The sequence below is a fragment of the Anolis sagrei genome, chromosome 10, assembly GCF_037176765.1.
Source record: "Anolis sagrei isolate rAnoSag1 chromosome 10, rAnoSag1.mat, whole genome shotgun sequence".
NCBI lineage: Eukaryota > Metazoa > Chordata > Lepidosauria > Squamata > Dactyloidae > Anolis > Anolis sagrei.
In genome coordinates this window covers 18,521,455-18,593,543 of record NC_090030.1, presented here as the reverse complement: position 1 = coordinate 18,593,543, position 72,089 = coordinate 18,521,455, and the positions used below count along the sequence as shown (strand labels likewise).

Here is a 72,089-nt window from a genome sequence, read left to right as displayed (position 1 = left end):
TTGGAAGCCCATCCTGCAGCAAGGGAGGCAGGGACCCCCTCGTGGCTGGCCTGGGGAGCGAAGGCTGGGTGGGCTGGCACCCTCTTTGGGGAGGGGGTGGCGCCTCCTTCAGCCAGGCGGAAGTGAAACCCTTCCCCTTCCTCTAGTCAAAAAGGGGGGGGATTGGGAAGGGGGGGCACTCCCTGCACTGGCCCCCAAAGCAAAGCAGCCAAGCACAAAGGGAAGTCTGCTTCTCTGTATCTCTCTCTGTCTCAATCGATCTCTGCATTTCCTGAGTGTGGATACATTGTTGTTCCTCTCCTGCACCCATCTACACTGCCATAGGATGTGGTTCCCAATTGCATTATGTGGTCACTGCAGGTTCAAACAATGTAACTCAAGGCAAATTGCAAAATATGTTTCTGCCCTGACCATGCATTTTAACCTGCTGTCCTGTGTTTTAATCTCTGACCTGTGCATTTGATATTATAGAAATACGCTTTAATATGTATCTTTTATAGAGCTAGATTGTAATAGGTATGTTTGCAATAATAATAATAATTTTATTGATTAGCCCTTAAGCTGTATCACAATACCAAACCAAACAAGGCTTGATAATATATTTTATATATATATATATATATATATATATATTATAATACATGTAATCAATATAAATAAAAATGTAATGTTCGTTTGTGGGATTGACATAACTCAAAAACCACTGCACGAATTGACACGAAATTTGGACACAATGCACCTAACAGTCCAACGAGTGTCCATCACCCATAAACACACACACACACACAAAACCCCAGCGGAACAGGCTTAAAACCCCCCAAAAATACACCATATATACATATGCACATGCACACATTCATAGACACACACGTATATATATATATATATATGTGTGTGTGTGTGTGTGTGTGTGTATATATATATATATGCACAAACACATAAATACACACATATACACACATACGTGTGTACATATATGCATGCACACACATATACATATCCACATACATACATATATACACACTAATATGCATATAAATAAGCACACACATACACAATATGCATGTACACATATAAACACACAAATACACAAATATATATACACACACATATATACACAAATATATACACACATATGCACAATATGCATGTACACATAAACACACAAATATACAAATATATACACACACATACACACAAATATATACACAATATGCATGTACACATATAAACACACAAATACACAAATATATACACACACACATATATACACAAATATATACACATATATACACAATATGCATGTACACTAGGGCTGGGCGGTTTCGTTCGTTAATTTCGTAATTCGTTATTAATTCGTATTTAAATTAGCTTACAATCCGATATCGAGCCATGCTGGAACAACTAAAAATCAAAACGAATTTTTCAATTTATTTCGTAATTGTTTCATAATTGGTTCGAAATCGTTTCGAAATTGTTTCGAAATCGTTTTGTTATTGTTTCCGTATGTCTGGTGCAAGTTTTAGGGTTGTTGTTTGTTTTATCAGTGATAAAAAATATAATTATCACACCAACAGTCAACAACAGAGGGAGAGGGAAGCTTCAGAAGTTCCCCCTGTCCCATTTGGAGGGTTTTTTTTAGCGTATTGCGCAATCGCGTCCGCCATTAACGAATTGATTCGTAATTGTTTCGTAATTGTTTCATAATTGTTTCGTAATTTACAAAATTTCGTATATTTCGAACTTTTTAAAGAAAGATTTTGGAATTCTTTTAAAAAACGAAACGCAAAAACCCCCTAAAAACGAATCGAGTTTAGAAACAAATTTTTCCGTGGTTGCCCAGCCCTAATGTACACATATAAACACACAAATACACAAATATATACACACACACATATATACACACATAGACACAATATGCATGTACACATATAAACACTCAAATACACAAATATATACACACACATTTATACACACAAATATACACAAATACATATATATAAGCAAACACACATATATACACAAATATATACACACATATACACAATATGCATGTACACATATAAACACACAAATATATACACACACATATATACACAAATATATAGACACATATACACAATATGCATGTACACATATAAACACACAAATACACAAATATATACACACACACATATATACACAAATATATACACACATATACACAATATGCATGTACACATATAAACACTCAAATACACAAATATATACACACACACATATATACACAAATATATACACACTTATACACAATATGCATGTACACATATAAACACTCAAATACACAAATATATACACACACATTTATACACACAAATATACACAAATACATATATATAAGCAAACACACATATATACACAAATATATACACACATATACACAATATGCATGTACACATATAAACACTCAAATACACAAATATATACACACACACATATATACACAAATATATACACACTTATACACAATATGCATGTACACATATAAACACTCAAATACACAAATATATACACACACATTTACACACACAAATATACACAAATACATATATATAAGCAAACACACATATATACACAAATATATAGACACATATACACAATATGCATGTACACATATAAACACTCAAATACACAAATATATACACACACACATATATACACAAATATATACACACTTATACACAATATGCATGTACACATATAAACACTCAAATACACAAATATATACACACACATTTATACACACAAATATACACACATACATATATATAAGCAAACACACATATATACACAAATATATACACACATATACACAATTTTCATGTACACTTATAAACACACAAATACACAAATATACACACACATATATACACATATACATATATACACCCACATATATTTATGCAAACACATATATACAAAGATATATACGCACACATACACACATAACACATATACACAGACTGGGCCACAGCAACATGTGGCAGGGGACGGCTATATATAAATAAAAATGTAATGTTTGTTTGTGGGATTAACAGAACTCAAAAACCACTGGATGATGCGCACAGATCCAAATCAGGTGGCCTTTTGCAGTTGACAGATCGTGATTTTGTCGATGTTTATTGTTTCCAAATGTCGGCTGAGGTCTTTTTGGCACGGCACCCAGTGCGCCAATGACCACTGAGACCAACTGTACTGGTTTATGCCAGAGCCTTTGCAGTTCGATTTTGAGGTCTTGATAGCGGTTGAGTTTTTCCTGTTGTTTTTCCTCAATGCGACTGTCACCTGGTATGGCGACATCAATAATCCAAATTTTTTCTTTTCCGCAATCGTGATGTCTGGTGTATTGTGTTCCAAAACTTTGTCAGTTTGGATTTGAACATCCCACAGTATTTTTGCATGTTCATTTTCCACGACCTTTGGGGGTTTATGATCCCACCAATTCTTTGCTGCTGGCAGGTGGTACTTGTGACATAAGTTCCAGTGAATTACTTGGGACACAGAGTTGTGCCTCTGTTTGTAGTCCGTCTGTGCAATTTTCTTGCAACAGCTGAGGATATGATCCATGGTTTCATCAGCTTCCTTGCACAGTCTGCATTTTGGGTCATCCGCTGATTTTTCAATCCTGGCCTTAATGGCATTGGTTCTGATGGCTTGCTCCTGGGCTGCAAGAATCAGGCCTTCTTCTGTCTCTTTCTTCAGGGTTCCATTCATGAGCCATAACCAGGTCTTCTCCTTGTCAATTTTTCCTTCAATCTTCTCAAGGAACTGCCCATGTAAGGCTTTGTTGTGCCAGCTGCCAGCTCTGGTTTGAAGTGCAGTTTTCTTGTACTGACTCTTTGTCTGCTGTGCTTTGAGAAGTTTCTGATTATTGATTTCAATTAAAGCAGGTTCTTGGCTTTCCTTGACATATTCTGCCAGGATGTGTTTTTCTTCTTCTTTGTTTTACTTGTAAAAGTCCTCTGCCACCAGACTTTCTAGGCAGATAGAGCCGGTCAACATCACTGCGAGGATGTAATGAACTATGAATGGTCATGAGTTTTCGAGTTTTTCTGTCCAAATGGTCCAGTTCTGCCTGCATCCAGTTTATGATGCCAGCAGTATATCTTATGACAGGCATGGCCCAGGTGTTTATGGCCTTGATGGTATTACCTCCATTGAGCTTGCTTTTGATAATATTTCTGACCCTTTGAATGTATTCTTTGCTGACCATAGTTTTGACATGTTCATGTTTTGATGTTGTCCAGCTGTAGTATGCCCAGATATTTATGGCTGGTGACACTTTATTGCTTGGCCATTGGGCATATTTATGCTCTCACTTTCAATTATTTTTCCCTTCTTCAGTGCCAATGTTGAACATTTGTTGACAAGTCCATAGTTTTCATTATTATTATTATTATTATTATTATTATTATTATTATTATTATGTGTAGTATTACTGCTCAAGCAGGGGGCTCAAGAAGGGAGCTTTGAGATGGTAGAACAGAAGCTCTCCAAAGCTCTAGGTGCTCTTACTGCCTACTACAGGGAAAACCAGCTGATCCCTAACCCATCTAAAACACAGACATGTGCCTTTCATCTCAAGAACAGAGAAGCATCCCGAGCTCTGAAGATCACCTGGGAAGGAATCCCACTGGACCATTGCAGCGCACCCAAATACCTGGGAGTCACTCTGGACCGTGCTCTTACCTACAAGAAGCACTGCCTGAACATCAAGCAAAAAGTGGGTGCTAGAAACAATATCAAACGAAAGCTGACTGGCACAACCTGGGGATCACAACCAGATACAGTGAAGACATCTGCCCTTGCGCTGTGCTACTCTGCTGCTGAGTATGCACGCCCAGTGTGGAACACATCTCACCATACTAAAACAGTGGATGTGGCTCTTAATGAGACATGCCGCATTATCACGGGGTGTCTGCGCCCTACACCACTGGAGAAATTACACTGCTTAGCCGGTATTGCACCACCTGACATCCGCCGGGAAGTAGCAGCCAATAGTGAAAGGACCAAGGCAGAGACATCTCCAGCTCATCCCCTGTTTGGGTATCAGCCAGCACGCCAACGACTTAAATCTAGACATAGTTTTCTAAGATCTACAGAGACACTCGCTGGAACACCTCAGCAAGCGAGAGTCCAAAAGTGGCAGACTCAAACCCAGCACCTCAACCAATGGCTGATACCAAATGAGAAACTCCCTCCTGGGCACGCAGAAGACTGGGCAACTTGGAAGGCGCTGAACGGACTGCGCTCTGACACCATGAGATGCAGAGCCAACCTTCAGAAATGGGGCTACAAAGTGGAATCCTCGACATGCGAGTGTGGAGAAGAGCAAACCACTGACCACCTGCTGCAATGCAACCTGAGCCCTGGAGGACCTTCTTGCAGCAACACCGGAAGCACTCCAAGTGGCCAGATACTGGTCAAAGGACATTTAACCAACTACCAAACTCACAAGCTGTGTATTTTTCTGTTTGTTTGCTTTGTTCTGTTAGAAATGTAATATAATGGACTGGTTGCTCTGACAGGACAAATAAATGAGTAGTATGTATACACATAGTTGTAATACAAAGATAGTTCCACTAGGTGTCGGTGTTTCCTCATTTGGGTGCCAGAATGCAATTTGCACTAATGAATTGTGCAATTTTTGAGTCCCTGGGTGCCTTTGCACACATAAATGCTTTGTTTATTTAAACAGCGACTACTCCATAAGACAATGGACTTCAGCCCTGCTTATTCTGAATCTGCCGTCACAGCGAGATGCCACTAAAAGTCAATTAAATGAGGCATTGCGCTCCAAGAGAATGCTTCCCCTTTTAAATTTTTCATTAAAAGCTGCCCTGCCGACAATGAGGCCTTGGCGGGGAACTCATTTATATGCTCCACTTTGAAACAAATGGAAAGGCAGAAGAAACCTCCAATATCATGCCAGCATTTTATAAAACATAATTTCCAAAAATATGTTATTGTAGCTGTGAAATAGTATTAAAAATAGTTATTATGTTGGATGCCTGCTTGGAAAATGCCAAATAATGCCATCCTTGAGGCACCTTGCATGATTTGCTGTGATCTTTGCAACAATCTGGGTATATAGGTGAGCATTATGATTTCTGTATACAAATAGGAAGGCCAAGGGACCAAGCATTTGATTGTTCTATCTAACTCATATGCTGAATATATTCAATTTAAATATGGAGAAAGGAGGTGTGAAAACTGGAGGAAGGAAAATCCACAATTGAATGTATACAGACAACAACATGCTACTAGCAAAAGATAGCAAAGATGTGGCGCAATCACTGAAAAAAAGACAAAGGAAGCAGCATTCTCGCCAAAGCATCCAGATGCCTTTCTTAGAGATACAGGTTTTGAACCCAGAGCTTTGCTGGTCTGCAAAGTATTCCTGTATTCCAGAAGTCCCCTGGCACCTATCCATTGGGGTGGGAAATCCGGGGAATCCACTCCTGGTTTTGCAGGAGCTATCCAATGTACTGAACCAAGTTGGAGCCAGATTTCAGCACCTTGGATAGCTCTTTGGGGAAAATGGTCAGGGAAAGTAGCATGTGTTTTAATGTCAACGAGAGCATTTTGATATATCAAGACTGGCCTTAAGATTTAGCCCATATACTCATGTAAAATTTGGAGACAATTTGGAGAGTCAAATTATGGCTCAGAGAGGGGAAAGCAAATATGACACACATTAATCCAAATTTTTGGATTGATTTCCCCCCTAAATGTCTAACCTTGTCCATGAGTACATAGGCATATATGGACATACATAGGGTATATATAGCTATTATTTATTTATTTATTTATTTCTGCTACTTATACCCCGCCCTTCTCACCCCCGAGGGGGGACTCAGGGCGGCTTACACAGACGGCACAATTCGATGCCCTTATACAAATACATACAAATATAAAAAATATAAAACAGTAATTAATAATTAACAGATTAAAAACATTAATATATAGCACCATAGCACAACAATAAGCAATCTCATGGTCAGTGTTTCGCGTTCCATAGGTCCAATAGGTTAAAATAGGTTCCTACAGTATTTGCCTTTCATTATGGTCCTTCTTTTTAGCTGCCAGAGTTTCCGAAAGCCTGGTCCCACATCCAAGTTTTCAGCTGTTTCCTGAATGAGAGAAGGGAGGGCGCTGTTCTAATCTCCCCGGGGAGTGAGTTCCACAGGTGAGGGGCCACCACTGAGAAGGCCCTGCTCCTCGTCCCCGCCAGTCTCACCTGCGATAAAGGCGGGGTCGAGAGCAGGGCCCCCCCAGAGGATCTTAAACTCCGAGGTGGTGTGTAGAGGGAGATCCGTTCGGACAAGTACACTGGGCCGGAGCCGTATAGGATTTTATAGGTCAAAACCAGCACCTTGAATTGTGCTCGGAATTGGATCGGCAGCCAGTGGAGCTGGCATAACAGGGGGGTGGTGTGCTCCCTGTATGCCGCTCCGGTGAGCAATCTGGCTGCCTCCCGTTGGACTAGTTGAAGTTTCCGAGCAGTCTTCAAGGGCAACCCCACGTAGAGTGCGTTGCAGTAATCCAGCCGGGATGTGACAAGAGCGTGGACCACCGTGGCCAGATCCGACTTCCCAAGGTACGGGCGCAGCTGGCGCACAAGTTTTAATTGTGCGAAAGCTCTCCCGGCCACCGCTGAGACCTGGGGTTCCAGGCTCAGCGGTGAATCCAGGATCACTCCCAAGCTGCGAACCTGCGTCTTCAGGGGGAGTGTAACCCTGTCTAACACAGGCTGTAACCCTATACCCTGTTCGGCCTTACGACTGACCAGTAGGACCTCTGTCTTGTCTGGATTCAGTTTCAATTTGTTAGCTCTCATCCAGTCCGACACAGCAGCCAAGCACCGATTCAAAGTCTGGACAGCCTCCTTAGTGACAGGTGGAAAGGAGTGACAGATTTGGACATCATCTGCATAGAGATAACATCTCATTCCGAAACTCCGAATGATCTCCCCCAGCGGCTTCATGTAGATGTTGAATAACATCGGGGACAGAATTGAACCCTGTGGGACTCCACACAACAACGGTTGTGGGGCCGAACAGGTGTCACCCAACGACACCTTCTGAGACCGACCCTCAAGGAAGGATCGGAGCCACCGCAGAGCAGTGCCCCCGAGCCCCATATCCATGAGGCGTCCCAGAAGGATACCGTGATCGACGGTATCGAAGGCCGTTGAGAGGTCCAGCAGAACTAACAGGGACACACTCCCCCTGTCTAGTTCCCTGCGCAGATCATCTACCAAGGCGACCAAGGCTGTCTCAGTACCATGTCCCGGCCTAAAGCCAGACTGTGCCGGATCTAGATAATCAGTGTCTACCAGAAACTAGCTAGGGATTGTGGCGCAGCTGGCTGAGTGTCAGCTGCATTAAGATCACTCTGACCAAAAGGTCATGAGTTTGAAGCCAGCCCGGGCTGGAGTGGGTGTCCAGCCATTGTGTAGCCTGTTGTCAACCTTTGCAACCCGAAAGACAGTTGCATCTGTCAAGTAGGAAAATAAGGTACCACCTTGTGTGGGAGGCTAAATTAACTAATTTATGAGGCCATAAAGAAAAAAGACTCCAGGGAATGTGGAATGCGGAAGAACTTCATCGGTGTCGCTGATGGACGATAAAAAAAGCAGCAGCTCCCCTGACGGCCAGAAAAAAAAGTTAAATAGCCTCGGTGTATTGTCTGTTATACGTTGTTTGTCAAACTGGCATTGAATGTTTGCCATATATGTGTATACTGTAATCCGCCCTGAGTCCCCTGCGGGGTGAGAAGGGCGGAATATAAAAACTGTAAATAAATAAATAAATAAATAAATCCTCCACCAGCATTGTATTCTCCACTAGTTATTCATTATGTATATAATTTCAGATTGATTGTGATCAGAACTGGGCTTGTTCAGGACTCAGACTCCACTAGTCTCTCCACTAGTTATTTGCTTTGTATATAGTTCAGATTGCTTGCTGTATTGTATATGTGTCTGTTGGTTTGCAGTTTTCTTTAACTCTTTGATGTGGAAGGGGCTGCAGACCATGTGATCAGAACTGGGCTTGTTCAGGACTCAGACTCCACTAGTCTGTCCACTAGTTATTTGTTCAGTATATAATTCAGATTGCTTGCTGTATTGTATATGTGTCTAATGGTTTGCAGTTTTCTTTAACTCTTTGATGTGGAAGGGGCTGCAGACCATGTGATCAGAACTGGGCTTATTCAGGACTCAGACTCCACTAGTCTCTCCACTAGTTATTTGTTTAGTATATAGTTCAGATTGCTTGCTGTATTGTATATTTGTCTATTGGTTTGCAGTTTTCTTTAACTCTTTGATGTGGAAGGGGCTGCAGACCATGTGATCAGAACTGGGCTTATTCAGGACTCAGACTCCACTAGTCTCTCCACTAGTTATTTGTTTAGTATATAATTCAGATTGCTTACTGTATTGCTTACTGTATTGTATATGTGTCTATTGGTTTGCAGTTTTCTTTAACTCTTTGATGTGGAAGGGGCTGCAGACCATGTGATCAGAACTGGGCTTGTTCAGGACTCAGACTCCATTTTAGAACAGTATGCTTTTGACTTCAATGTAGGAACGGTATGCTTAGAGACTCAATTGGATCTTCAAACTAGACAGAGATCCTATAGACTCTCAGAACAGAGATTTTTTTGGATTATGGACTATTGATGCCCTTTGTTATCTACACACAGAAACTACTTCAAATCAATTTGTAACTGGATTGATAAGCAAAGTAACTGTATGCTGAATACATGAAATTTGTGAGTAAACCAATTTTGTTGCTTTTAAAGAAGTCTACTTATTTTTGTCTCTTGAGATCATGATGTAAAGGAAAATATATTTTAAGAGAATGTAGTTGGTGGTGCAGTGTGTTAAACCACTGAGCGGCTGAACTTGCTGACTTTTTTTTTTGCGTGTCAAGAGCAACCTGAGAAACTGCAAGTCGCTTCTGGTGTGAGAGAATTGGCCATCTGCAAGGACATTGCCCAGGGGATGCCTTGTGGGAGGCTTCTCTCATGTCCCTACATGAGGAGCAGGAGCTGATAGAGGGAGCTCATCTGCCTCTCCCCAGATTCAAACCTGCAACCTGTCGGTCTTCAGTCCTGCCGGCACAGGGTTTAACCCACTGCGCCACCGGGGGCTCCAACTTGCTGACTGAAAGGTCACCAGTTCGAATCCGGAGAGCAGGGTGAGCTCCTGCTGTTAGCCCCAGTTTCTGCCAACCTAGCAGTTTGAAAACATTCAAATGTGAGTAGATAAATAGGTACCGCTTCTGCAAGAAGGTAATGGTGCTCCATGCAGTCATGCCAGCCACATGACCTTGGAGGTGTCTATGGATAACGCCAGTTCTTCATCCTAAAAATGGAGATGATCACCACCACCACCCCCCCCCCCCCAGACTTAATGTCAGGGGAAACCTTTACCTTTACTAGATGTTTTTGGGCAACTAAAAAGAAACACTTCTGAAACTCTGCTTTATGTTTGTGCATGGTATATCTTTGTCCCTAACCATTCAAAGACATACCTAGGCACATCAGTGTAACATCTGAGAAACCTAGTTGCTTTGCATGAATGCTGGTGAATGCCATTTTCCCAAAATGTTATGACTCTAGCAGATCATTCTTTTTACTAAGAGCTTAAGTGGTTGAGTGGGGAAAGAAAAGGACCTGGGGCTGTTAGGAATTGTGGGAGTTGAAGTCCAAAACACCTGGAGGACCGAAATTTGCCCATGCCTGGTACAGATGCATCCCACATTATTTTCAGTACATGAATGGCCTTTGTAAACGCTTCGTCCCCATTTTCCGCTCCATCAAATGGGTTCTGATGACCAACCCTATCCAAATATTTCTGTGGTTCCCCCTCCTGTATCTCAACTCTCCACTTCATAAAATGATTGACGATTTCATTAAGATCTAGAGTATCGGTGTCTCAAAGGGATGGCAGCCGACACCGGCAAGATACCATCAGATTGTGAAAAGCTACCTTTATCCCATGACCAAACCGTGTGTGGAGGGTCAGACATCCAGCGTCCAGGCTGAGGCTCAATAAAACTTCATGGAAACTCGATCACCTCCAATAATTATAACAGGGGATAACATTACATGAGGGTTTAAACTAGCATGACATTTTCAGGGAGGGGGGCAGAAATAAAGCTGTAGTGTTTCATGTTCTTTAATTTTCCTTGCCAAAGAGAGCTGGTCCCACTCCAAACTACAAATCCCAGGAGTCCATAGCACTGAGCCACAGCAGTTGAAGTGTTGTCAAACTGCATTAATTCTACAGTGTATTGGCATCCTATGTCTCTCAGATGAGGATCCTACTGCAACATGAAAATAAGCTATGTTGTTGAAGGCTTTGATGGCCGGAATCACTGAGTTGCTGTGAGTTTTCCGGGCTGTATGGCTACGATCCAGGAACATTCTCTCCTGACGTTTCACCCACATCTATGACAAGCATTCTCAGAAGTTATGAGGTCTGTTGGAAACTTGACAAGTGGGGTTTATATATCGGTGGAATAATGTCCAGGGTGGGAGAAAGAACTATTGTCTTGATGCCTCCAGGCAGGAAGCAGCCAGGCTTAGAAGCTGCAAGGCCATTCAATGTTAATCATAGAATCATAGAATCAAAGAGTTGGAACACGCCATGCAAGTGGAACAGAAACAGTCTGGCTCTCTGTTTTGCTTTGAGGCACATGCACACCATGATCATAGAATCATAGAATCATAGAGTTGGAAGAGACCTCATGGGCCATCCAGTCCAACCCCCTGCCAAGAAGCAGGAATATTGCATTCAAATCACCCCTGACAGATGGCCATCCAGCCTCTGTTTAAAAGCTTCCAAAGAAGGAGCCTCCACCACACTCCAGGGCAGAGAGTTCCACTGCTGAACGGCTCTCACAGTCAGGAAGTTCTTCCTCATGTTCAGATGGAATCTCCTCTCTTGTAGTTTGAAGCCATTGCTCCACGTCCTAGTCTGCAAGGAAGCAGAAAACAAGCTTGCTCCCTCCTCCCTCTGGCTTCCTCTCACCACCTTCATTAGCATGTGGACAATTTCAACAAAAAGGAAGAGACCATGAAAATGTACAAAATCTGGCTACCAGTATTAAAAAAACTCTAAAATTACAACAACAAAACAGCAGAGAGGAAACAACCAGGCACATCTTAAAACCTCTCAACAAAAGATTTTCTCAGGCTCAGCCAGGCCTTCAAATGCTAATGAAGGTGGTCAGTTGAAACATTCACACCTAGCTCCAGCAGAGAAGAGCTCTTTGCCCCACCCCAGCCATTCCACAGATATATAAACCCATTGTCCTAATTCTAACAGACCTCACTACCTCTGAGGATGCTTGCCATAGATGCAGGCGAAACGTCAGGAGGAATGCCTCTAGAACATGGCCCTATAGCCTGAAAAAACCTAAAGAAATTACTCTTTTTCACCAAGAGAATGAAAATAATAGGACATTGTCCTCTGGTGACCCCTAGTGGACAATTCAGATACTGAAAATAACTGGGAAATAATATTATCTGGCACCCCCTAGTGGACAATTCAGATACTGAAAATAATGGGAAAATAATACTGTCTGGCATTCCCTAGTGGACAATTCAGATACTGAAAATAATAGGATAATAATACTCTCTAGCACCCTCTAATGGACAATTCAGATACTGAAAATAATAGGATAATAATACTCTCTGGCACCTCCTAGTCAACAATTCAAATACTGAAATTAATACTCTTTGTTGCCCCCTAGTGGCCAAGTCAGATATAGAAAATAATAGGAAAATAATACCCACTAGTGCTTCCTAATGGCCAATTGAGATTAACATATGCAAATTAGGACACTGGTGATACATTTTTTGTAGAAATTTATTGGAGGACCTATAGAGGTTTTCTCCCTAGAAAGTTGACCATAGGATTGCCCTGGATTACCTAGAGATTTCTATGCAGAACATATTGAGCGAAATCACCAAATACTACAATTTCCAAAAGTCAAGATGGTGAAAATCAGGGGATGTCTGTAATGCATTATTTTGGAGTGAGTTGTTTTCATAACGGAAAGACTCCTTCAAAGTAAGATTGTGGGAATAATTCTCCCTGGGTTTTGTCCTTGTTTATTGTGGGCAAGGAGAATCCAGATTTCAACCAAAGGTTGTGTCTGGCGGTTTTTCACCTTTGGAGGTGGCTGAGTCACTTATATTTGGGGAAATATTGCAATTTATTCCACCGTGGTGGGTCTGGGCACACCTGCTGGGCATTTCATAGTTCAAGCTCAGCAAACCCTGGCGTTGTGATGGGCTGCCAGACCCCAGGATTCAATTCGATGACCTTTCGTGAATCCCGCTTTGCACGGCCAATACCTTCAGAGGGAGGGAAGGGGGACAAGCATCACCGCCTCCGAATCCTCAACGGGCTCATTGGGCAAATTGCAGGAGACAGCTTTCCCTATCTGGTTGGCTATCCCAAAACATTGTCCCCATAAATTGAGTTCAGAAGGCTGGCCTCATCAGCCTGGGACCCTGGGATTGTGTCTCTTCCCCAATTTGTGCTGAAATAATGTCATTTTTTTCTCATTCGAGCATCATTTGAGCATCTTGATTTGATTTATATTTCACTTGTCTCCTGTATGGGGCCCAAACACTTGGCACTGTGTCCCTTTATATTGTCACCAACTCATTGTGACCCTAAAGCGAAACTCTCAAGAAGATTTCTGAGGCTGAGAGAGTGCCACCCAATCGAACCCTTGTTTCCAGAGTCTTGGGGCCCATCTACAATGCATTATACGGTCAGTTGATTCCTATAATGTATTTCATATAATGTACTATAATTAAAAGTCAATGGTCACGTTGGGAGTCAAGGCTCTTCTGGACTCTTGGACCAGTTCTTAAACACGCTTCTGCAATGAGCTTCGTGTATTCCAAGTAGACTGGAACGTACCTAGTCCCAATCTTTTTTTATACTGGTTTTAAACCACTTCATTGGATGTTTTGCAATAGCAGATTAGTTTAGTGTTTACACCTTATATTATTTTTCTGGTTATTTAATCTATATATATATAAATGCTCTGTGCATAATTAGTACCTTAAAAACGAAAGAACCAATGAACGAAATGCCGCCAAATTTGGCAACACAACGTCTCACAACACAAGGAGTGACCATCACTCAAAAAATTATGATTTAGTCATTTGGGAGTTGTAGTTGCTGGGATTTATAGTTCAGCTACAATCAAAGAACATTCTGAACTCCATAAATGATGGAATTGAATCAGACTTGGCACACAGAACTCCCATGACCAACAAAAAATACTGGAAGCGTTGGGTGGGCATTGACCTTGAATTTGGGAGTTGTAGTTCACCTACATCCAGAGAGCACTGTGGACTCAAACAATTATGGATCTGGACCAAACTTGGCACAAGCACTCAATACGCCCAAATATGAACACTGGTGGAGTTTGGGGTAAACAGACCTTGACCTTTGGGAGTTGTAGTCACTGGGATTCACAAGGAGGGAAGGAGAGGAAAGAAAGAGAGAAGGAAAAAAATTGAAAGGAGGAAGGAAAGTGAGAGGGAAGGAAGGAGAGAAGGAATGAAAGAGAGAGGGAGGGAAGGAAGGAAGGAAGGAAGGAAGGAAGGGAAGAGAGAAGGAAGGATGGAACCAAAGAGCAAAGGAAGCGAGGGAAGAAACAAGTAGAGAAGAAAGAAGAATGGAAGGAAAAAGAGGGAAGGAAGGAAAGAGGGAGGGAGGCAAGGAAGGAGAGAAAGAGGGAGGGAAGGTTGGCCAAGCAATGCGTGGCGGGTACAGCTAGTATTTAATGTTTATTTTACTTAAGTGATATTTGTCTTTATTGTTCTAATGTAGCACAAATCCTATGTAAAATTATACTACAACATTAATATTGAAATCTGAAATATATACAAAAAGTATAAATGGGTTTGTACTGGCTTTGCCATTAATGGTGGTGCTCATTTCCATTTCTAAGCCGAAGAACCGGCATTCTCCATAGACACCTCCTAGATCATGTGGCCAGCATGACTGTATGGAACGCTGCTACCTTCCTGCCAATGCGCTACCTATTGATCTACTCATTGCTAGAAACTGCTAGGTTTGCAGAAGCTGGGGCTAACAGCGGGAGCTCACCCCGCACCCTGGATTCAAACCGCCAACCTTTCAGTCCACAAGTTCAGCAGCTCAGTTGTTTAACCCACTGCACCACCAGGGTATAACTATATTTAATGTGTATATGAAGCCATAGTCCCACTCTCAAATCCCTATATCACACTGTCTCTCCAAACTTGATCATGTCTTATGCAATTTAATTTACATTTATTTTAAAGGCATTTCTTGCAAAGCTATTCAGCCCAACAGGTAGGTGGCAAAGGAATCCCAGAAGTTGTAGTTTCATAAGGTCATCAGCCTTCTGTGCCCAGTAGTGCTAGTGAATTTCCAAACTAAAGCTCCCATTATTCCATAGCATTGAGCCATGGGTGTGAAAGTAGTGTCAAACTGCATTAATTCTGTGGTGTAGATGCACTCCTTATGGAATCTAGCCAAATTTTTTCACTGACATCCCTTCCCCTAGAGACAGAAAGAATGTGTAATACTGCAATATACAAACTGGATTCATCACTTGACTCCAGAAATCCACTATTCGGAGCAAGTACAATTGCATCGTATGAAGGACCATCATCACAAAGGATGAAGTTCATTTTTTTCTCACCCTCCCCTTCTCCCTTTCCCTTCTTCGCCCCCTTCATTCCACTAAAATATCACTGTTCTCCCGCTGGGTCGTGCCACAGTTAATCAAGCTTTCTAGGTTTGGGTTAATTGTCGGACCCCAATAAATGGGTTTGTACTGGCTTCGCTCCAGCCTTGACGATTTCACAGCTTTGTGTGTTTCATGCTGGCCATTGTGAGGAGGGAGGCCAGAGAGAGAGGATGAATCAAAGGGACCGTTGTTATATGGCAGGCCTCGCCAAAGCAACAGGGAAAAGGCCACTGGGTTTGTGACACCATAAACCCTTGCTTCTATGTTTTCCTACATCTAACTCATTGATTTAACACTTGGTAGAGTGGCACACATTTTGCTTCTGTTTCTGAGGTTATCTTAAAATACATTTTATGTCTGCTGGAGCTAGGTGTGAATGTTTTAACTAACCACCTTGATTAGCATTCGATGGCCTGGCAGTAGTTTGGTGTGGCTTGTTGGTGCCTGGGGCAATCTTTTGTTGAGAGGTGATTAGATGTCCCTGATTGTTTCCAGTCTGTTGTTTTGCTGTTGTAATTTTAGAGTTTTTTTAAATACTGGTAGCCAGATTTTGTTCATTTTCATGGTTTCCTCCTTTCTGTTGAAATTGTCCACATGCTTGTGGATTTCAATGGCTTCTCTTCAATCAGAGAAGTCAGCCATAGCAGAGCACCTGATGAACCAATGTTATTTGAACCTGATGTTATTTGAGAACACAGAAATTCTGGACCACTCTAACAACCACCATGTCAGGTTACACAGAGAAGGCCATCAAATGCTAATCAAGGTGGTCAGTTGAAACATTCACACCTAGCTCCAACAGACAAGAGTTCTTTGTCCCACCCTGGTCATTCCACAGATATATAAACCCATTTCCTAGTTCCAACAGACCTCACTACCTCTGAGGATGCTTGCCATAGATGCAGGCAAAACGTCAGAAGAGAACATGGCCATATATCCCGAAAAAACCTACAATAACCCAATTCAAACACACTGTCAACCCCACACCCCTCGGGGACATTCTCCTGGGAAACTACGGGGAACTCCTGGTCATATTCTGCATCAATATCATTGACCAAACCATTGCCATCTTGAAATTCATCTTGAACCTCATTGACACCCTGATCCTGAAACACAATCATAAGCTGAGCTCCAACACTACCAGTATTTAAGAAAACTCTAAAATCAGGACAGTAAATAAAGAGCAACACTCAAAAATTCCAGACAGGAAGCAATCAGGGCCGGCTAACACTTCCCAACAAAGGATTCCCCCAGGCAGGAAGCAACCAGGCTTTGAAGCTGTAAGGCCATTCAATACTAATCAAGATCGCCAACTGCAACATTCACAGTTGCCTTAAGCAGATAAGAGTTATTTCTCATATTCTGGACATATACTGTATATACTCGAGTATAAGACTAGTTTTTCAGTCCTTTTTTTAGGCTGAAAAAGTCTCCCCTGGCTTATACTCGAGTCAGTGTTATTTATTATTTTACTTTGTTGTTGTTGTTGTTGTTGTTACATTTATTATTTTATTATTGTTGTTATTATTACATTTATTATTTTACTCTATTATTATTGTTATATTTATTATTTTACTCTATTTATTATTATTGGAGGACATGTAAGCATATTTACATTGAAGAAGGTTAGAATAATGGTTTAATCAGAGTTGGACAGTCTTATCTTGAATTACAGTTTTATGTAAATATTCAAAAACATTTAACCTATTAATGCCTAAATTAATATAATTTTATTGGTCTCTATTTTTATTTTGAAATTTACCAGTAGCTGCTGTATTTCCCACCCTCGGCTTATACTCGAGTCAATACATTTTCCCAGTTTTTGTGATAAAATTAGGTGCCTCGGCTTATATTCAGGTCGGCTTATATTCAAGTATATACGGTAAACCTCACTTGCTTAGTTTCTAACAGACCTCACAACCTCTGAGGATGCCTGCCATAGATGTGGGCAAAATGTCAGGAGGAAATGCTTCTGGAACATAACTATACATCTGAGAAAATTTACAGCAACCCAAGATGATATTTTGTGGTTGTATTTGACCATCTCTAGAGCTCCAGTTTTGGTCCAGAAACTATGGCCTAAAGCTGGCGACTCTTAGCAGCAGATTGGGGCCGGGATGTTCAAACATTTTCCAGCACATGTTTAAGCCCGAAGTATTGCAGCGGGGACCTGGCCCACTCCCATGACGTCACCCACTCCTGCTCCGGGTTTTAATTGCCCCTTACAGTATCTTCCTTGTGCTTTGTTCAATTAACGGTTTCACTTCCTGCGCTCCAAGCCGGGCGCACAGAGTTGGTTTTTATTGGCCTCTGCTGGGGTCAAAAGCGGAGGGGGCTTGTCGTGACCCCCCAAGCCACATTAAGCTCTCCCATGCCCCGCTGCCCAACTCCGGGCTGGAGGAAGCTGACAGTTGTTTTCCTCCAGACAATGCTGGCTTTTTAATATCTTCGCGCCCTTTTTTCTCAGATCATTGCCCTGGCATTCTTGGCCCATCGCTTCCGATTAGTCGCCTCGGCCACCGCAAGCCCCCAAATAAGGAAGGCTGGCCAAGCATATAATGCATCTTGAGGCCCGGCCATTGCTGAAGGTCAAGGTGACCTGGAAGAAACCTGCAAGGAACATTTTGAGTGGCTTTCGAAAGATGTATGAGTTCTCAGAAGCCATCGGACTTCTCAAATGAGGTCCTTCCAAGAGTAGTGATGTGCCCTTATAGAGGAATCATTATTTTTCTGTCTTTCCCAAGCAGCACGAAGTTACTTTCTAGTGACAAAGAGTGTATCTTCACCAGACATGTGCAAACTTTGGCCTGCCAGGTGTTTTGGACTCCAATTCCCACAATTCCTAACAGCCTCAGGCCCTTTCCATTATTATTATTATTATTATTATTATTATTATCATCATCATGGCTACATTGCACAGAGGTACATATTACGCATGGGGCTCCCAATTGTGCACTTACTTGTGTCACCTGAAGTTTGCCATGAAAACCTTTGAGCAACTGATACTCCATCTCCTTGAGCCTAGCCCCTATCTACAAACACATACTAAAGGGGCTGCGGTAGCACAGCAGGTTAAACCGCTAACTGCAAAAAAATCTTGCTGACCAGAAGGTTGGCAGTTCAAGCCACAGGTTGGGGTGAGCTCCTGCCGTTAGCCCTAGCTTCTGCCCACCTAGTCGTTCAAAAACAGTAATAATAATAATAATAATAATAATAATAATAATGTGAGTAGATCAGTGGGTACTGCTTTGGAGGGGAGGTAAAAGGCGCCCATGCAGACATGCCAGTAATTCAATCAGGAAGGCGTCCACGGACAACAGCACTTCCCCATGGCTGGAGTGAGCACAGCCTCCAGATGCCAGTGATGAAAAGAGGGAAGCCTTTGCCTCTGTCTATGTACTGTCTGTCTGTATTATTATTGGATAACAACATTGAATGTTTGCCATGCACAGTATGTATTCTGTAATCCACTCTGAATCCCCTTGGGGAAATAGAACGGAATATACAATAATTATACAATAATTAAAATGAAGAACATTTTTAACAAATATAAACTTATTAGTATTTCAATGGGAAGTGTGGGCCAGCTTTTGCCTGATAAGATTGTTATTGTTGTTGTTGTTGTTGTTGTTGTTGTTGTGTGCTTTCAAGTCGTTTCAGACTTAGGTTGACCCTGAGTGAGGGCCAGGTAAATGACCTAGCAGGGCCGTATCCGGCCCTCGGGCCTTAGTTTGAGGAACCCTGCGCTAATTAGATACTCTGAGAGAAGACTTTGAAGCACAGGTGCGTTCGGCATGATCTCATGGCTACTTGGTTGGACTTAAATTAAGGAGGGCTGTTTTTCAGAGGAGACAACTTTGCCATAGGGATGACTCTCCTATCTCAGCTCTCAAGTTCATGTTTCAAACATTCTTAAGTTCTCTGGTTCATGCCTTTGCTTCCTGGAACGGTTTACCTTGGAAAAGTTCTTGCTTTCTGGTTTATAGATTCACAGAATGGGGGACAATGCCTGGCTCGAGAGCAGTACATGTGAAAAAGATCTTGGAGTCCTCGTGGACAAGAAGTTAAACATGAGCCAACAATGTGATGTGGCGGCAAAAAAAAGCCAATGGGATTTTGGCCTGCATCAATAGGAGCATAGTGTCTAGGTCCAGGGAAGTCATGCTCCCCATGCTCTATTCTGCTTTGGTTAGACCACACCTGGAATATTGTGTCCAATTCTGGGCACCACAATTCAAGAGAGATATTGACAAGCTGGAATGTGTCCAGAGGACGGCGACTAAAATGATCGAGGGTCTGGAGAACAAGCCCTATGAGGAGCGGCTTAAGGAGCTGGGCATGTTTAGCCTGAAGAAGAGAAGGCTGAGAGGAGATATGATAGCCATGTATAAATATGTGAGAGGAAGCCACAGGGAGGAGGGAGAAAGCTTGTTTTCTGCCACCCTGGAGACTAGGACAAGGAACAATGGCTTCAAACTACAAGAAAGGAGATTCCATCTGAACATGAGAAAAAACTTCCTGACTGTGAGAGTCATTCAGCAGTGGAACTCTCTGCCCTGGAGTGTGGTGGAGGCTCCTTCTTTGGAAGCTTTTAAGCAGAGGCTGGATGGCCATCTGTCAGGGATGATTTGAATGCAATATTCCTGCTTCTTGGCAGAATGGGGTTGGACTGGATGGCCCATGAGGTCTCTTCCAACTCTTTGATTCTGATTCTATAATTCGATGTTTGAATTACTTCTGTGGATTTTGGTTTCTAGATAGAAATACTAGACTCCAATGTAGTGCTGGGTGAAAAAGTGTTATCAGTGCTAAAGTGAAACCATATCTCTGTTTTCTTGTTATCCCCTCCACCCATGTCAGCCATCATTGAAACAACCCTATTTATGATATAGGAAGAGGGGAGGAAGGTATAACCAGTGAAAATGGGAGAAATTATTTTCCTCCTTCAACTCCCCCCTTCCCCCCAGGAAAATTGTTTATCCTTCTCTCTCTAGCTCCCCCTTGTGGCCTCCGCCTGAATAATGGAACAATACCCAAATTACTTTCACAGCTTCCCAGTCATGGAAAAACCTGGGAATGTGTCATATTTTCCCACATCTCATGGATGAAATCTGGGAGACATGAAAGGTCGGAAATCTGTGGCCATGCCAAAAGAAAGGCGACAGGATGAAGAAGCAGAGCAAAAAAAAACATGTTGCAAAAATCATGTTCGGGGGTTGAGAAGGGCGGAGGACAAATGTTAGAAATAAATAAATAAGGAAGTGTGGCAGCATTTCTCAATCTGGGGGTCTGGACCCCTTGGGGGGTTGCCAGTGGTGTCAGAGGGGTTGCCGAAGACCAACAGAAAAGTTTGTCCCAATTCTTTTGTTGGTGGGGTTCACAATGCTCTTTGATTGTAGGTGAACTATAAATCCTAGCAGCTACAACTCCCAAATGTCAAGGTCTATTTTCCCCGAACTCCACCAGAGTTCACATTTGGGGATATTGAGTATTCGTGCCAGGTTTGGTCCAGATCCATCATTGTTTGAGTCCACACTGCTCTCTGGATGTAGGTGAACTACAACTCCAAAACTCAAGGTCAATGCCCACCAAACCCTTCCAGTATTTTCTGTTGGTCGTGGGAGTTCTGTGTGCCAAGTTTAGTTCAATTTCATCATTGGTGGAGTTCAGAATGCTCTTGGTTTGTAGGGGAACTATAAATCCCAGCAACTAGAAGTCTCAAATGTCAAGTCCATTTCCTCCAAATTCCACCAGTGTTCACATTTGGGCATATTGAGTATTTGTGCCACGTTTGGACCACATCCATCATTGCTTGAGTCCACAGTGCTCTCTGGATATAGGTGAACTACAACTCCAAAACTCAAGGTCAATGTCCACCAAACCCTTCCAGTATTTTCTGTTGGACATGGGAGCTCTGTGTACCAAGTTTGGTTCAGTTCCAACATTGATGGAGTTCAGAATGATGTTTGATTGTAGGTGAACTATAAATCTCCCAAATGACAGAATCAGCCACTCCCCATTGACACCAGTATTCAAATTTGGGCGTATCAAGGATTTTTGCCAAATTTGGTCCAGGAATGAAAATATCAGAATTTTACATTACGATTCATAACAGTAGCATATAACAGTTATGAAGTAGCAACAAAAATAATGTTATGGTTGGGGGTCACTCACCACAACATGAGGAACTGGATTAAGGGGTCGTGACATTAGGAAGGTTGAGAAACACTGTGTTATGGAGTCTTGGTCTTTCTAGTTTGGTGAGACAAAGCGGGTTAAAACGGTGAGCTGCTGAACTTGCTGATTGAAAGGTCGCAGGGTGAGCTCCCGCTGTCAGCCCCAGCTTCTGCCAACCTAGCAGTTCGAAAATATGCGAAACCTAGCAGTTCGAAAACATGTATGTCAGGAGCGACTATCTGTGCATAATGGGTACCCATGATGAGAGAACTGCGAGATGCTGGTTGCAGAAACAGAGTGTCGACTTCTTCCGTGACGGCTTCAGAATTGGCAGAAATGTATCCAATTTATTTGTTTGTTTGTTTATTTGCTTCACTTGTATACCGCTCTTCTCAGCCCTCAGGCGACTCAGAGCGGTTAACAACCAATTCAACAGTACACAACAGATCATTAGTCAATTAAAACAGCAATATCAATGAATTAACATCAAAACATCAATACAACAATACAACAAAATAACAATCCACCACGTCTCATCAATAGAATCAGCATCCACTCTCATTGTCCATTAATCCATATCCCAATAGTCAATCAATTGCACTGCTTAGTTGAAAGCCTGTTCGAAGAGCCAGGTCTTCACTCTCTTCCGGAATGCCAGATAGGAGGGGGCCGATCTGATATCTGCAGGAAGGGTGTTCCACAGCCGAGGGGCCACTACTGAGAAGGCCCTGTCTCTCGTCCCCGCCAGGCGTGCTTGTGAGGCTAGCGGGACCGAGAGCAGGGCCTCCCCAGACGATCTTAACGTCCTAACTGGTTCATAGGAGGAGATGCGTTCAGACAGGTAGGTCGGGCCAGAACCGTTTAGGGCCTTTCTAATGCTGCGACCCCTTAATACAGTTCCTCATGTTGTGGTGACCCCCAACCATAACCCTAACATTATGAATTGCCATATAAATAATGATCTGTAGGATGTACTTTCATTCACTAGAGCAAATTTGGCACAAATACCCGGTATGCCTAAATTTGAATACTGGGGGGGTTGGTGGGGGGATTGATTTTGTCATTTGGGAGTTGTAGTTGCTGGGATTTACAGTTAACCTGCAAACAAAGAGCATTCTGAACCCCACCAACAATGGAATTGAACCAAAGTTGGCACACAGAACTCCCATGGCCAACAGAAAATACTGGAAGGGTTTGCTGGGCATTGACCTTGAGTTTGGGAGTTGTAGTTCCCCTAAATCCAGAGAGCACTGTGGGCTCAAACAATTATGGATCTGGACCAAACTTGGCACAGATACTCAATATCCCCAAATGTGAAACCTGATGGGGTTTGGGGAAAATAGACTTTGACATTTGGGAGTTGTACTTGCTGGGATTTATAGTTCACCTACAACCAAGGAGCATTCTGAACCCCTCCAATGATAGAATTGGGCCAAAGTTCCCACACAAAATCCCCATGACCAATAGAAAATACTGTGTTTGGCGACCCCTCTGACACACCTTTGCGACCCCCTCAGGGGTCCCAACCCCCAGGTTGAGAAACACTGGTTTAGGGCTTTAAAGGCTAAAGCCAGCACTTTTATAGTTTTATAGTGTCTTGATGTATTGTTTATTGCTTGTTGTTTATACTGCTTAACTGTTTTTAATTTGCTTTAGGTGTTGTATTGTTGTGTTGTGTTTTGAGGCCTTGGCCTATGTAAGCCGAATCGAGTCCTTCGGGAGATGCTAGCGGGGTACAAATAAAGTAATAATAATAATAATAATAATAATAATAATAATAACTTTGAATTGTGCCCGGTAGCAAGTTGGCAGCCAGTGGAGCTGGCTCAAAAGAGAAGTTGTATGCTCCCTGAGTGCCGCTCCTGTTAGCAACCTGGCTGCCGATCGTTGGACCATTTGAAGCTTCCGAGCAATCTTCAGAGGCAACCTCATGTAGAGAGCGTTGCAGTAGTCTACACGGGATGTAACTGGAGCATGGACTACCGTGGCCAAGTCAGACTTCCCAAGGTATGGGTGCAGCTGGTTCACAAGTTTTAGCTGTGCGAATGCTCCCCTGGTCACCGCAATTGTCTGGTGATTATGTGGGAAAGTGAATAGAGCTCATTCTAAGGATTATTTCTGCGTTGGATTTATTAAAATATTCCCATCCAACCCCAAATAACGAAGGTGGAGGCATTACTTTTCATTCAAATAGTGGAGAGGCACCCTTGGCTGTGGCACACACATATGTACACTCACGCCACAAAGCCTAGCTTTCCTCCTTCTCCTCTTTCTTTCTTTCTTTCTTTCTTTCTTTCTTTCTTTCTTTCTCTGTCATCCATGGAAGGAACTCCCCCCATCCATCCCGGGTGGTACCTTGGCGAGGAGCTGAGCCATTGGCGTGACAACAAGGGAGGAGGAGGCGCAACTCTCTTTCTCTCGCCCACCAACTGCCCCCTCCTCTCCTCCTCCTCCTCCTCTCTCGCCCATATATTCCCCGCAGCAGGCGAGGCCAGCCTTGCCACTCATCCCTGGAGCTGCAGCCTTGAGCTTGGAGGAAGACAAGAAGGAGGAAAAGGAGGACAAGAAGGAGCTGCAATTGCGCACAGAAGCAGGTGAGTCGCATCCTTGCTTCCTTTCTCCTCTCCACCACTGCTAAGCCCCAACAAGCATCTTCAGGAAAGTTGGGATTTTCTCTCTCTAAGGACTGCAGTCTCCACAATCCCCAATCAATGTCATTTTGGATAGCAGGATAATTTCCCCCTGCAATCACCAGAATCCTGAGTATTCCCTAAGGCGTGTGTGGGGAGGGACAGTTGGGGATGATGGGCGCTGCAGTCCAGAAAAAATGAGAAATACTTTGGGAAGGTTTTTCTGGACTGTTGTTGTTCATTCGTTCAGTCGTCTCCGACTCTTTGTGACCTCATGGACCAGCCCACGCCAGAGCTCCCTGTCGGCCGTCACCACCCCCAGCTCCTTCAAGGTCAGTCCAGTCACTTCAAGGATGCCATCCATCCATCTTGCCCTTGGTCGGCCCCTCTTCCCTTTACCTTCCACTTTCCCCAGCATAATTGTCTTCTCTAGGCTTTGCTGTCTCCTCATGATGTGGCCAAAGTACTTCAACTTTGTCTCTAGTATCCTTCCCTCCCTTTTCTGGACTGCAGCACCCATAATCCCCAACTGTTCCTCCCCGACACTTGCCTTTGTCAAAAAACAAGGAATGTTTCTTTAAGTTACTGTGAGTTTTCCAGGCTGTAAGGCCAAGTTCCAGAAGCATTCTCTCCTGATGTTTCGCCCACATCTATGGCAGGCATTTTCAGAGGTTATGAGGTCTGTTGAAAACTAAACAAGTGGTGTTTAGATATCTGAGGAATAATGTCCAGGTTGGGAGAGAGAAGTCTTGTTTGAGTTGTTGTTCGAGAAGCATTCTCTCCTGACATTTCTCTCCTGACATGTTCCAGAAGCATTCTCTCCTGACATTTCTCCCACACCCATGGCAGGCATCCTCAAAGGCTGTGAGGTCTGCTGAAAACTAGGCAAGTGAGGTTTAGATATCCGTGGAATAATGTCCAGCATGGGAGAGAGAACTCTTATTTGGGTTGTTGTTCTAGAAGCATTCTCTCCTGACATTTCTCCCACATCTAAGGCAGGCATCCTCTGAGGTTGTGAGGTCTGTTGGAAACTAGGCAAGTGGGTTTTATATATCTGTGGAGAAAGAACTCTTGTCCAGCAGCATTCCCTCCTGACATTTTATCCCCATTTTTGGCAGGTATCCTCGGAGGTTGTGAGGTCTGTTAGAAACTAGGCAAGTAGAGTTTAGATATCTGTGGAATAATGTACAGAGTGGGGAAAGGAATTCTTGTTTGGGTTGTTGTGAGTTTTCTGGGTTGCATGGCCATGTTTCAGAAGCATTCTCTCCTGACGTTTCGCCCACACCTATGGCGGGTATCCTCAGAAGTTGTGAGGTCTGTTGAAAACTAAACAAGTGGTGTTTAGATATCTGTGGAATAATGTCCAGGGTGGGAGAAAGAACTCTTGGCCAACAGCATTCTCTCCTGACGTTTCACCCCCATCTATGGCAGGTATCCTCGGAGGTTGTGAGGTCTGTTGGAAACTAGGCAAGTGGGGTTTAGATATCTGTGGAATAATGTCCAGGGTGGGAGAAAGAACTCTTGTCTGCTTGAGGCAAGTGTGAATGTTGCAATTGGCCACCTTGATTAACACTGAATTGCCTTGCAAGTTCAAAGCCTGGCTGCTTCCTGCCTGGGGGAATCCTTTGTTGAGAGGTGTATATTACTATTCCTATTTAATCCAACCAGGTTGCCTCAAAAGCAACAAAAACTGTGGTTCTGTCCTAGTCTCCTCTGAAGTTAGCCACAAATGCTTGCAGACTTGCTTCTAAAATAATAATAATAATAATAATAATAATAATAATAATAATAATAACTTTGTGCTCCTGTTGAGTGTAGATTATTTAGGATGTATGGTGAAACCAAAGGTGAACTTATCACTTTCCTTGAGATGTTTAGTTAAAGATGGGTTGCTTTTGCCATCCTCAAAGGCTGAGAGAGTGTGACTTCCCCACTGAGTTTCCATGAGCCAGAGAGCGCATGTACACTTTAGAATGAATGCAGTTTGGCCCCACTTGAACCGCCATGGCTCAATCCTGGGAGATGTAGTTTCGCTCTGGCAGAGAAGGCTAAAAGTCTTGCCTTCTCTTGCCTTGTTGACACTGTATGGTGCTTTGTGAGGCCGCCCTCAATCCCCTCTTGGGGGGTGAGAAGGGCATGATATAAATATAGGAAATAAATAAATAAATACTACAACTCCCATGATTCTGGTGCATTTTTTTATCGTGTCAGAAGCGACTTGAGAATATAAGTTGCTTCTGGTGTGAGACACATTGCCTAGGGGATGCCCGGATGTGTTGCCATGCTGTGGGAGGCTACTCTCATGTGCCCACCTGGGAAGCTGGGGCTGACAGACAGGAGCTCACCCCATCTCATGAATTCGAGCCTCCGACCTTCAGGTCTTCAGGTTCAGCCTACACCTATTGCGCCAGAGTGGCTTCACCATGCATGAAGCCCAAGTGGCACCAAACTGCATTGATTCCATAGTATAGATGCACCTTTGGTCTACAAATGTGGCAAAGGTTTGCCATAATCTTCCTCTGAAGCTGAGATAGTGTGATTTGCCAAGGATGGGTTTCTGTGACTGAGCATGGATTCGAAATGTTGATACAGAATGGAATGTTTCATGCACTAGAATCCCAGAAAAGCCCTAAATGTTGGATGTTACAGCTATCTCTTTCCTGTAACCCAAACATTGCCCTCCAGGTATTTTGGACTTCAACTCCCACAATTCCTAACAGCCTACTGCTGTGGCTCCATGTGATGCAATCGTGGTATTTATACTTTTGCAAGGTCTTCAGCTTTCTCTGCCAAATAGGGCTGGTGCATCACCAAACTATGCACCCCAGGATTCTTTAGCACTGGCCCATGGCAGTTAAAGGGGTGTCAAACTGCATTAATTCTGCAGTTTAGATTATAGAATCATAGAATCACAGAGTTGGAAGAGACCTCATGGGCCATCCAGTCCAACCCCCTGCCAAGAAGCAGGAAAATTGTATTCAAAGCACTCTCACAGATGGTAATCCAGTCTCTGTTTAAAAGCTTCCAAAGAAGGAGACAGGGGCAGAGAGTTCCACTGCTGAACAGCTCTCACAGTCAGCAAGTTCTTCCTCATATTCAGATGGAATCTCCTTTCTTGTAGTTTGAAGCCATTGTTCCGTGTCCTAGTCTCCAGGGAAGCAGAAAACAAGCTTTCTCCCTCCTCCCTGTGACTTCCTCTCACATATTTATACATGGCTATCATGTCTTCTCTCAGCCTTCTCTTCTTCAGACTAAACATGCCCAGCTCTTTAAGCCACTCCTCATAGGGCTTGTTCTCCAGACCTTTGATTATTTTAGTCACCCTCCTCTGGACACATTCCAGCTTGTCAATATCTCTCTTGAATTGTGGTGCCCAGAATTGGACACAATATTCCAGGTGTGGTCTAACCAAAGCAGAATAGAGGGGTAGCATGACTTCCCTGGATCTACACACTATGCTCCTATTGATAATCCCCGTGCCTATTGCAGTGATGGGGTTAGATGCGGAAACTGCAACAACAAGAGAAAGGCATGCTCTAATGTAAACCCTACCAACTCCTTTGGAAACAAGAAAATGGGCAGCTTTCCAGCACAAATTTAAGTCTTGGACGTTCGCCTGGGAGACGATGTTTGCCCACGCTCAGTTTGAAGCGACCGCCCAGAGATTTTTAATCTCTTTGCAATATTTAGACGGCATATTTGGGGACAGAAGTGGGGGCAACCTGCCCTTGAATCACCCAGTTTTCTTTTATTTATCCTTATTATATTGTTAATATTATTAATTATTATTATTAGCCATGGTAGGGAAAATGCATTAATTCTGCATTAATTCTGGAGTACAGATGCATTGTTTTGCATCCAAACAATGAAATTTTATTATTATTATTAATAATAATAATAATAATAATAATAATAAATTATTATCTATATAAATAAAAATGTAATGTTCGTTTGTGGGATTCACAGAACTCAAAAACCACTGGACGAATTGACACCAAATTTGGACACAAGACACCTAACAACCCAATGTATGTCCTTCACTCAAAAAAATTGATTTTGTCTTTTGGGAGTTGTAGTTGCTGGGATTTATAGTTCACTTACAATCAAAGAACATTCTGAACTCAATCACCTACATTCAAAGAGCATTCTGAACCCCACCAATGATGGAATTAGACCAAACTTGGCACACAGTTCTCCCATGACCAACAGAAAATACTGGAAGGGTTTGGTGAGCAGTGTCCTTTGGTTTTGGAGTTGTAGTTCACCTACATCCAGAGATCACTGTGGACTCAAACAATGATGGATCTGGACCAAATTCTACACGAATACTCAATATGCCCAAATGTGAACACTGGTAGAGTTTGGGGAGAATAGAATCTTGACATTCAGGAGTTGTAGTTGCTGGAATTTATAGTTCACCTACAATCAAAGAGCATTCTGAGCCCCATCAATGATATAATTGGGCCAAACCTCCCACACTGAACCCCCATGTGGGCCACAGCAACATGTGGCAGTGGACAGCTAGTTATTAATATTAATATTTCATTGTTTGGATGCAAAACAATGCATCTACACTCCAGAATTAATGCATTTTCCCTACCATGGCTCAAAGCTATACCGTCCTGGGAGTTATAGTTTGACAAAGTCTTTGCTATGGGATCTTGGGAGTTGGGGTTCAGCAGAGAGAGCAGAAGACCTTGCAAAACTACAGCTCCCAGGATTCCATTGCATTGAGCCATAAGAGCCAAACTGGTGTCAAGCTGCATTCATTCTCCACTGCATCCTTAGACAAAAGAGAGTGCCCGGAGTGTGGTGGAGTCTCCTTTGGAGGCTTTTAAGCAGAGGCTGGATGGCCATCTGTCAGGGATGCTTTGAATGCAATTTTCTTGCTTCTTGGGAGAATGGGGTTGGACTGGATGGCCCATGAGGTCTCTTCCAACTCTAGGATTCTATTATTCTATTTGGTGAAACAGGAACTGGTTTGCTTTTTCCCTTAGCCAAAAACCCTCTTTGCATTCAAGAGAGTATTATAGAAAGAAGGCAGCTTGAAGATGCGGCTTCCATTCGGAAATTATCCCCAACGGAATATGATGGGGAAGTCAATTTTCCTTTGATCTCTTCATTTTTCCATCAATGGAAAGACAAGCTCGACCATTAAATGATTTATTATTAGCCACTACTAATGAGAAACATCATCTTCTGTGTCGCTCTTGCAACACCCAAAGAATATTTTTTTTCCATTTCATGTCTCAACCTTGCAAAATTATGTTAGCTGGTGAAAGCCATTTGGGTCCAGAGCGACCAAAAGATATTTCAATATTCCATATACATGTATATGTGTATGTATGTATATATCTATATCTATATCCATATCTATCTATCTATCTATCTATCTATCTATACACACACACACACACACACACACACATCTATCTATCTATCTATCTATCTATCTATACACACACACACACACACACACACACATCTATCTATCTATCTATCTATCTATCTATCTATCTATGAAATAGAAATTCAAAGCACCTCTTGAATACCAAAGAATACTTAGGTTGGATCTACCATATAATCCAGTTTCAGAGTGCAGATTAATTCACTGAACTGGATTATATCACAGTGTAGATCCAGCTTTAGAGTGCATCTATACTGTAGAATTGATACAATACGATATCATTTGATGTGCCAAAGCTCAATGCTGTAGGATCATGGGATTTGTAGTTTGGTAAAGCACCAAACCTCTTTGGCAGAGAAAGCTAAAGACCTTGTAGAACTACAACTCCCACGTTTCCTTAGCATTGAGTCTTGGCCATTGAAGTGGCGCCAAACTGCATTAATCCCAGGGTGTAGATGCAACATGATGAGTGTATTTACTCTAAAGAATGAATGCATTTTGACTCCACCTGAACTTCCATGGCTCCATGCTTTTTGTGTGTGTGTCAGGAGTGACTTGAGAAACTGCAAGTTGCTTCTGGTGTGGGAGAATTGGCCGTCTGCAAGGATATTTCCCAGGTGATGTCAGGATGTCTTGATGTTTGACCATCCTTGTAGGAGGCTTATCTCATGTCCCCACATGGGGAGCTTGAGCTGACAGAGGGAGCTTGACCTCCTCTCCTTGTATTTGAATCTGCTCTCCCCAGATTTCTACCAGCACAACATCCTGCAAGGACGTTGCTCAGAGGACACATAGATGTTTTATTATTTATTTATTTATAGTTACTTTTACCCCGCCCTTCTCAACCCCCTAGGGGGGACTCAGGGCGGCTTACAAAAAAGGCACTATTCGATGCCTACATAGAGTACATATACATATAAACAACAATCAGCATTTATCACAATTAAACAGTTAACAATAACACTATCATTAAAAACTATTCACACACTCAGCGTGCGTTGTCCAGAGTTCCTTAATTCCATTCCGTATGTTAATTCCATTCTATCGCCACGTCCTTTTTCATCTGCCAGGTTGTCCGAATGCCTGATCCCAAATCCATGTTTTCGTGAGCAGGGCCTCCTCAGAAGATCTTTTGCCATCCTGTGGAAGTCTTCTCTCATGTTCCTTCATAGGAAGCTGGAGATGACAGATAGGAGCTCACCCTGCTCCCCGGATTTGAACCACTGACCTTGCAGTCAGAAAGTCCTGCTGGCACAAGTGTTTAACCCATTGCACCACTGGAGGCGCCTACTCCATGCTATGGGTTCATGGGATTTGTAGTCTGGTAAGGCACTGGCCCTCTTTGACAGAGAAGGCTAAAGGCCTTGCAAAAATACAGCTTCCTACAAATCCATAGTGGCCATGGTGGCGCAGTGGGTTAAACTGCTAAGCTGCAGAACTTGCTGACTGGTAGTTCGAATTTATGGGACAGGGTGAGCTCCCCTTGTTAGCTCCAGCTTGTACCAACCTAGCAGTTCTTAAACATGCAAATGTGAGTAGATCAATAGGTACCGCTTCAGTGAGAAGAAAACAGCGCTCCATGCAGTCATGCTAGCCAAATTACCTTAGAGGTGTCTACGGACAATGCCAGCTCTTCAGCTTAGAAATGGAGATGAGCATTAAGTCAGACTCAACTAGACTTAATGTCAAGGGGATACCTTTACCTTTGCCTACAAATCCATAGCATGAAGGCACGGCAGTTAAAGTGGTGTCAAACTGCATTCATTCGACAGTGTTGATGCAACCTAGGAATTAAGAAAGAAAGCAGAGCCATTGCAACACCACAAGCCCAGGAATTAAAGTGACTCTTGCTCAATTGGAAAATATTTTTTTTAAAAAAAACCCATCATGTATATTTATTGTAAGACTGGAAACTTTCAATTAAAAGGGGAATTAGCATTGCACATGCAGCTTCTGGAAAAAGGTCTAGTTTTGACAGCAGTTGGCTCCTTAAGCCGTGTTTGTTTGTTTTGTGGTCGATGTATCAGAAATTCCAAAACAAGACCGTTTATAACACTTGCAAAATGATTTAATATTTTTGGCTCTAGCTATTAGCTTTCCATTGGTTTTCTCTCACAGATATACAGATCCACTTGCTGGTTGGAAGCAATTGGGTCCATGCTAACAAGAGCTGTATCCACACTGCAGAAATAATGCAGTTTGATCCCACTTTAGGTACCAAGGCTCAAGGCACCACCACTCTTTAGCAGAAGAGGCGACAGACCTCATAAAACTGCATCTCCAGGGATTCCATAGCTTTGAGCCATGACATTGAAGTGGTATCAAACTGTGTTAATTCTACAGAGTAGACGCACCAAAAGAAATATTTGGAAAATGCCTTCTTTGGACAACAGCTTCCAGAATCTCCTGTAATTCTTTGTCTTAGAATCATTGAATAATAATAATAATCTATATAAATAAAAATGTAATGTTCGTTTGTAATGTTCGATTAACAGAACACAAAAACCATTGGAAGAATTGACACCAAATTTGGACATAAGACACCTAACAACCCAATGTATGCCCTTCACTCAAAAAAAAATTATTTTGTCATTTGGGAGTTGTAGTTGCTGGGATTTATAGTTCACCTACAGTCAAAGAGCATTCTGAACTCCACCAACGATGGAATTGAACCAAACTTGGCACACACTTCTCCCATGACCAACAGAAAAATACTGGAAGGGTTTGGTGGGCAGTGTCCTTTGGTTTTGGAGTTGTAGTTCACCTACATCCAGAGATCACTGAGGACTCAAACAATGATGGATCTGGATAAACTCTACACAAATGCTAATATGCCCAAATATGAACACTGGTGGAGTTTGGGGAAAATAGAATCTTGACATTTGGGAGTTGTAGTTGCTGGGATTTATAGTTCACCTACAGTCAAAGAGCATTCTGAACCCCACCAACGAGAGAATTGGGCCAAACCTCCCGCACAGAACCCCCATGTGGGTCACAGAAACGCATGGCAGGGGATGGCTAGTAATAATAATAATAATAATAATAATAATAATAGAATCATAGCGTTGGAAAAGACCACATGGGCCATCCAGTCCAACACCCTGCCAAGAAGCATTCAAAGCACCCCCGACAGATGGCCATCCAGCCTCTGTTTAAAAGCCTCCAAAGAAGGAGCCTCCACCACACTCTGTGGCAGAGAGTTCCACTGCTGAACGGCTCTCTCAGTCAGGAAGTTCTTCCTAATGTTCAGATGAAATCTCCTTTCTTGTTTCTGATGCAATTATCTCAAAGTTGATACAATTTTCTCAAAGTTGATATAATGTACCGTGCTGAGAGTATACTATATCCTTAATAGATGGAATAAATTTAGCTTTTCTTTTCTCACAGCTTCAGCCTGCAACTGAGGATTTTTTCCTTCCTTTCGTCTCCCTGATGGCAAAGATGTGGACGAAATGGAGACTGGAGAACGTGAGGTTTATTTTAGCCTGCATGCTCTGCCTCCTCTTCATCGAAGGAAGTAAAACCGAACAAGGGAAATGTGAGTTAACACTTTTTTATTGTAAGCAAACTAGAAGAGTTTGCTTATTGTAAGCAAACTCTTTTAACTAGGATGTTAATATTTTAATGTGTATGGTGCTGATATTTTAATCGTGTAATGAAGTGGCATTGTGTTGTTATTGTATATTTTTTGTATGTTAACACATGTTGTGAACCGGTCCGAATCCCTCTTTGAAGGTGAGAGGGTCGGTATATAAAACCTCGAAATAAATAATAAATAAATAGAATAGCATTGGGTACATCTACACCAGTGGTTCCCAACCTGTGATGCGTGGACCACCAGTGGTCCACAAGAGGGAAAATATGATCCGTGGCCTCGCCATTACTACATCATTGCCTTGAAACCAAATTGCAATGAGAGCGACTGGTCTCGTGAAACCCTCTTATAGTGCCGAAGCAATGGGGATGTCGGGAGGGGAGAGGTTGACTACCAACAATAGATTACTACTCCCACATCAGCTCTAAATTCATAATTATGATTTTCTGTGGGCAAACAGATGGCGACTACTGGATGGCATATGTTCTGTATCAGAAACTAGAGCTGATGTGGTCTATCCAATGCAATTTTCTGAATAACCAAATTGAATCTAAAGTTGACCAAAAACTGATTGGTAACCCTTTTGGAGAGTGGTCCCTGGTCAAAGTGGTCCCTGGTCAAAAAAAAGTTGGAAACTACTGATCAACACAGTAAAATTAATGCAGTTTACACTATATCTCAATGCACTGGACTCCTGGGAGTTGTAGTTTGGTGAGGCCCTAGCATTCTTTGAGAAGGCTAAATACGGTGTAAATCTAGGATTCATGTAGCATGTAAACTGCATTCATTATACAGTGTAAGTGTCAGATTGGAGGAAAGGAATGGAAGGAGACGTTGATCCCATCTACACTGCCATATAATCCAGTTTCAGAATGCAGATTAATTGGATTGAGCAGTTTAGATTCAATCATGTATTGTTGAAGGCTTTCATGGCTGGAATCACTGGGTTGTTGTAGGTTTTTCGGGCTATATGGCCATGTCATAGAAGCATTCTCTCCTGACATTTCACCTGCATCTATGGCAAACATCCTCAGAGGTTGTGAGGTCAAAGTATGATCGCCACAGTTCAGTCATTTTAGCTCACAATCTCTGAGGATCCTTGACATAGATGCAGGCGAAACATCAGGCAAGAATGCTTCTAGAACATCGCCATATAGCCCGAAAAACCTACAACAACCTAGTTTAGATTCATACAATGCAATTCAATCTGCATTATATGAGTCGATACTGACCATTATAATACGGTTCAAACTGGATAATACGGCAGTGTAGATGGGGCCGTAGATGAAGTGGCGGTGAGTCATGAGGTACATCTACACTGTTGAATTAATGCAGTTTAAAAGCCATGAAATTGTAGGAGTTGTAGTTTTGCAAGGACTTTAGCCTTCTCTGCCTCAGAGCTCCTTTGCATCACCAAATTATAACTCCTAGGATTCCATATCATTAAGCCAAGGCAGTTAAATGGTGTCACATTGCATTAATTCGACAGTGTATATCCAGCATGGGCAAACTTTGGCCCTCCCGGTGTTTTGGACTCCAACTCCCACAATTCCTAACAGCCTCAGGCCCCTTCCTTTTCCCCCTCAGCCGCTTAAGCGGCTGAGGGGGAAAAGGAAAGGGCCTGAGGCTGTTAGGAATTGTGGGAGTTGGAGTCCAAAACACCGGGAGGGCCAAAGTTTGCCCATGCCTGGTGTAGATGCACCAGTAAACTTCCTGACCCGTCGGAGACGCCGTTGTGTTAATTACATTCAAATAGCTTCAAGATTTTGAAAACCGGAACGGAAGCACTTGTTTCAGTTGGCAAAAGAGGAGCCCATCTGCCCATTTGATCCCAGTCCAGCCGCCAGAGTGCGGACAGAATGTTTCTGCTATAATGCGGATGGAATCGTTTCTGCCCCAAAACACCACGGAAATGCAACGGAAAATGTGCTTGGAAAAGTTTTTTCCACTGCTGCATTTTTCCATGGAAAAAATAAAGATCTTTCCATTTTGGAAATTTATGTTAATCATAAAATTAATGAGGAACATCATCAGACAGATTGAGCAACCGGAATGAGCAATAGAGCCGTCAAATATAAATTGTCCTTCACTTTTCTTTTTGAGATGATGGTCCCAAAATCACCAAGGACTTGATCCTGTCAGGTCTTGGAAGTTAAGCAGGGTCAGCCTTGGTTAGTACTTGAGTGGGAGGCAGCCAAGGAATATCAGAGTCATGCCAGAGGCTCTAGGACAGTGTTTCTCATCCTTCCTAATTCCGCAACCCTGTAATACACTTCCTCATGTTGTGGTGACTCCCAACCAAAAAATTATTTTCGTTGCTACTTCATAACTGCACCAATGATGGAACTGGCCAAACTTGGCACACAGAACTTCCATGACCAACAGAATATACTGGAAGAGTTTGGTGGGCATTGACCTTGAGTTTTGGAGTTGTAGTTCAACTACATCCAAAGAGCACTCTGGACTCAAACCATGATGGATCTGGACCAAACTTGGCATGAATCCTTAATATGCCCAAATTTTAAAACTAATTTGATTGTAACTATAAATCCCAGTAAATACAACTCCCAAATACCAAGGTCTATTTTCCCCAAACTCCACCAGTGTTCACATTTGGGCATATTGAGTATTTGTGCCAAGTTTGGCCCAGATCCATCATTGTTTGAGTCCACAGTGCTCTCTGGATGTAGGTGAACTACAACTCCAAAACTCAAGGTCAATGCCCACCAAACCCTTCCAGTATTTTCTGTTGTTCATGGGAATTCTGTCTGCCAAGTTTGGTTCAATTCCATCGTTGGTGAAGTTCAGAATGCTCTTTGATTGTAGGTGAACTATAAATCCCAGAAACTACAACTCCACAGTTCTCTGTCTGGATGTGGTTGAACTACAACTCCAAAACTCAAGGTCAATGCCCACCAAACCCTTCCAGTATTTTCTGTTGGTCATGGGAATTCTGTCTGCCAAGTTTGGTTCAATTCCATCACTGGTGAAGTTCAGAATGCTCTTTGATTGTAGGTGAACTATAAATCCTAGCAACTACAACTCTCAGATGACAAAATCAATCCCCCCACCACCCCCTCAGTATTCAAATTTAGGCATGTCGAGTATTTGTGCCAAAGTTCATCCAGTGAATGAAAATACATCCTGCATATCAGATATTTACATTATGATTCATTGCAGTAGCAAAATTATAGTTATGAAGTAGCAACGAAAATAATGTTATGGTTGAGGGTCACCACAACATGAGGAACTGTATTAAGGAGTCGCAGCATTAGGAACACAGCAATGGTGGAAGATAAACATGTATCTTCTATATATGCTCATGGGTGTTGACATCATGGGTAAGTTGAGGGCAAGTTTGAGGGTCAAAAAGTTGGGTTTCTGTATGGCTTGTGGATCAATCAAGGGTCATTCTGCGGAGAGGGGAAAGACACCAATGCAAAGTTGGGACGGGGGGCAATTATTATTGCCATTTATTATTCCCATCCAATGGTTAAAAAGGTCTAGAAATAGCATCAAAGTAGAAAGAGTAGCGGGCATTGGCATTCTTTTTAAGTTATCCTATTTACATTAAGATTTGAAGGAGCCCCCGGTGGCGCAGTGGGTTAAACCCTTGTGCCGACAGGACTGAAGACTGACAGGTCACAGATTCGAATCCAGGGAGAGCGTGGATGAGCACCTTCTGTTAGCTCCAGCTCCCCATGTGGGGACACGAGAGAAGCCTCCCACAAGGATGGTAAAACATCAAAACATCCGGGTATCCCTTGGGCAACGTTCTTGCAGACGGCCAATTCTCTCACACCAGAAGTGACTTGCAGTTTCTCAAGTCGGTCCTGACACAAACACAAAAAATAAGATTGGAGTACCACTGCCGTGATCATAAATGCTTGCCAACCCAACCTTAAAAGCCAATCGTCTGTCTCAAGTGAAAGAGTTACATGGCAAAAGGGGTTCAGGTGACCAGCTCCATCTTACCAGCTGGTCACTTCCTTGTGAAGTGTCTCATTCATCAACAAGGTCGGACTCTGTCACTTGGGACAGCTGCTGGCTTTTGAGTTGAGTTTCAGGGTCAGTGATGGATGAATGCTAGGATCTTTAGCAATGTGCTACAGGACTTAGCCTGAAGGAACTGACTTACCTGTTGGGGCAGCCGTTCTGTGTTTTACTCACTTGGAATTTTGTAACCTCCATCAACAAGAGAGGAAGGGAACCCGTTCCCTCACTCTGACCCGGCCTCTCCAAAGGGACGGAGGGGATGGCTGTGGTCCAAGAGAGGCATTCTCTCTGCTCGACCAAACTTATTCACAAGAACGGGCTGTGCAAATAGTTTCGCCCAACGATTTGGGACTGTCAGTGGCATCTCCAGTTCACTGCTCCGCCAACATGAAAGCCTCATTCATCCGGCAGGGACTGAAGTGGAAGCGGATCTTTTCGCATGAACTGCCATCGCCACCACCGCCATGTTCCTAACGTCCTGCTTCTTTGCTTTTGATTAGAGAGAGTGGATGGTAGCCGCCAGGGTCAAAGAGCCAGTTGGGAAAGGTTTCCCTTGGCAAGGATGAAAGTCGAGCAAGAAACATCTTAGGTGCAGAATTAATGCAGCCGGACACCCATTTTACTGCCATTGCTTCTCGCCTCTCCCTCTTGTTTCGAACCAATTTTGCACTTTGCAGCAATTGAAGAAAGCTAAGGTCCAAAAGGGTTACATAGAGAGAAATAGGGACATTTTGGAAAGTTGTTGCAAATTGGGACAATAGATGTTTCATCAGTTGTGCTCGTTTCAAATCTGGACCATTGGAGAATATGGGATGAGGAACTTCTGAGCAGATGCCTGCAAGCATTTCCAGTCTGGTTCAAAAGCGTCTTCAGCTCTTATTTCCAGTCATAAATCAAACCTAAGAAATTAGACGCTTTTGAAAGCGTTTTGGGTTGCTGAATGGAAGTAAACTCTGCCCAAGACAGTAGAATCGTAGCATCACAGAGTTGGAATCAACCTTGTGCGCCATCCAGCCCAACCCCTTGCCAAGAAGCAGGAAAATCACATTCAAAGCACCCTTGATAGATGTCCATCCAATCTCTGTTTCAAAGCCTCCAAAAAAGGAGCCTCCACCACACTCCAAAGCAGAGAGTCCCACTGCTGAACAGATATCACATTTAGGAAGTTCTTCCTAATGTTCAGGTGGAATCTCCTTTCTTGTAGTTTGAAGCCATTGCTCCATGTCCTAGTCTCCAGGGCAGCAGAAAACATGCCTGTTCCCTCCTCCTATGACTCCCCCTCACATCTTGATACATGTCCCACATTATGTCTCCTCTCAGCCTTCTCTTCTGCAAGATAAACATTCTTGGCTCTTTGAGCCGCTCCTCATCGGGCTTGTTCTCCAGACCCTTGCTCTCCAGGCACATTCCAAGTATCACCATGTTACACAGGCCTTTTGCCTGCCCATTGACGGTTTCTGTTTTTCTCTTGTTCCCCATTCCAGATTCGGAGACCTTCTGTGTGTTTCAAGACAAGAAGTATCGGGTCGGCGAACGGTGGCATCCCTACCTGGAGCCCTACGGGATTGTTTACTGCGTCAACTGTCTTTGCTCAGAGGTATGTATGTATTTTGCAATAGTTGGCACCACTTTAACTGCCACTGCTCCATTCTGTGTCGTCTCAGGATTTGTAGCTTGTTTTTGAGACAATCTCTGTATTAGCCTAGGAAATATGAATTAAGCTAATTCACTTAATATACTGAAGCAAATGCATAATTACTGGAGGAAGGGAGGGATATTTTTTCTAAACTGCCATTCCACACACACACACACACACACATATATATACATACACACACTCACACACACATATTCAATTACTGCCTGATGTTGTTCATGTTGCAAAGGAGACCTCAAGAGGAGACTCCTAGCTTGGGAAAGATGCTTCAAGGGAACCAAAAATCATGTTTTCAGGATCTCTTATTGGGGCACTATTACAAGAAAGAGTTTTTTTTTTAATTTATGGCTGAATTTATGGTTGGGGTGGAGTACTCCTCATCCCTGTATCTTTGGAGGTACAAATAATGTATCTCCACTACTCAATTATCGTATTTTGATGCCACTTGAATTAGCCTGAATCCATCCTACAGTAACACTGTACCATGCTATGACCTACAAGAAGCACTGCTTGAATTTCAAGCAAAAAGTGGATGCTAGAAATAATATCATAAGAAAGCTGACTGGTACAACCTGAGGTTCACAACCAGACACAGTGAAGACATCTGCCCTTGTGCTTTGTTACTCTGCTGCTGAATATGCATGCCCAGTGTGGAACACATCTCACCACGCTAAAACAGTGGATGTGGCTCTTAATGAGACATGCCGCATTATCGCAGGGTGTGTGTGCCCTACACCACTGGAGAAATTATACTGTTTAGCCGGTATTTCACCACCTGATATCCTCCAGGAAGTAGCAGCCAGTAATGAATGGACCAAGGCAGTGACATCTCCAGCCCACCCCGTTTGGATATCGGCCAGCACGCCAATGCCTTAAATCAAGAAATAGTTTTCTAAGATCTACAGAGATACTCGCAGCTACACCTCAGCAAGCGAGAGTCCAAAAGTGGCAGGCTAAAACCCAGCACTCCAATCAGTGGCTGAGACCAAAGAGAGCCTCCCACCTGGACATACAGAAAGCTGGGTGACTTGGAAGATGCTAAACAGACTGCTCTCTGGCACCATGAGATGCAGAGCCAATCTTAAGAAATGGGGCCACAAAGTAGAATCCACGGCATGTGAGTGTGGAGAAGAGCAAACCACAGAGCACTTACTACAATGCAGTCTGAGTCCTGCCACATGCACAATGGAGGACCTTCTTATAGCGACACCAAAGGTGTTCCAAGTGGCCAGTCAAATGGCATTTAGTATAATGCCAAGTTTTAAAACTTAAGGATTCATGTTTTTATTGGTTTTTTAATTATTCATGTGGTTTTTATATTAATACTAAATATTTTTAATTGGATTTTGTGTTGTTGGAGGCATCGAATTGTGCCATTTGTAAACCGCCCTGAGTCACCTTCGGACTGAGAAAGGTGGTATATAAATATGGTAAATAAATAATAAATAAACATTGTGTTTTTAAAATACATTATAACTGTACCCTTGGTTGGCTTCTGATATGGTAAATATTAATAAATCATACAGATATGTAGTTTAATGAGTGGCACAGTGAATTTTCTGAATTTCCCTGAAGTAGAGCACCAATTCTTTGCCTAATTATAAGCACCCTTCGCCAAACCACAAATCCCAGGAGTCCTGGCAATGAAAGTGGAACCAAACGGTTGTGATGATGTGACTATCCAAAATATAATCTGCCTTTTCTTTGTTGCTGTCTTTCCCCAGAATGGGAACGTGCAATGCAACAGGATCCGCTGCCCCAACCTGCACTGCCCCAACCCCGTCCAGGTCCCGCAGTTGTGCTGCCCGCGATGCCCAGGTAATTTCCGCAGAACAAAGCGCCATGAAATGTACTCGGCTGAGGATGTCGGAGCAGAGCAAACAGACAAATTCCCGGTCTAAAAATAACAATGGAATGCTTTCATGCAGCAAACCCTGTTATACACTCCATTTATGACAAGAGAGGCCTGTATTCTCAGGAGACCATTGGCTAGAAAGTAATGTTTCCCCCTCCCAGCCTTCAGCAACTATGCCTGTTCGCCCCCTCCTTGCGTTTCATTGAAGCAAATCCCCTTCCAACCAGCCTCTTTGAATAATGTTATTATCTCCCACTGTATATGCAAAAGTGGGCTGGTTTTACCCAGCGCTAAAAATGTGCCTCTTTGCCAGAACTGGCACAGAACTGTCTTGGGAACTGTTTTTGCAGTGATTGAAGGCTGGAATTCCGTCCTTTTTTCTTAAATTAAGAGAGTAATACATAGGACCACGTTGAAACCCAAATATGGGTATTTGCCTCAATGTGCACAGGAGCTTTTGCAGTTATTATATGCATTTCTATAAGATTTTTAAAATGTATTGTCGAAGGCTTTCATGGCCGGAATCAATGGGTTGTTGTAGGTTTTTTCGGGCTATATGGCCATGGTCTAGAGCAGGGGTCCCCAAACTAAGGCCCGCGGGCCATATGCGGCCCGCCGAGGGCATCTATCCGGCCCGTGCGGCCTGGCCTGGCCTCACGCAAAGCCCCTCGCTGCCTCGCGCCGCCCGTCGGCCCTGGCAAGCAATGGAAGCGGCGATGCAAATTACCTGCATCACGCTGCCCCTCGTGCAAGCCAGGCAAGGGAAGGGCATCGCGCAAGAACAGCCCACGAGTTGCAGCTTCCCTTGCCAGCCCGACAGGCAGCGAGAGGGCTGTATGGAAGGGCTCCGGAGAAGCGCCTTTCCAAACAAGCACACCTTTAGTTTGTCTTGTGGAGCGAAAGCAGCCTGGCTCGCCTCTTCCCGGGAGGAGAATTGAAACGGAGGCCGAGGCCTGGCAGGCCCTCCTTCTCGGGCGCTGCTCTCCCCCCCCCCCCTCCCCGCCAGAAAGGCCGCTTCCCTTTCCCTCTCCCTTCCATCCCCTTCTGCAAAACACACTGGTTCCCCGTAGCAGAACCAGCCCAGGCTCCTGGGACATAGGAGGAAGAGAAAGGAAGGCAGGAAAGGTCCGTCGAGGAATTCTGAGGTGGGTTCTTGTCTTGGTTTTATCTGAGCCCCCACTGCCATATATTCCAGTTCAAAGCAGATATGGTGGGATATTCTGCCTTAATATTCAGGGATATAGAGATCTATGGAAGGGCACCCAGATCCACATATAGAGATGTGTGGATCTGGGTGCCCTTCCATACATCCCTATATCCCTGAATATTAAGGCAGAAAATCCCACCATATCTGCTTTGAACTGGAATATATGGCAGTGTGGACTCAGATAACCCAGTTCAAAGCAGATATGATGGGATTTTCTGCCTGAGATGTGAGGATCTGGGTGCCCTTCCATAGATCTCTATATCCCTGAATATTAAGGCAGAAAATCCCATCATATCTGCTTTGAACTGGGTTATCTGAGTCCACACTGCCATATATTCCAGTTCAAAGCAGATATGGTGGGATTTTCTGCCTTAATATTCAGGGATATAGGGATGTATGGAAGGGCACCCAGATCCACACATCTCTATATCCCAGAATACCAAGGCAGAAAATCCCACCATATCTGCTTTGAGCTGGGTTATCTGAGTCCACACTGCCATATATTCCAGTTCAAAGTAGATATTGTGGGATTTTCTGCCTTGATATTCTGGGTTATATGGCTGTGTGGAAGGGCATCCAGGTCCCCACATCTCTATCTATATCCCAGTATACCAAGGCAGAAAATCCCACCATATCTGCTTTGAGCTGGGTTATCTGAGTCCACACTGCCATATATTCCAGTTCAAAGTAGATATGGTGGGATTTTCTGCCTTGATATTCTGGGTTATATGGCTGTGTGGAAGGGCATCCAGGTCCCCACATCTCTATCTATATCCCAGTATACCAAGGCAGAAAATCCCACCATATCTGCTTTGAGCTGGGTTATCTGAGTCCACACTGCCATATATTCCAGTTCAAAGTAGATATTGTGGGATTTTCTGCCTTGATATTCTGGGTTATATGGCTGTGTGGAAGGGCATCCAGGTCCCCACATCTCTATCTATATCCCAGTATACCAAGGCAGAAAATCCCACCATATCTGCTTTGAGCTGGGTTATCTGAGTCCACACTGCCATATATTCCAGTTCAAAGCAGATATTGTGGGATTTTCTGCCTTGATATTCTGGGTTATATGGCTGTGTGGAAGGGCATCCAGGTCCCCACATCTCTATCTATATCCCAGTATACCAAGGCAGAAAATCCCACCATATCTGCTTTGAGCTGGGTTATCTGAGTCCACACTGCCATATATTCCAGTTCAAAGCAGATATGGTGGGATTTTCTGCCTTAATATTCTGGGTTATATGCCTGTGTGGAAGGGCATCCAGGTCCCCACATTTCTATATCCCAGAATACCAAGGCAGAAAATCCCACCACCATATCTGCTTTGAGCTGGGTTATCTGAGTCCACACTGCCATATATTCCAGTTCAAAGCAGATATTGTGGGATTTTTTGCCTTGATATTCTGGGTTATATGGCTGTGTGGAAGGGCATCCAGGTCCCCACATCTCTATCTATATCCCAGTATACCAAGGCAGAAAATCCCACCATATCTGCTTTGAGCTGGGTTATCTGAGTCCACACTGCCATATATTCCAGTTCAAAGCAGATATTGTGGGATTTTCTGCCTTGATATTCTGGGTTATATGGCTGTGTGGAAGGGCATCCAGGTCCCCACATCTCTATCTATATCCCAGTATACCAAGGCAGAAAATCCCACCATATCTGCTTTGAGCTGGGTTATCTGAGTCCACACTGCCATATATTCCAGTTCAAAGCAGATATGGTGGGATTTTCTGCCTTAATATTCTGGGTTATACAGCTGTGTGGAAGGGCACCCAGGACCACACATTTCTATATCCCAGAATACCAAGGCAGAAAATCCCACAAGATCTGCTTTGAACTGGGTTATCTGAGTCCACACTGCCATATATTCCAGTTCAAAGTAGATATTGTGGGATTTTCTGCCTTGATATTCTGGGTTAAACAGCTGTGTGGAAGAGCACCCGGGTCCACACATCTCTATATCCCAGAATATCAAGGCAGAAAATCCCACCATATCAGCTTTCAACTGGGTTATCTGAGGCAAGGGAGGCTACACTGCACTTCCTGTTCTCGCATGAAGTCCTCGCCATTTGCATTGCTTGCCAGGCCTGACTGGCAGCATGAGGCAAGTGAGGGGATTGGGCCTTGCAAGTGGTGAGGGGATTTGGCCAAACCAGTTTTAATTGTGTCTTGATGTAGTTATTGTTGTTATTTTGCTTTTTGCTTAATTGTTTTGATTTGCTTGTTTATTACTGTGTTGTGTTCTATTGTATTGTCTTGAGGCTCTGGCCTGTGTAAGCTGCATCGAGTCCTGCGGGAGATGCTAGCGGGGTACAAATAAAGTTAATAATAATAATAATAATAATAATAATAATAATAATTTGCGCGAGGCCAGGCTTTCATGATGGGCAGCGCGAGGTAGGTAAGTTGCACTGTGCCGCCTCCCTTGCCCGGCCCGCACGATGGTCCGGCCCTCCAACGGTCTGAGGGACAGTAATCTGGCCCCCTGTTGAAAAAGTTTGGGGACCCCTGGTCTAGAGGCATTCTCTTCTGACGTTTTGCCTGCATCTATGGCAAGCATCCTCAGAGGTAGTGAGGTCTGTTGGAACTAGGAAAAAGGGTTGATATATCTGTGGAATGACCAGGGTGCTCCAGGCACTGTCAGGCCATTATATGCTAATCAAGGTGGTCAGTTGAAACATTCACACCTAGCTCCAGCAGACAAGAGTCCTTTGTCTCACCCTGGTCATTCCACAGATATATAAACCCTTTTTCCTAGTTCCAACAGACCTCACTACCTCTGAGTTGGCAAAAGCTGGGGCTAACAGTGGGAGCTCACCCTGTTCCCTGAATTTGAATTGCCAACCTTCCAGTCAGCAGCTCAGCAGCTAGATGTTATTATGCTTTGTGTGATTTTTTGTATTGTATTTTATGTTAAATATGCTTTGACTTGTATTGTATTATATTTATACACTATATATTTGCAATGCAGCACTGAAGTGGCCAAACTGTAAGCCACTCTGAGTCCCCTTCGAGGTATAGTAAATATAGTAAATACATAAATATGCCCAAAGCATGACACTTCGATCTCTCAGTGGTGCAGTGGGTTAAAGCGCTGAGCTGTTGAACTTGCTGACTGGAAGGTCTGTAGTTCGAATTCAGGGAGCAGAGTGAGCTCCCACTGTTAGCCCCAGCTTCTGCCAACTTAGCAGTTTGAAAACATGCAAATGTGTGTAGATCAATAGGTACTGCTTCAGTGGGAAGGTAACAGTGCTCCATGCAGTCATGCCAGCCACATGGCCTTGGAGGCGTCTATGGACAATGCCAGCTCTTTGAGTTAGAATGAAGGTGAGCACCAACCCCCAGAGTCGGACATGACTGGGAAAAACCTTTACCTTTACCTGTATCAAGTCCCAAAATGATAACCAAAAAGCCAATTTCTTTGGAAGAGTGTGGCAAATCCCAGCACTGGCTGTATTAAAACGGCGTCTTGCAACTGGGCTCAGCTTCCTAATTAGGCAAGGGGCCTGTAAATCAGAAAAGGCAGAGAGCTGGCAATTTTTATGGATGTGTAAACTGGGTCATGCGCTGCGCCATAAACTCCCCCAGACTGTACATGTATTATACCTCATTGTTAAGAGCCACTGTACCGGCGCAGGCAAAGCGAGATCTTTCTCGGGTTTGCGGCAAAATCCCCGACATGGCCTCACGTCTGGAGGGTTCGGTGCGCTCCCTGGGCTCCAGTCGCCTTTTCTCCAGCACCCCGTTTCTAGTTATTTTCAATAAAGTAACACTCAACATTGCAAAGAGGGTGTCTGTTCAGTTTTCTTTGGGGCTACAGGCACACACTGTTGTGGTGGAGTTGCCAGATGCCTGTCCCCAAGCCACTAGTTTGCATAAGTCATCCCCAACCTGGAGCCAGGAGTCCAAATTCTCCATTTTTGGCGGCTCGTTCTGGCTGAACTGTTGACCTAAAGGTTAGCTGTTCGAATCTGTATGATGGAGTGAGCTCCCATCTGTCAGCCCCAGCTTCTCATGTGGATATGAGAGAAGACTCCCACAGGATGGTAACACATCTGGGTGTCTGCTAGGCAACGTCTTTGTAGACAGCCAATGTTCTCAAGTCTCACCTGACACGATAGAAAAAAAAATAAACCCTTGTTCCTTTGTGGCACCAGGACTCACCTTCCACTCTGCTCTGCCTCCACCTTCTGCCTGGAAGTAAATAGCCTAGAAATGCATCAGCCCTGTCAAATGAATGTAATCTGACAATCACTTTAACTGCCATGGCTCAATGCAATGGGACCGTGGAAGTTATAGTTTGCTGAGATTCCAGATTTCTTTGGCAGAGAAAGGTAATGACCATGTAAAACTACAACTCCTAGAATTCATTAGCATTGAACCGTGGCAGTTAAAGTTATGTCGGATTGCATTCATTTGGCAGGGTTGATGACCAACAGAAAATACTGGAAGGGTTTGGTGGGCACTGACCTTGAGTTTTGGAGTTGTAGTTCAGCTACATACAGAGAGCACTCTGCAATAAAACAATGATGGATTTGGACCAAACTTGGCAGGAATACTCAATATACTCAAATGTGAACACTGGTGGAGTTTGGGGAAAATAGACCTTGACATTTGGGAGTTGTAGTTGCTGGGATTTATAGTTCACCTATGATCAAAGAGCATTCTGATCCCTACCAACAATAGAATTGGGCCAAATTTCCCACACAGAGGCCCTCATGATGAAAAGAAAACAATGGAGGCATCTGGGATGAATTGACAGTGATTTAGGAGAGATGTAGTACACCTACATCCAGAGAGCACTGTGAACCCAAATGACTATGACAAATGCATTCCTAAGTCCATCAGAAATATGTGTTTTCTGATTGTCTTTGGCGACCCCTCTGAAACCCCCCTCATGAGCCCCCCAGGGGTCCCGATCCCCAGGTAGAGAAACACTGAGTTAGAACATTGGTTCTCAACCCTGTAAAATGAATGCAATCTGGCATCACTTTAACTGCCATGGCTCAATGCAATGGAACCATGGAAGTTATAGTTTGCTGAGATTCCAGATTTCTTTGGCAGAGAAAGGTAATGACTATGTAAAACTACAACTCCTAGAATTCATTAGCATTGAGCCATGGCAGTTAAAGTGGTGCATATATGGACATAATGAGATATCTTGGGAATGGGACCCAAGTCAAAGGCCAAGTCAAATGCACTTATGTTTCAAATACACCTTATATGCATAACCTGGAGGTAATTCTGTATGATATTTGCACTAATTTGGGGCATGAAATGAAATTTAGGACCATTGATCCATCAGAAAACCAGAACCATTCATAATTTTGGGGTATTTCCAGATTCCAATAATTGTAATTGTTGAATATTGGGTGACAAATATCCTTTGATTGCCAGAAATGCTTCTTTGCCAAAGAGCTTTGTTCTACAGTATGTGTTGTCGAAAGCTTTCATGGCCAGAATCATTGGGTTGCTGTGAGTTTTCTGAGCTGTATGGCCAGGTTCCAGAAGCATTATCTCCTGACGTTTTGCCCGCATCTATGGCAGACATTCTCATAACCCCTGAGGATGCCTGCCATAGATGTGGGCAAAATATCAGGAGAGAATGCTTCTGGAACATGGCCATACAGCCCAGCGTTGTTCTAGATCAGTGTTTCTCAACCTTGGGGTTGGGACCCCTGGAAGGGTCGCGGGGGGGGGGGGTCAGAGGGGTTGCCAAAGACCATCAGAAAACACAGTATTTTCTGTTGGTTATGGGGGTTCTGTGTGGGAAGTTTGTCCCAATTCTATCATTGGTGGGATTCAGAATGTGCTGTAATTATAAGTGAACTATAAATCCCAGCACTACAACTCCCAAATGTCAAGGTCTATTTCCCCTAAACTCCGCCAGTGTTCACATCAAGTATTTGTGCCAAGTTTGGTCCAGATCCATCATTGTTTGAGTCCACACTGCTCTCTGAATGTAGGTGAACTACAATTCCAAAAGGTCAATGCCCACCAAACTCTTCCAGTATTTTCTGTTGGTCATGGGAGTTCTGTGTGCCAAGTTTGGCTCGATTATATCATTGGTGGAATTCAAAATTCTCTTTGATTGTAAGCGAACTATAAATCCCAACAACTACAACTCCCAAATGACAAAATCAATCTTTCAATAGAAATTTCAACAGAAAGGAAGAAACCATGAAAATTAACAAAATCTGGCTACCAGTATTAAAAAACTCAAAAATTACAGCAGCAAAACAACAGAGGGGAAACAAACAGGCACATGAAATCACTCTCAACAAAAGATTCCCCCCAGGCGCTTCCAAGCCATTGAATGCAAATCAAGGTGATCAGCTGAAACATTCACAGCTAGCCCCAGCAGACAAAAGTCCTTTGTCTCACCCTGGTCATTCCACAGATATATAAACCCATTTTTCCTAGTTCCAACAGACCTCATTACCTCTGAGGATGCTTGCCATAGATGCAGACGAAACGTCAGGAGAAAAATTGCCTCCAGAACATGGCCATATAGCCCGAAAAAACCTACAACAACCCAAAATGAATCTTCCCCCAACTCTACCAGTATTCAAATTTGGGTGTATCTGGTACAGTATTTGTGCCAAATTTGGTCCAGTGAATGAAAATACATCCTGATTATCAGATATTTACATTATGATTCCTAACAGTAGCAAAATTACAGTTATGAAGTAGCAACAAAAATAATTTTATGACTTGGGGTCACCACAACATGAGGAACTTTATTAAGAGATCACGGCATTAAGAAGGTTGAGAACCACTGTTCTAGATGGTTTCTAAAATGAGTTTGGAAGAGGTATCAAATGCTCCATGCTGCCCTTTGTAAAAATTAACCAGTGCAAATGAAAACTGGAACTAAGAAGAATATCCTTCTAATGGCTCGTCCATATGTTTTCAACGGTTTTGAGGGGTTTTTTTTTTTTTGGCCAATCTCTTTTTTCAAAACAAAGGCAAACACAGGAAATTAAGCCACCGATGTGAGAGCATTAGAAGGCTAGCTTTCACCCAAGAAAACCCATGAAACCTGAGCATCGAGGGTTGAGACCTCCCCATTTAACTTGATACAGTCAGGAAAGCTGGCTTGGTTGTGTGCCCCACTGTGGGTGATCCCGCACTCGCTCCCGTTAAAGGACAAGTCGATGGATTTGGTGGACTTTTGCAAGCTTAGGCGAAGCCTTGAAGTCGCTTTCCAAAAGCCTTGAGACAGCTAATGTGTTTGACACCTGCCTCCAAAGGCTGGCCACATATGGAGGCAGTTAGAATCCGCATTTGCAGTCGGTTGGTGCTGGATCCCTTCCTAATCTTTCCTCAATGAAAAAGAATAAATGTTTAAAAAAATCCCTAATTCCATGCATTGAGTTAAGGAGGCGAGTCTTGATCCTTTGCCCAAATCGCTCGGTGTTTTATTTAAATATTAGGTTACACTGTGCTTAAGGATTGGGAGCCGTAACTCCAGAAGTCTGAGTTTATCTGCAAATGGAGTCTTGGTTCTCTTCAAAGTCTTTGGAAAGTTTCCCGGTGGTTCTGACATTAATTAGTAAAAAAAGCAAGCGCTCCTGTTAACACACATAAATAACTAAAGATAATCAGATGTTTTTTTGATCCATGGAAATGGATGGCATTGGTTTTAACTAGTCTTGGTTCATTGTTTGAATCGTTTTGAGATTTTATTGCCCAAATTGCTTTAGAACAGAGTTTCCCAACATGAGGGTCAAGACCCCGGGGGGGGGGGGGGGTCATGAGAGAGTTTCAGAGGGGTCGTCAACGACCATCAGAAAACATATATTTCTGATGGTCTTAGGAATCCCTTTGGCAGAGAAGGCTGAAGATCTCTCTATCTGTCCTTCTTTCCTTTTTGGAAACAGGTGGCAAATCCTCCCACCAAAAGCCCACCTCCACTGTGATTTGGCTGGCTCTCAGCCAAGGGGAGGGCTGTTTCTGAGACTCCAAGCAGGGAGGGGAGAGCAGGCGTGCTCGGTGCATGGCAGTGTGTAGTGCATGTGCAGATGAGGGAGAGCGTGCAAGGCTGGAGAGAGGCTCATGCTAGCAAGTCCCTTCAAGGCATAGGGGTTCTGTGTATTCTATCGTTGGTGAGGTTCAGAACGCTCTTTGAGTGTAGGTGAACTATAAACCCCTGTAACTACAACTCCCAAATGTCAAGGTCTGTTTTCCCCAAACTCCACCAGTGTTCACATTTGGGCATATTGAATATTTGTGCCAAGTTTGGTCCAGGTCTATCATTTATTTATTTATTTACAATATTTATATTCCGCCTTTCTCACCCCACAGGGGACTCAGGGCAGATTACAATGTACATATACATGGAAAGCATTCAGTGCTATAGACACACAACATATATACACAGAAAAATAGAGACTATTTAACATTCCAGCTTTGTCATGAGGGTATTCTGGCCACTGGGGGAGCTGTCGCTTCACCGGCCATTTATGATACTGATGTGACACTTCCTCATTCTTTGCATGCTTGTTGGAGATTTTTATGGCATCGTAAATGGTACCTAAATTTCCTACTTGACAGATGCAACTGATTTTTGGGCTAAAAGGGTCGACAGCAAGCTACACAAATTGGTTGGAAGCTCACTCCGACCTGGGCTGGCTTCGAACTCATGACCTTTTGGTCAGTAGTGATCATAATGCAGCTGACTCCTAGCTAGCTGCGCCACAGTCCCGGTGCTTTGAGTCGACAGTGCTCTCTGGATGTAGATGATCTACAACTCCAGAACTCAAGGTCAATGCCCACCAAACCCTTCCAATATTTTCTGTTGGTCATGGGAGTTCTGTGTGCCAAGTTTGGTCCAATTCCATTGTTGGTGGAGTTCAGAATGCTCTTTGATTGTAGGTTAACTATAAATCCCAGCAACTACAACTCTCAAATGACAAAATCAACCCCACCAACCTCACCAGTATTTCAATTTGGGCGTATCAGGTATTTGTGCCAAATTTGGTCCAGTGGATGAACATACATTATCCATTTTAGGTATTTACATTATGATTCATAACAGTAGCAAAATTACAGTAATGAAGTAGCAACGAAAATAATTTTGTGGTTGGGGGATCAACACAACACGAGGAACTGTATTAAGGGGTCGCAGCATTACAAAGGTTGAAAAACACTGCTCTAGAAGAACATTATGTTCTTGTGTGTTTTTGCTGTCTTTTGATGAATAGCATGGCGAGAATATTCATGGTTGGATCATGGGCTACGGAGCAATAACAAACCCAACCATATCAATATCGAAATGTGCTTTTCAAGATGTAGGCACTCCTGTGTGCCTGTGAGAGCAAAACGTATCGGGTTTCATACTTCTCCTACAACACCGGTGGCCTGACATTTATGTTTAATTTTTTTTTGCCCAGCTTGAAAAGGGCATTCAAAAGCTGGAGGAGCCAGTGTGCCAAAACAAATGGTTTACAACCCAGGCCTCCCAATGTCACCATTTAGCTCACAGGCCTATAATTCAGAACCTGTTGCTTCTTTGGTGGAGAAAAGCAAAAACTGCATTCCTCGGGAGTGTAATAATCCTGGAGTGATGTGATATTATGAAAAGATTGCAATTGTGCATGAGTTTTGCAGGTGGATATGAAAGTGATGGACAGAGCCTCCATGGATGCATCTACACAGGCATGGGCAAGCTTTGGCCCTCCAGGTGTTTTGGACTTCAACTTCCACAATTCCTAACAGCCTACTGGCTGTTAGGAATTGTGGAAGTTGAAGTCCAAAACACCTGGAGGGCCGAAGTTTGCTTATGCCTGATCTATACTGCTAAATTCATGGAGATTGCCCCCACATGAACTGCTATGGCACAATGCTATGAAATCCTGGGAACTGCAGTTTTGTGAGGCACCATCACAGGCTGAAGACTTTATCAAACTAGAGCTTGCATGATTCCATAGCAGTTAGCCACAGCAGTGAAAGCATTGTCAAGCTGCATTCATTCTACAGTATAGATGCACCCATGAGTGGATTATCTTCATAAGCAATAATATGTGGTTGCAGGGGACCTTACTCCAAGTAATAGTGGAGTTGAATGTTTGAATTTGGTTTCATTAAATGACTTCTCTCCTGCTCTTCCCCTCTTTTCCAGATGATTCACTCTTCTCCATGGGAAGCAAGACCACTGGGAGGTCCTGCGAATACAACGGCACCACCTACAACCACGGGGAGATGTTTGTGGCTGAGGGACTCTTCCAAAACAGACAACCCAACCAGTGTGCACAGTGCAGCTGTTCCGTAAGTAACACAGCAACACTGAATTCTGATCTGGGCTGTCTCTACCATTACATCTACACTAGTGGTTCCTAACCTTTTTTTGACCAGGGACCACTCTCCAACATTAGTTCCAAAAGGTTTACAAATCAGTTTTTGGTCAACTTTAGATTTGGTTTGCTTATTTGGGGTGCTGATGCAGAAAATGTCATTGGACAGACCACATCAGCTCTAGTTTATGATACTTACTTAGGGGTTCCGTCATTGTCTGAGTAAGATTGTCCTCCAAGTGCGGTGTCCTGGTGGTGGGTACATAGGTGGCTGTGGAGCCCTATTCTTGACCTGCATGTTCTCCCACAGTGAGGGCATTGGTTTCCAGGTGGATGGCGGTCCCAGTTGGGGTTGGCTTGACACGCCTTCCTCTTGGCACGTTTCTCTCTTTCACCCTCCATTCGTAAGGAGCCCCCGGTGGTGCAGTGGGTTAAAGCACTGTGCCGGCAGGACTGAAGACCGACAGGTCGCAGGTTCGAATCCAGGGAGAGGCGGATGAGCTCCCTCTATTAGCTCCAGCTCCTCATGCGGCAAATGAGAGAAGCCTCCCATAAGGATGATAAAACATCAAAAATCATTCAGGCGTCCCCTGGGCAACATCCTTGCAGACGGCCAATTCTCTCACAACAGGAGCGGTTGCTCCAGACATGACAAAAAAAAAAACAAATCCTTCCATTCGTGCCTCTTCAAATTCTACAGCACTGCTGGTCACAGCTGACCTCCAGCTAGAGCGCTCAAGGGCCAGGGCTTCCCAGTTCTTGGTGTCTATACCACAGTTTTTAAGGTTGGCTTTGAGCCCATCTTTAAATCTCTTTTTCTGTCCTCCAACATTCCGATTTCTGTTCTTGAGTACGGAGGAGGGATTTGCTTTGGGAGACAGGCATTTGGGAGACAGGACAACGTGGCCGGTCCAGCGGAGTTGATGGCAGAGGACCATTGCTTCAATGCTGGTGGTCTTTGCTTCTTCCAGAACACTGACATTTGTCTGCCTGTCTTCTCAAGAGATTTGCAGGATTTTTCGGAGTCAACGCTGATGGAATCATTTCAGGAGTTGCATGTGACGTCTGTAGACAGTCCACGTTTCACAGGCATATAGCAGGGTTGGGTTCTGATTCAGAACATATGCCATCCAGTAGTCGCCATCTACTTACCCAAAGAAAACCATATTTAATAATCTAGAGCTAATGTGGTAGTAATAATATTTTGTGGGTGGTCAGCCTCTCTCCTCCCAAAATTGGCACAATAAGAGGATTTCGCGAGACCAGTCACTCTCGTTGCACGGTTTTGAGGCTGTCATTTGACTGTCATTGCAATCATCTACTGTGTCTATGCTTTCCATAATTGACTCTGTGCCTCTCTCTTCCTTTTCATTTTGGCAGGAAGGAAATGTCTATTGTGGTTTGAAGACATGTCCCAAACTCACCTGCTCCTCACCGGTCTCTGTGCCAGAGTCCTGCTGCCCAGCTTGCAGAGGTAAAGAAGGAGAAAGGGGAAATAATTTTCCTGCAAGCCAGGTAGACTCCATGAATGTATTGGGATGAGCAGTTATGCATGACATTCCAATCGCCCTTGCATACCTTTTGTCGTTGTTTGAGCTCAGGACTGATATTCATATTCAGCTATGAGAAAATGAGACGGTGTCCAACCTTTGAAATTCAGAGGGCAACTTCCTTTCAGGTGGAAGGTGGTTTTCAGAAAAGCAAAGTTTGCTTTAACTTGGCATCTTTTTGCTTTCTTGGAAAAAATACTAGTGGTAGTTGTTGTTGTTATTATTATTATTATTATTATTATTTGAAACACAACAAGATGAGTCCACAGCAGACAAGATCACTCTTGTGGCTGTTGTATTGGATCACATATCGGACACTTCCCAAGTATCTAGGACTGTGTGATGTATCGGCGAATAATGTGTGCAGATCCCAGTAAGGCGGCCTTTTGCAGCTGGCAGATGGTAATTTTGTCAGTGCCAATTGTGTTTAAGTGCAGGCCAAGGTCTTTAGGCACTGCACCCAGTGTGCTGATCACCACTGGGACCACCTTGACTGGCTTGTGCCAGAATCTTTGCAGTTCAATCTTTAAATCCTCGTATCGTGTCAGCTTTTCCAGTTTTTTCTCTTCAATCCTGCTGTCACTTGGGATTGCAACATCAACAATCCATACTTTGTTTTTTAACACAATTGTGAGATCAGGAGTTATTATTATTATTATTATTATTATTATTATTACTCTGTTTTATTAATTGTAAGCCGTGGCTCCAAAAAGGAGTTCTTGACATGTTTCTCTTCTTCTTCTGTGCAGGGGATGGAGAGTTACCTTGGGACAATGCGGACGGAGACATCTTTCGGCAGCCGGCCAACAGGGAAGCGGTAAGTGGACTCTTTAGATGTTCCCATCCAGAGAGGAAGGTCATTGGTCCCTACTGAGCTGGGAGCATCCCCAAGTCTATACTGTATCTTGTGTTTTGAACTCCTTGCCTGTCCCAGTCCATCACAACGTGCATCTGGCAGAAGTTTACCTAGCAGAACTCTTTTATTTTGTTTCGTTTTCTTAAATTATATTCAGAAGCAACCGTATGATCTGTAGAGGATAATAGAGTGACGTCCATAATGCACATCTTTGCCTACAAGGGTGCAAACACACTATAGAATCAATGTAGTTTAACACTTGTTTAACTGCCAAGAGCTGTTCAGCAGTGGAACTCCCTGCCTCAGAGTCTGGTGGAAGCCTCTTCCTTGGAAGCTTTTAAATAGAGGCTAGATAGCCATCTGTCAAGGGTACTTTGATTGTGCTTTTGCTGAATGGCAGGAGGTTGAACTAGATGGCCCATGTTGTCGCTTACAATTCTTTTGTTCTGTAACTCTATGATTCTATCACTCAATGCTGTGTGAGTTGTTGTTTTGCAAGATCTTTTGCCTTCTCTGCCAAACAGTGCTATTGCGTCACTAAACTGCAAATCCCAAAATTCCATAGCAAGTTGAACATCCCTTTCCCAGAATTCCCAAATATTTATTTATTTACACTATTTCTACCCTGCCCATATCAGCCCAAAGGCCACTCAGGGCAGCAAACAATTCGATGCCATATATAGAAAAATACAAACATTTTTAAAAAGTAGAAAAAAACATTATCTCACTCTCTTTTTGGATACCTTCCTATCTTTCCTTTCCTTTCGATCTTACAAAATCCTTTTTGGGCCCCGCGTCTTCATTTGCAGCTCATAAATAGTTGGAATGAAAACAATGGCTCGGGTAGATTTTACATCTCTCTCTTGGAGGCCAAGGGAAGGGTAGGAAATCCTTTGTTTGAGCAAAGAGAATATATATATATAGTGGTTAAGAAAAAGAAGATGTTTGCTTATTTCTGTGGTTGGAGTCTACTGAATTGCCAATCAAAACAATATGGAGATCCTTTACTGTGCCTACTGAATCAACAGAAATTCAAGGGAGCTGATTTGAGGTGGAGTGATGGGAAACCTAAAAACAGAAAAAAGCCCTACAGGATCAAGGGAAAGACCTATTTGCACCAGAAATGTGTCTCCCATAGAGGTGAACCTGAAGCTTCTTGGAAGTCGGGAAGCCCACTCTGCGTGTATGATATACATAGATAGGGCATGCTTTGCTTAGCACAGGTGGTTCCCAACGTGTGGTCCACAAGAACTAAAATACGGTCCGCAGCCTCACCGTTACTACACCTTTGCAACGAGAGCGGCTGTTCTAGTTAAACCCTCTTAAAGTGCCAAAGGTTATTAAATATGGTTTTCTGTGAGCGAGCAGATGGTGACTACAGGATAGCATTTGTTCTGTGTTAGAAACTAGAGCTGGTGTGGTCTATCCAATGCAATTTTCTGAATCAGCACCCCAAATAACTAAACTGAATCTAAAGTTGACCAAAAAATGATTTGTAACTCTTTTGGTACTAATCTCGGAGAGCGGTCCCTGGTCAAAGTGGTCCCTGGTCAAAAAAAGTGCTGAATTGTCCGGAATTGAGAACTGCATTCCCTATGTTCACCTAAAGTAATTCAGAATGTAATTGGATCATTTTGGTTTCTACCATAGTGCAATTGGTGGCTTCCGTACCGCCTTAGCTCTGGGTTTTAGACCAAACTGTAAAGGAGCTTAGCTAGCCTTGTCATCTCACTTGGGGTCTGTAGAGAATTCCCTCCTTTGTCAGATCGGCAAGTGAGTTGATTTTCCTTTCTTTGTTGAGTTAGAAATCCTTAAACCCATCATTTTCGGTGGGCTTATGCTTGTTTAAGTCTGTTTTGGATTATGGCCATGGCTCCAAGCAAGGGAAGGGAGCAATACACACATTTGTGTGCTTATTGGCCTTTGTTTACCTTTTGTTATGTTTTGCTGCTAACATTTCAAAATGCAGCGCCTTAACTTCCAAGGGCACCGCTTTACCAATCAGTTCTGCTGGACTGGAAATCTAACAATATGGTTTCTTAATGCAGACCCCAAAACCATAGCAGAGACAGGCTTACTCCCTTGTTATGAACTGTTTAGCCTGTTCTCCCTTCAGGCAAAACCTCTCCTCTGAATATCAGTTACTCACTGAATTTGAGCATGAATTTGTGGGCCTGAGGGGATGTTTTGCCTTTTGTAGCCAAAGAACGGAGGCTGGCTCAAGCTGTTTCAAATCCAGAGTTCTCCAGAGGAATGATGGGAGCTATAGTCGAACATGCCTGAAAGGGTCCTGGTTAGCAAAGGACGTAAGAACCCTGTTGAATCAAATTGTCACATCTTAAATTTTGAAAACTTAAGATGGAATTACTTATTGAAACCTACACCATGCAACTGTCCATATACAGTAAACCCTCTAAAATTGTAGGTTTAACTTTTGCAGACGGGATTATTTGCCATTGATATGTAATTCTTCTTCTTAGGCAATCCTCGTAGTCTGAGGATGATGGTCCTCCAACTTCGGTGTCCTGGGGGTGGGTTCGTAGGTGGCTGTGGAGCCCTATTCTTGACCTGCATCTCCTCCTGCAGTAGAGGCATTGGTTTCCAGGTGGAAGGCGGTCTCGGTCAGGGTTGGCTTGATGCGCCTTCCTCTTGGCTTGTTTCTCTCTTTCACCCTCCATTTGTGCCTCTTCAAATTCTGCAGCACTGCTGGTCACAGCTGATCTCCAGCTGGAGCATTCAAGGGCCAGGACTTCCCAGTTCTCAGTGTCTATGCCAGAGTTTTTGACATTGGCTTTGACCCAATCTTTCAATCTCTTTTCCTGCCCACCAATATTCTGTTTTCCATTCTTGAGTTCGGAGTAGAGTAAATGCTTTGGGAGACGGTGGTCAGGCATCCGGACAACGTGGCCAGTCCAGCGGAGTTGATGGCGGAGGACCATTGCTTCGATGCTGGTGGTCTTTGCTTCTTCCAGCACGCTGACGTTTGTCCGCCTGTTTTCCCAAGAGATTTACAGGATTTTCCGGATGGAATTGTTCCAGGAGTTGCATGTGACGCCTGTAGACAGTCCACGTTTCACAGGCATATAGCAGGGTTGGGAGGACAATAGCTTTATAGACAAGCAACTTGGTATCCCTACGGATGTCCCGGCCCTCAAACACTCTCTGCTTCATTCGGAAAAATGCTGCACTCGCAGAGCTCAGGCGGTGTTGTATTTTGGTGTGAAGGTTGACTTTGGTGGAGAGGTGGCTGCCAAGGTGGTGGAAATGACCAACATTTTCTAATGTTACACCATTAAGCTGTATCACTGGCATTTGAGAGGCATTGTCTGGTGTCTGCTGGAACAGCACTTTGGTTTTCTCGATGTTCAATGACAGACCATTCAATGATATGTAATATCTAGGAATCTATAGGTCAGTGGTTCTCAATCTGTGGGTCCCCAGATTTTTTGGCCTTCAACTCCCAGAAATCCTAACAGCAGGTGAACTGGCTGGGATTTCTGGGAGTTGTAGGCCAAAAACATCTGGGGACCCCAGGTTGAGAACCACTGCTATAGGTCCTCCAGTATGACTCGATGATATGTTCTCATAAGGACATGTTGGAGGACCTAGAGTTTCCTAGAGAGAACACTTCTCTAGGGATTATAGGCCTCCAGCACAATCTCCAGGTCCTCCACATAAACCTTCCCAAATCTACCCTCTCCATATTAAAAGGCATAGAGACTAATGCAGTCCAAACTGCTATACAGATCCAACTGTTGTGCTTATGAATATATTTCCCCACTAAAAGAACACTCCAGGAAGCTAATAGTGATACAATGCAGACTGAATACAAAATGACTTGAATTGCCATATAGCAATAAATCTGTTGCAATCACATGAAGTAGGGAGTAAATCACCCCAAAATAAGTACTTCCAAACTTGTTTCCAGTATCTGCTTTGATTGGGTTGGAACGGAATGGATGGAGGTGAAAAACAATGTCCAAATAGGATTGTCTTTGGATGCAATGCATCTCAAGAAGTTTGGCTGGAATTGAGTCATCATTATGAGATGTGAAGTTGATAGAGCGATGCAGAAAACAGAAAGAAAAGGTCACTCTCTTGGCCAGAAGCAACTTTCCAAAACCCTTCTTGGTGTGATATTTACATGAGGACACTCCCAGAAGTAGCAGGTTGCCTTCCGAAGAGATCTGAAGACCTCAGACGCTGGCCCATTCCTCTGACCTTTGAAAGGACTTTCCAAGGGGGCTTTCCAAGTTATTTAGTTAACTGCAAAAAAAGCAAACAAACCAAGTGTAAACGTTTCACTGACTCATTGTAAATGTATCCCTCGATGTTTGTGTTTTTGCTGGGGATTATTTATTTTATATCTCTATGCGCCTGTCCATCATCTTTGTTGGCTGTTGGTTGCCTCTGAGGTTGCTGGCAGTCACTCAACCTAAAGCTTCTGCCAGAATAAACAGTGGTCCTATAAGGTGCCGTGGGTTTGTTTGGGGTGTTGCAAGAGAGACCGGACACATTTTTTAATATGTTCTCAACAACAGAGGCTCCAGAAACAAAAGCTCCTCAACCTTTGGTTCTCATGAGAATCCCTCATTCCTGTTCTCTCTCTCTCTCCTCATACAGAGACACTCCCCACATCGGTCCCATTATGACCCGCTGCCCAGCAATTCCAGGCCAGTTGCCAACCTCCCACGGTTCACTGGAGGCCGAAGCAACAGAGGAGCCTTGCCGGATTTGCAGCAAGCGTCGGGAACCATTGTTAAGATTGTCCTCAACAACAAACACAAACACGGACGAGGTAAAGAGATCTCTTCAGAGTTGGGTTCTTTTTTCTGATGAATGTTGGGTTAGAGATGGGCAACCACAGTGGTCACAGGATCACAATTCCCATTGTTAACCAAGATTACAATACAGTACTTGCAGTCCAAAATTTAGGAAAGATGCAGGTTGCCAATTCATGTCCTATTTTGGAAGAGAAGACCACTGATCTGGGCTTATCTGGGAATATTTTTGGTTGGAGGACCTCTTCCACCAGCCTTCTTCAAACCGGTGTCCTCCATATGCCTTGGACTCCATCAGCTTGCAGCCAATGGGAGTTGGTGAAGGCTATACTGTGATGTACATGGGATTCCTGTAGTGTTTTAGACTGCCTCCTAGAATTCCCCACGTAAACATGGCAAAAGAGTATCAACGTGGTTTAATGGTTTGAGCCCTGGACTAGAACTTGGAGCCCTGGACTAGAACTGCTCAGCCATAGAAACCCAGCAGTTGACCTTGGCCAAATCACACACACTTGTGATAGAGTCACCTTAGTGCAGCGTTTCTCAACCTGGGGGTCGGGACCCCTGGGGGGGTCGTGAGGGGGTGTCAGAGGGGTCACAAAAGTCCACCAGAAAACACATTCTTTTATGTTGGTCATGGGAGTTCTGTGTGGGATGTTTGGCCCAATTCTATCAATCAAAAGAGAATGCTCTTTTGATTGTAGGTGAACTATACATCCCAACAACTACAACTCCCAAATGTCAAGATCCATTTTTCTCCAAACTCCCCCAATGTTCACATTTGGGCACATTTGAGTATTCATGCCAAGTTTCGTCCAGATCCATCATTGTTTGAATCCACAGTTCTATCTGGATGTAGGTGAACTACAACTCCAAAACTCAAGGTCAATACCCACCAAACCCTTCCAGTATTTTCTGTTGGTCATGGGAGTTCTGTGTGCCAAGTTTGGTTCAATTCCATCATTGGTAGAGTTCAGAATGCTCTTTGATTGTAGGTGAACTATAAATCCCAGCAACTACAACTCCCAAATGACAAAATCAATCCACCCCAACCCCATCAGTATTCAAATTTTGGCATATTGGGTATTTGTGCCAAATTTGGTCTAGTGAATGAAAATACACCCTGCATATCAGATATTTACATTACGATTCATAAGAGTAGCAAAATTGTAGTTATGAAGTAGCAATGAAAATAATTTTATGGTTGGCGGTCAATGAGTAACTGTATTAAGGGGTCGCGGTATTAGGAAGGTTGAGAACCACTTAGTGCCACTGTAATTCAGAAACAACTTGAAGGCACACAACCACAACACAACAACAGGCTCCTATGATTCACTCAATGTTGTTGTAAGCTGTTGCTTACAATTTTGAATTGGTATTTGAATGATCTGGAAGATTTGGAGGGCGAAACTTCTTGGTTTCCAAAGAGGTTGCATTTTTGTAAAGTGTATGTTGGCTTTGGTGCCCAACTGGTTAATTTGTCTTATAGTTTTCCTATATTATGGGTTGTTGTAGGTTTTTTCGGGCTATATGGCTATGGTCTAGAGGCATTCTCTCCTGACGTTTCGCTTGCATCTATGGCAAGCATCCTCACTACCTCTGAGGATGCTTGCCATGAAAGCCTTCGACAATACATTTTTCCTATATTATTTCCAAAGTTTATCTAGTAGGCAAATTATATATACATCATCTCACATTATTGTAGTCCTTGTTTTTCTTGTACCCCAAACTGCTCTAAAATGTAACCAAACCATAGCAATTCATGTTCTCTTATTCTCCAAATCCCCACAGACCAGTTCAGAGCTGTTCAGCAGGAGAAGTCTCTGTCCTGGAGTGTGGTGGAGGCTCCTTTGGAGGCTTTTAAGCAGAGGCTTGATGGCCATCTGTCAGGGGTGCTTTGAATGCGATTTTCCTGCTTCTTAGCAGGGAGTTGGACTGGATAGCCCAGGTCTCTTCCAAATCTATGATGCTATGACCTCCTCAAAGCATAATACAACACAAACCCTAACATCTAACAAAATACATCATCTTTATGAGGAGCCCCCGGTGGCACAGTGGGTTAAAGCACTGAGCTGCTGAGCTTGTTGATCGAAAGGTCGCAGGTTCGATTCCGGGGAGCGGCGTGAGCTTCCGCTGTCAGCCCTAGCTTCTGCCAACCTAGCAGTTCGAAAACATGCAAATGTGAGTAGATCAATAGGTACGCTCCGGCGGGAAGGTAACGGCGCTCCATGCAGTCATGCCAGCCACATGACCTTGGAGGTGTCTACGGACAACGCTGCCTCTTAGGCTTAGAAATGGAGATGAGCACCACACCCCAGAGTCAGACATGACTGGACTTAATGACAGGGGACTACCTTTACCTTTACCTTATGTATTTTCTAGGTCCTCGAGGCAATTCCATGGCATGTTTCCATTGGAAGTTGACTATAGAATTGCAATGGAAAACCTAATTGTGCATAGGGAGGTGTCCTCTCTAGGCATTTCCGAGGCCCTCCGGATCTATAGTATGCTTTTACTAGAAACCATTTTAGTAAGGTTCACTACTATCTGCAGTTTTGGAGATCCTGAAATATATTCCCTGTGGATGTGTGGTTATACTGTGTAAATGTTGAAAAGCAGCCATAATGGCAGCAAAAAATAACATTCCAGGACAAACATATGGGAAATCAAAATAGTCCCATGCCCCCTGCATAATTGCCAAGGCCTGAAATCCCCATTGGATTTTGAGCTGGTATTTGAATGATCTGGAAGATTTGGAAGATGAAACCCAGAATACTTTTTTTAAAAAAACCATTGTGATGTTGAGAAAGCCATTCAATGCAAAACCAACACTCCACGGGCTCTCGAAAGTGGCCCAGAACATGTTAAAAGCATTTGATTTATGGCCAACTAATCTTTCCAGGTATTAACTCCCTGAAGGAATGTTGGCCATGGAGTCTTTATTATCCACCTGAACAATCATGGAATAACATTGCGGCGGGACGGCGTTTCATGTCGGATCCCAAAGTCCCCGCCTGCTCCTGTTCCTCCGACCTCCGGTTCACACACCACTCTATCATCAAAGCGATTTCTAACCGATTGGCTCCGGTACATAAAAAGCCACCAAATGAATAGCACATTTCCCATGCGCCAGACCACATCAGGGGAGCTTGGGCACTCCTTTTTGGATAGAGAAAGAAAGAAAAAAAATCCCCCTGGAATGCGGGCAGAGTCTTTGTCTCTCTGCATTTGGTTCATTCCAATTAATGGGAGTGTTATTAATTAACCGGAGATCTAACTTCACACAGAATTCTGGGGTCTTATGTCCCACTGTACTTTGAGACAGTGAAAAAATGTACTCTGTATTGTCGAAGGCTTTCATGGCTGGAATCACTAGGTTCTTGTAGGTTTTTTCGGGCTATAGGGCCATGTTCTAGAGGCATTTCTCCTGATGTTTCGCCTGCATCTATGGCAAGCATCCTCAGAGGTAGTGAGGTTCTCACTACCTCTGAGGATGCTTGCCATAGATGCAGGCGAAACGTCAGGAGAAATGCCTCTAGAACATGGCCCTATAGCCCGAAAAAACCTACAAGAACCAAAATGTACTCTGTTAGGGCATCTGAGTTTTCTAGCTCAGTGGTTCTCAACCTTCCTAATGCCACAACCCTTTAATGCACGCCCTCATGTTATGGTGACCCCCCAACCATAAAATTAGTTTAGTTGCTACTTCATAACTGCCATTTTGGTGCTGTTATGAATAGTAATGTAAATATCTGATATGCAAGATTTATTTTCATTCACTGGACCAAATTTGTCACAAATACCCAATACACCCAAATTTGAATACTGGTGGAATTGGAAGAGGGCATTGATTTTGTCTTGTGGGAGTTGTAGCTGCTGGGACTTATAGTTCCTCTACAATCAAAGAGCATTCGGAACTCTACGAAGAATGGAATTGAGTCAAACGTAACACACAGAACTCTCATGACCAGCAGAAAATACTGGAAGGGTTTGGTGGGTATTGACCTTGAGTTTGAGAGTTGTAGCTCACCTACATCCAGAGAGCACTGTGCACTCAAACAATGATAGATCCAGACCAAACTTGGCACGAATTCTCAATATGCCCAAATGTGAACACTGATGGACACACAGAGGCTATTTAACATTCCATCTTTTTCATGAGGGTATTCTGGCCACCAGGGGAGCTGTCGCTTCACCATCCATTTGTGACACTGATGGAGTACTTCCTCATTCTTTGCTTACTTGCTGGAGATTTTATGGCATTGTAAATTAGTTAAATTAGCCTCCCCACATAAGCGGCACCTACATTTCCTACTTGACAAATGCAACTGTCTTTCGGGCTGCAAAGGTCGACATCAAGCTATACAATGGTCGAAAGCTCACTCCAACCTGGGCTGGCTTCGAACTCATGACCTTTCGATCAGTAGTGATCTTAATGCAGCTGACTCCCAGCCAGCTGTGCCACAGCATGTTTAATTTCTGTATCACTACTCCTAAAGTTGTTGTTGTTGTGTGCACTTCAAGTCATTCCTGACTTATGGTAGCCCTATTGCGCAGTTTTCCAGGCTGAGAATGTGTGACCCGACATACCCATTTTGAGAAGAGCTCAGTTTTCCCAACCATCTTAATTTCACCACATCCGTTAGGCAGTGGTTGGACAAAAACATTGCGTAAGGCAGTATTACATGCCTTGTACAACATTGGAAAGTGTAATTACATTAGCATAAACTGTGGTCACTCTTGTTTACAGTCCCAAGAGAATTCCAACCAAAACGTAAAATTTGGCTGAAGAATCTTCATTCTTAATGGTTTGGGATAAGTTTGACCAAAGTGTTCCATGGAACCATGACTGCATCTCCACTATGGAATTAATGTATTTTGACTCCTCTTTGACTGTCATGACTCCCAGGACTCCATTGCACTGAGCCATGGCACTTCCAGAGATTTCAAACTGCATTTATTCTACAATGCAGATGCACTCCATGTCCCCTCATTTAGCATTGAGTTCCTGATGGAAATCAAAGATGCTCTGGCTAACAGAGAGATGGAGTCAGGTCTAACAACACTCAAAAGCCTTCTTGTCCTACTTTTGGCTCCATGCTGCACAACTACAAATTCCTGGGATTCCAGATCGGCAGCCATGAATTTCACCGCAGCTGTTTCAGAGACCCCCCAAAAGGCTCATTTGGATGCTAGCCAAGCCAAATGGGTTTCCCAGATTTTGTTTTTAGATTCCTCGGTCTGTACGGCTGTGCCACAAGCTTTTCGGCCGTTGTGAGCATCCTAATGCAAAAGGGATATCCTACTAAACTAGCAGTGCATCCCATTGATTTCAGTGGGTCTACGTCCTGAATGCAGTGGTTCTTAATCCAAGGTATGGGATTGGTGTGGTGATTTGAGTGTTGGATGCCAGTATAGGGAACAGGATTCCAATCCTTACCCTGCCATGGTGCAAATCACACTCTCTCAGCCTCAGAGAAAATCCTCTGAATGTATTGTCGAAGGCTTTCATGGCCAGTATCACTGAGTTGTTTTTTGGGCTATATGGCCATGTTCTAGAGGCATTTTCTCCTGATGTTTTGCCTGCATCAATGGCAAGCAACCTCTGAAGATGCTTGCCATAGATGCAAGTGAAACGTCAGGAGAAAATGCCTCTAGAACATGGCCGTATAGCCCGAAAAAACCTACAACAACCCAGTCATCTGAATAAGTATTGCCCAGGAACCCCTGTGATAGGGTTGCCTTAGGGCCACCTTAAGTCAGAAATGAATATAAGGCATTCAATAATAATAATAATAATAATAATAATAATAATAATTTTTGTTGTGTCAGGAGTGACTTGAGAAACTGCAAGTCACTTCTAGTGTGAGAGAATTGGCCATCTGCAAGGACGTTGCCCAGGGGACGCCCAGATGTTTTGATGTTTTACCATCCTTGTGGGAGGCTTCTCTCATGTCCCCGCATGAGGAGCTGGAGCTGACAGAGGGAGCTCATCCGTGGTCTCCCTGGATTTGAACCTGCGACCTGTGGGTCTTCAGTCCTGCCGGCACAGGGGTCTAACCCACTGCACCACCGGGGGCATAATAATAATAATTTTTATTTATACCCCATCACCATCTCCCCAATGGGGACTCGGGGTGGCTAACATGAGGTCAAGCCCTTTTTAAAAATACAATACAACACAGTAAAATACAGAATACAAAAAACAAAATGCATTAAAAAAAACTACAATAACAAAATAAAATACAATAACCACATAAAATAATAAAGCAAATCCACACAATATAAACTCGACAACAACGCAGCATGTCAGTAGAACAGTGGTTTCCAACCTTTGGGCCTCCAGGTGTTTTGGACTTCAGCTCCTACAGTTCCTAACAGCTGGTAAGCTGGCTGAGATTTCTGGGAGCTGAAATCCAAAATGCCTGGAGGCCAAAAAGTTGGGAACCACTGCTGTAGAAGAAGCATCTCTTCTAGGAGAGGAAAGCAGGATGATGATGATGATATTTTATTTTACATATAATATAAAATAATAATTTTATTTTATATGTAATATAATATAATAAAACAATATTACTAATAATATTAAAATATAATGGTATAGTACAATATAGTAATATATAATACTGATATTGTACTATGCAATATATATATATTGTACTATGCTAATTATATAATATATTGTATGTATATATATCTTGTAAGCCGCTCTGAGTCCCCTTCGGGGTGAGAAAGGTGGCATATAAATGTCATAAATAAATAAATAGATGATGATGATTATGATGATGATGATTGAAAATGTCATTATTCCACGTTCCAGATCATGATACGTCATGGGAGGTAGCCAAGAGTTGTGATTGCAGCCATTATGTCCTGGTGTAGATATCTCCTAATATCTCTGTGGCTTTTCTCCATCCCAGTGTGTGTTTCCAATGGAAAAACCTACTCCCATGGAGAGTCCTGGCACCCGAACCTACGCTCCTATGGAATCGTGGAATGCGTCCTGTGTACCTGCAACGTCACCAAACAAGAATGCAAAAAGATCACCTGCCCTGAACAATATCCCTGCAAGCAGCCACAGAAAATCGAAGGAAAATGCTGCAAAGTCTGTCCAGGTAGGGATGATAGCATGATGATGATGATGATGATGATGATGATTCAAAGACTCTGGCACAAGCAAAGACTCTGGCACAAGCCAGTCAAGGTGGTCCCAGTGGTGATCGGCACACTGGGTGCAGTGCCTAAAGACCTTGGCCTGCACTTAAACACAATAGGCGCTGACAAAATTATCAGCTACCAGCTGCAGAAGGGCACCTTACTGGGATCTGCATGCATCATACGCCAATATATCACACAGTCCTAGACGCTTGGGAAGTGTCCGACATGTGATCCAATACAACAGCCAGCAGAGTGTCTGCTGTGGACTCATCTTGTTTTGTTTCAAATAATAATAATAATAATAATAATAATAATAATAATAATAATAAATAATAATAATAATAATAATATTTTTTTATTTATACCCTGCCACCATCTCCCAAAAGGACTCCGGCGGCTTAGAAGCACATATCAGTTTGAGTTTAAGGGTATCCTCATGTTCTAAGATCTGTGCAATTTTTCAAGCAAGTAAAAACATACTCACCTCGCAATGAGCTTTTAAAATTACTGGCCACTTTATGTATTGACTGGCCATGGCCCTTCCAAATGTCACAACTGCCGGCATTGCACATGGCTAACAAATATGGCACTGTGCAAACCCACAGAAGGAAGAACTATTATACTGGAGCTGCTACAGAAAAGCCCCTGCTTCTAATATAACACTGTTGTGGTTGTTGCAGCCGCCATATTTTTTATTATTATTATTATTATTATTATTATTATTATTATTATTATGTACCCCCTCTTTTCTCCCCAAACTAGGGCTCAAACTATAGTGATTAAAGTATACCAAAGGTCAACTTTAGACTGAATTATTTATTATTTATTTATTTGCAGTATTTATATTCCGCCCTTCTTACCCCAACACATATACAGCAAACATTCAATGCTGTAATACGATTGCAAGACAGATAACTGTACATAAATAGAGTTATATAGGCTTTTTCCCATCTTCGGCATCTTGGAGGCTGTGCTCGGTTCCGGCCATGGGGGGTGCTGTCACTCCATCTTCCCTGCCGAAGAGCTTTGTTTGTAAACTTCTTCCTCAGCATTTTTCTGGCATTTCCTTATGGGTGCCTTAAATAACTCCCTGCTTTAAAGCGGCCCATATTTATATACTCACATTGCTATTTTCGAACTGCTAGGTAGGCAGAAGCTGGGCTGAAAGGCCAGGATCTCACTCCGAGCTTCGAACTGTCAACCTTTCAGTTGGCAAAATTTACTGCAGCTGGCGGTTAATCTGCTGTACTAAAGCCTGGCCTGTTAATTATTTCAATAGTACAAATTAAGCAATTTGCACTATTGAAATAATTTTAAATGTACAATTAAAACACAATATGACCTCCAGATCCATCATTTTTTTATTTCTCTTGCAGACGAAATGGAGAGTCAGGAGCTTGACAGTAAAGAATATTATTGTGGGGAAGAGACCCTCCCGGTTTATGAAGCCGTTCTAACAGAAGAAGGAGAAATCATCCGAAAAATTGCTTTGGAGACAGATCAGCCATCCCAGGTCGAGGTCCATGTCTGGACCATTAGAAAAGGTAAGCAAAGCAGGTTCTCCTTCAGAAACCAGCCATGTTGGACCTTTGCAGCCTGCTAATGACCTTGTAAAACTACAATTTCCATGATTCCATGTCACTGAGCCATGGCAGTTAAAGTGGGAGCAGATTTTGGAACATTTCTAATATGGAATTGTACATAGCCTTACAAAATCCACCATTTTTTTTGGCCTGTAGGTATCCTGAGCCATTTCAATACGGAGATCGTATCCAAGAGTGAATTCAGGCAACTTTCCCACTTTAGGAAGATCACAAAGACTACACTGAGTAAGTTGGTGTCTTTATTTTTGAGGGGAAAAGGTGGGGGCAGTCCTATTTATCATCATGCAAAGTCCCATTGGCTGTGACTTCTTGGATGTCTTGCCGTCGTAGTGAGGGATGCTTTTTGGTTTTCTCGGTTTCAGGCCAGTGGAAGATATTCAGCGAAGGAGAGGCCCAGATAAGCCAAATGTGCAAGAGCCGGCTGTGCAGGACTGAACTGGAAGACCTGGTGAAGGTGTTGTATCTCGAAAAGTCTGAGAAGGACCACTGTTAAGAAAGGAAAAGGAGGAGGAGGAGGAGAAAGGACCGCACTGAAAAGGGAAACGGAGGAAGACCTGGATCTGCAGCTGGACTGCGGGTGGATTTCGCTTGCCCAAAAGACCAAACCTCCCCTGCGAGACAACATTCATCTCATGCAAAACAATATTTATACATCTGGCCTTTAAATCCCTCTCCATAAAACCCAGGGATACTCTACATTATTCAGAGCTTATAAGGTCCTGGGAAACGACAACTTGCAGCTTTGCGCCTAGTTCTGGTCATTAAATCTTCCTGCTTGACCTCCAAACAGAAAACCTAGGATGCTCTCAGAGCCTGGGAAATATAGGTTTTGGGAAACTATAATCTCTTAACTACCCAGACAGTGGAGCTGGGGGATTATGGGTCCTGTAGTCCAAAAATACAGGGTCCCATTCACCACTGAAGCTTGGAAGGAATAAAAGGAAGGTTTGTTTTCATGTCATTCCTTAAAGGTTTTGGAAAAGTTCGAACCAGGCTCATAATAAGGCAGAAAGCTATTTCCTGTTAGTTGGAGACAATAACTGATATCTTGTTTGTGACCTACACAACCTCTAACATAGACCTGCACAGAAATTGATATTTTGTTCCTTCTTTGCAACCAACAAAGTCTTCCCCAGGAGTGCATCTGCACTGCAGTTCGACACCACTGTAACTGCCTTGTCTCAATGCCATGGGATCCTTGGAGTTGGAGTTTGCCAAGGCACCAACACTTTTTGGAAAAGAAGGCTCAAGTCCTTGTAAAACCACAACACCCAGTATTCCATAGCATTGAGCCATGGCAGTTAAAGTGGGGTCAAACTGCATTCATTCCACAATGTAGATGCACTCCCTGTTGGCTTTTTTTCCAGCAAGAGTAGACCCATTGAATGAATGGTTGAGTAGTGAGACAACACATGGGCAAATTACTAATCAGTTCAGTTGGTGGTAGCAATATTGGCCAACATTTTTGGAATATAAGATGAAAGGAGATTCCATCTGGACATTAGGAAGAACACCTATTAAGGATATAGTATAGTCTCAGCACTGTACATTATATCAACTTTGAGATAATTGTATCAACTTTGAGATAATTGTATCAGAAACAAGAAAGGAGATTCCATCTGAATATTAGGAAGAACTTCCTGATTGTGAGAGCTGTTCAGCAGTGGAACTCTCTGCCCCAGAATGTGGTGGAGGCTTCTTCTTTGGAGGCTTTTAAACAGAGGCTGGATGGCCATCTGTTGGGGGTGCTTAGAATACAATTTTCCTGCTTCTTGGCAGGAAGTTGGACTGGATGGCCCATGAGTTCTCTTCCAACTCTATGATTCTATGTGACCTCCTGGGAATTTCTGTTTCCACCAAAAGGAGCAAATACAGCCCATTGGGGTGGGAAAATGGGGTGAAAATCATCCTCAGATGCCACATAGTTCTTTATGACTCACAGGCCATAATCAGAGCTATTTTAAATAGACCGCTCTCACTTCATCATTCACTTATCTATATTCACTGCTATACTATTAGTATGCACCTTCCCTGGCAATGTGCACATCCTTGCATTTGTTTTTGGTGAAAAGGAGTGGATGGAGCCGAGTAGGTTTCTCTGCTCAGTGCATTTGCTGCATAAGAAAAAGACTCCTCAGAAGATCAGGTGTAAGATAGATGCCAATGATCTCAGATTCAGATTCTACATTGTAGGATTAATGCAGTTTGACGCTGCTAACTGCCATGGGATTACGAAGGTTTTTAGCATTCACCGATGTCTCACCAAACTACCACTCTCAAGACCCCATAACAATGAGCCATGGTAGTTAAAGTGGTCTCAAACTGCATTAATTCTATAGTATAGATTAGGCATGAGCAAACTTGGGCTCTCCAGGTGTTTTGGACTTCAACTCCCAGCATTCCTAACAGCCTCAGGCCCTTTCCTTTTCCCCCTCAGCCGCTTAAGCGGCTGAGGGGGGAAAGGAAGGGGCCCGAGGCTGTTAGGAATGCTGGGAGTTGAAGTCCAAAACATCTGGAGGGCCCAGGTTTGCCCATGCCTGTTGTAGATGCACCCAATATCTCCAAGAGGAGATCCTACCAGAAACCTTAGAGAACCTCCAACAACCACTGCAAACAAAATTCATATAGTTGGTAGACATGGAAAGAATATCCAAAATAAATTCGGAAAGGGGTTGAGCATCTAGTTTCTAAAATTTCAGGAAACTCTAATGACAATTCTGGACTTGCAAGAAATTTTGTACTTTATGTCTGATTCTGCATGAAACTTTCAATTTTTGTTGTTGCATAGGAAACACAGGTTTTTCTGCACAGGTTTTTCAGCATATGCACATGTTTTGCACAGGCTAAATCTCTGGCTAGAGCAGTGGTTCCCAACCTGTGGACCATGGACCACCAGTAGTCCACAAGAACGAAAATATGGTCCACGGCCTCACCATTACTACACCGTTGACTTGAAACCACACGACAATGAGAGCGATTGGTCTCTCGAAGCTCTCTTATGGTGCCAAGGGAACGGGGATGTCGGGAGGGGAGAGGCTGACTACCCATGAAAAATTACTACTACTATATCAGCTCTAGATTATTAAATATGGTTTTCTGTCAGTGAGTAGATGGCAACTACTGGATGTCATATGTTCTGTATCAGAAACTAGAGCTGATGTGGTGCATCCAATGCAATTTTCTGAATCAGCACTCCAAATAACCAAATTGAATCTAAAGTTGACCAAAAACAGATTCGTAACCCTTTTGGTACTGATGTTGGAGATTGGTCCCTGGTCAAAGTAATATCTGGTCAAAAAAGGTTGGGAACCGCTAGGCTAGAGCATTTGTGCAGAAAATACCAATGTCATATTTTAAAGGCTTTCTGGTAGAGGGAAGAACAAATGGCAAACCCGTTTCCTTTGAGAAAGAAATCAGTGAAAGATTATGTCCCAATTTAATGTGTATGGAGAGCCACTGATGGAGAAGGGTGAGCTAGTTGTGTCTCTGGGTTGAT

General features: G+C 43.2%; 2 protein-coding genes across 2 annotated transcripts in view; one reads left to right on the top strand and one right to left on the bottom strand.

Annotated features, from left to right (window-relative positions):
• The window catches only part of PAK3 (p21 (RAC1) activated kinase 3), a 133,775-nt gene extending 133,679 nt beyond the window's left edge, over positions 1-96 (bottom strand). The window contains exon 1 of the mRNA XM_060756200.2: positions 1-96. This exon is cut by the window's left edge and continues 96 nt beyond it. The gene's annotated coding sequence lies outside the window, so the exon portion shown is untranslated.
• A 33,323-nt stretch (positions 97-33,419) lies between these two features.
• CHRDL1 (chordin like 1) lies at positions 33,420-71,009 on the top strand. The gene is made up of 11 exons (XM_060756202.2): positions 33,420-33,570; positions 39,108-39,220; positions 41,005-41,098; positions 52,473-52,618; positions 54,025-54,118; positions 54,944-55,011; positions 59,674-59,848; positions 66,752-66,946; positions 68,366-68,533; positions 68,729-68,818; positions 68,956-71,009. The coding sequence occupies exons 1-11, from the start codon at positions 33,465-33,467 to the stop codon at positions 69,084-69,086; spliced, it is 1,380 nt and encodes a 459-aa protein (XP_060612185.2). The 5' UTR covers positions 33,420-33,464; the 3' UTR covers positions 69,087-71,009.
• The last annotated feature ends 1,080 nt before the right edge of the window (positions 71,010-72,089 follow it).

Bases quoted from the DNA above. Each gene is read 5' to 3' on its own strand.
- CHRDL1 (XM_060756202.2), top strand. From the start codon at position 33,465: ATGGCAAAGATGTGGACGAAATGGAGACTGGAGAACGTGAGGTTTATT. The intron at 55,012-59,673 runs GTAAGTGGACTC...CTCCTCATACAG, and splicing joins AGCCGGCCAACAGGGAAGCG to AGACACTCCCCACATCGGTC. The intron at 68,819-68,955 runs GTAAGTTGGTGT...TCTCGGTTTCAG, and splicing joins GATCACAAAGACTACACTGA to GCCAGTGGAAGATATTCAGC.